The sequence below is a fragment of the Gastrolobium bilobum genome, unplaced genomic scaffold, assembly GCF_033153095.1.
Source record: "Gastrolobium bilobum isolate Gb01-03AN ecotype WA unplaced genomic scaffold, APGP_CSIRO_Gbil_v1 utg12553, whole genome shotgun sequence".
NCBI lineage: Eukaryota > Viridiplantae > Streptophyta > Magnoliopsida > Fabales > Fabaceae > Gastrolobium > Gastrolobium bilobum.
In genome coordinates, this window is record NW_026897643.1 from 22,659 (window position 1) to 94,747 (window position 72,089).

The 72,089-nt window shown below is 37.2% G+C and overlaps 1 protein-coding gene and 1 non-coding gene across 3 annotated transcripts; both read right to left on the reverse strand.

The window, feature by feature from the left end:
- Positions 1-1,409: 1,409 nt before the first annotated feature.
- LOC133308931 (ABC transporter B family member 26, chloroplastic-like) lies at positions 1,410-39,440 on the reverse strand. 2 transcript variants are annotated; one of them, XM_061509664.1, is made up of 18 exons: positions 38,998-39,440; positions 37,148-37,275; positions 36,740-36,782; positions 34,118-34,162; positions 33,861-33,983; positions 33,668-33,771; positions 21,527-21,581; positions 21,376-21,446; positions 7,233-7,335; positions 6,408-6,618; positions 6,253-6,326; positions 5,201-5,257; positions 5,046-5,120; positions 2,530-2,604; positions 2,179-2,460; positions 2,013-2,074; positions 1,874-1,934; positions 1,410-1,670 (listed from the first exon to the last, which is right to left on the reverse strand). In XM_061509664.1, the coding sequence occupies exons 1-18, from the start codon at positions 39,358-39,360 to the stop codon at positions 1,590-1,592; spliced, it is 2,013 nt and encodes a 670-aa protein (XP_061365648.1). In that variant the 5' UTR covers positions 39,361-39,440; the 3' UTR covers positions 1,410-1,589. The 2 variants fall into 2 exon arrangements, with proteins under 2 accessions (XP_061365648.1, XP_061365649.1); XM_061509665.1 differs by lacking the exons at positions 34,118-34,162; positions 36,740-36,782 and having other exon boundaries at positions 33,861-33,936.
- Positions 39,441-60,642: 21,202 nt separating this feature from the next.
- On the reverse strand, positions 60,643-60,749 carry LOC133308934 (small nucleolar RNA R71). The gene has a single exon (XR_009751242.1). It is a non-coding gene; the product is annotated as a small nucleolar RNA R71 (small nucleolar RNA).
- Between the last annotated feature and the right edge of the window lie 11,340 nt (positions 60,750-72,089).

The following is a 72,089-nucleotide window of genomic DNA, read 5'->3' on the forward strand; positions in this document are numbered from 1 at the left end:
TCCTAATTATTCGTTTGGGGCAAATTAGATCCCCCAAATATTCCCACAACTCGTACCGAGAAAGAGGTTTATACAAGTATGAGACTAATCTCAAGTCAAATAATGTAACAACCAACGCTAGTCGCAAAGGTGCCCTCCAAGATTCAAACCCCTTACTCTTTTTTGGCAGTTCGTCCAATACCATACTGTACTTCAACCAACCCTCAGAGTTTGTTATTGTTTTTTTTAAATAGGGCATTTTTTGACATTTTATTTATAATTTAGCCTTTTATTTATTAAGGGTATTTTAGACATTTCATACAATAAGGATATTTTTTGCATTTAAAGATCTAAATAATACATTGTGTAATCACAAACGATCTAAACCATAAATTCAAAATCATAAAGGATTAAGTGATAATTAGCCTTTCCCCTTATATAAAACTCTCTATATAATGAAACAATATATTTTTCCACCTCAAAATCTCTCTCTCTTTATACATTAGCTACTTTTCCATTGCTGCTCCTATGATTTTCAGTTTCATCTACTTTCATTTTAGAGAGGGAGAAGGGATTTTATTTCATTTGTTTATGCTATTATTTCATTTTCATATCACATAAAATGCATCAAGGCGATTTATTTCCTATACTTATGTATTTCATAAAGTGTAAATGTATAGATGTTTATTTTAGTATTTGATTAAATATGATATTTTTCATTTTCTGTAAATGATGCAAAATTTATTAATTTGTATAGCATGTAGTACTCCATGAACTTGTTATGAATTGTGTGAGTTGCAAGAAATGCACTTGATTTATGATGTATAAGATGTTGGAAATGGTTTCGTTGGAATGAATGATTTAACTAAGATATTGGCAACCAACTTTGGTTTAGAGAGAATAAGGACAGAAAGAGGAGTTTGAAGGGGTGAACATGGATTTGGGAATAAATTACGAGGGCAATCATAGGAGGCGGTGAGTATTGACAAGTTTAAAAGGTTGGAAAATTGCTATTGCGTATAAGTGTTAAAAATTACTGATTTAATTCAAATGATATAAAAAACGAGGGTGTGAAGACACGAAATGATGAAGTGAGTATTTAAGAAATGGATTATATTTATCTTATGTTATATAAGATAAATAAATTTTCTACATACACAAAGTGAAGATGGATTCCACATTCATTTTTTTTCTCTTTCCTCTTATATGTGTGTCTCATTTGTAATTTTATTTCTATAACATAAGATAATCATTTTCCTACAACATAAGATAAATATAGCCCTTAAAAAATTTACTAATGTTGCTTAAAAGTATAAATAAGCTGAGCTAACATCACATCACAATCTGAGCAGCACTTCAGATTTTCTATACTATTATAATAAATGGAATATATACTTCTCCAGCTATATAAGAAGAAAATTTTTTCCTGCGGAGACATCGATAACAATATTTGTTCATTTTTATTTTTTCTCTACAGATGGTCCCACATTAACTGTGTCTGGAAGTGAGAGAACTTCTCCTTTCAATATAAATCCCTAAATAAATTGATACATGACAACACTGTTCACATGTCCCTCCTCTCCTTTCAAAATCTTAAACCCTAACTTGAATCAAGTCAAAATATCTGTTTGAATTTTATTTAATTTTGCATAGAGTCCATCCTTGAGCAGAAGTTCATCATGGTTTCCCATCTGCAGAAACACATTATGCATTGACGTTAAGCTGTCTATAAAAATACAACAAAATAGTGCCAGAATCTTGTGTGGTTCCAAGGCATTAACCATATCATTACGCAACGATATAATATTACAACAGTTTCGTGTCTGAACCATGAAATCAGAGGAGTTATAGACTAAAATGTTAGAAATAGTAACTAAGTTCAACTGGAAATCACCTCAATGATTCGACCATCATCCATAACAAATATCCTGTCAGCAGCTTTTATAGTAGAAAGCCTGTGAAAATTTGGCAATTGTTATGCAACCAATCTTAAAAAAAAAAACTAAAACAAAGCAAAATAGTTAACAAGTCACCTATGTGCTATGATAATGATGGTTCTTGATTTAGATTCATCTTTTAATGCATACAGCACCTCCTAAAATATTACATGACACGAAAACAGCAGCAGCATGCTCACATTTTCTTTTAGATAAAAATGGAAATTAGAACTTTAAAAAGCTAGAATTTTGAGAAATATACCTTGATATCATGCTCACTCTCAGCATCTAGAGCACTGGTTGCTTCATCAAGTATCATAATCACTGGGTCCCTAAGAATGGCCCTGGCGATGGCAATCCGTTGCTTTTGTCCCCCACTAAGTGCATTATCATCCACGAGGGTTTCATAGCCATTAGGAAGTGAAGAAATAAAGTCATGGGCAGAGGCCTGTTTTGCTGCCAGTTCGATATCTTCTTGTTTTATTTTCCTAGGGCAACCATATTCTATATTTGACTTGATGTCCATGTTAAAGAGATGGGGTTCCTATTTGAAACAAAAAAATTCAGAAAATGAATTTATAACTAAGTATAACAACAGTTTCAGCAGTGTAACCTGCGCAACATATCCGATGTTCTGCCTCAGCCATCTGATATCCAACTCTGTAAGAGGGAATCCATCAATATATATCTGTATATGAATTTAGATTACATAAGTAATGATTACCAAGAATCTTTGCGTATATAGACACGACTGACAGTCACATCACATTTCAAATTAGTCACAACATATCATAGATCAAAAGGCTAAGGTTTTATGGCAATGTAAATAATATGCAATTTTTTTTATATATTTAGTTGGAGAATTTTTTTTCAAAAATTATACTTGTTCTGCTTTGCTCGCATTTGTTTCAAGAGAATTTCTATCACATCAAAATTGGATAGCTTAGTTGTACTCTATAACCTCTTTGTTTGCTGTTTTATTTTTATTTTCCTTTTTACGAGGATTTATTATTGTTAAGAGTGTTAGTGTTAATAGTGTAGAAGTCCCACATTGAGTGTGTCTCTTTGTATTCTTCAATTGGTTTGCTATATAATAGCACCAATGTTGTGTAGTTTAATACAACAAGGATTACTATCATTTCCTCTTGTATCTATGATATTTAACATGGTATCAGGAATCTTAATCCGTTTAACTTAGTTCTATTTTCCATAATTTCAATATGGTTATAGAGAGATATCACCCTCCATGAGGGATTCCCGTTGCTATTTCTTTTTCGGGTTTTTCTTAGTATGCTCTATGACTGCAGCTTAGACTGATCTGTCACATCAGAAAAGAAGATCCTTGGGAAGTTGTTGGGTTGACCACCGTTGTCGTTGACCGACCACCGTTGACCGCGTCATCCACCGTTGACATCCGTCTCCGACGACTTTTCCGGTGACTTTTCCGATAACTTTCCGGCTACTTTTTCGGCGATCCACCACCGTCTCCGACGACTTTTCCGACGACCCACCGCCGTCTCTGGCGACTTTTTCGATTCCGCGAAGCTTTGTTTTTCTTTAATCTTCTTTCTTCCCAAGATGGAGTATTTATACTATTCATCATCCATCTTGAGGGGGAGCACTGTCCAAGTTGCTGATGTTGTCTCCGCTGATGTTAATTCTGACACCGAAGTTCCTCTTGAGGGGGAGCACTGTCCAAGTTGCTGATGTTGCCTCCGCTGATGTTAATTCCGACACCGAAGTTCCTCTTGAGGGGGAGCACTGTCCATGTTGCTGATGGTCATTCCAGCACAATTGTCTTTGCCGATGATAATTCCGGCACAGTTTAGAAGTTCCTCTTGAGGGGGAGCACCGTCCATGTTGCTGATGGTCATTCCAGCACAATTGTCTTTGCCGATGATCATTCCGGCATCTTCCATGTTTAGAAGTTCCTCTTGAGGGGGAGCACTGTCCATGTTGCTGATGGTCATTCCAGCACAATTGTCTTTGCCGATGATAATTCCGGCACAGTTTAGAAGTTCCTCTTGAGGGGGAGCACTGTCCATGTTGCTGATGGTCATTCCAGCACAATTGTCTTTGCCGATGATAATTCCGGCACTGTTTAGAAGTTCCTCTTGAGGGGGAGCACCGTCCATGTTGCTGATGGTCATTCCAGCACAATTGTCTTTGCCGATGATCATTCTGGCATCTTCCATGTTGATGTTCATTTCGACGCCATTTTTAGCACATTGTTGATTTTTGGTTTCTCATTTAGGAGATTTATTTTGATGTTATGTTACTTGGTCTTTCTTGTAATAAGCTTGTAGCATGTAGCATAGTCAAGGGGAAACCACGGCTGCTCACCAACTGTTAAATGAAATGTCTGAGAGGGATCTTGATGCTGATGTCCTGGTCAGCTCAGTTGTCTTTGCCGATGATAATTCCGGCACCATCCATGCTCTGATGTCCATTCCAGCACTGTCTCTTTATCAGCTCTTCAGACTGATGGTCATTCCAGTTGATATGTTGTACTTAGTCATTTCATTTCGTTGATGTAGCATTGTTGTTTTTGGTTCCTAATGGGAGTATTATTTATGTATCAAGCTTGTAGCATATGATCTATATGCTACAGCTTGAGGGGGAGTGTTAAGAGTGTTAGTGTTAATAGTGTAGAAGTCCCACATCGAGTGTGTCTCTTTGTATTCTTCAATTGGTTTGCTATATAATAGCACCAATGTTGTGTAGTTTAATACAACAAGGATTACTATCATTTCCTCTTGTATCTATGATATTTAACAATTATCATCTCCAGCTTGTATTCACTCCTTTTTTCCAATAATATCCAAAAGAAAATATATCTGCTATGTTTCCATATCACACATATGCAGAGAGAGGTAAAGATGTCAAGAACAAAACGAAACTTTAACAATAAGTAACAAGCAGAAGTAAAATATAACACATTCATATTCAACCAAAATGCACATCTTTATGTGTCTATCAAGTATCAACATGATTTATGGTAACAAACTATAGCTCGTACAGGCTTATAGGCCTGCAGATGCGCCATTTCTAGTCAATATTAAAAAGCAAGAGGCTTTTCAATTCAGGAGCAACATTGTCAATTATTTACAAATATTATAAATTATTTACCTGACCACTACTAGGCTCATAGAGACGAAGTAAAAGGTTGAGTAAAGTGCTCTTTCCACTACCACTCAGACCAACCTTGTCAAGGTATAGATGTCCAGTTAACCTTTGAGCATCACCAACATAAAATCACTAGGAAGAAAAGAGAGAAATCTTACTATGGCAATGACTTGATTTGCTTCTACAGTGAAGTTTAAGTGTTCTAGAACAGGCATCTGTTCAGAAGTCAGAAAAAATTGAAAATTAACAAGTACTTAAATCAACTATGAACACACCCATGCCTCAGAATTGAGTGGTAAAAGGGAAGCAAGGTAAAAAGAGAAAGGATTAAAAAGGATTGTAAGGATGCCAATTCACCGAATATTACAATGATCAGTGATTGGGTTAAGAAAATATGTTGTGATATGTCAATTGCATGTGATACGGGGACTAACAAACCAAAGTAAAAGGAATTGAGTACAACAATGCAAGATCCTTAATTTATTTTTAAAAAATGATATGTCAAGATCCTGACCAACCCCTAGCCCATAAAAGGATAAAGAGAAAGGAAGTTAAACAAGTAATAATGCATACAAATACACTATGTATATCTTCTATTTATTTTGGGGAAGGGGGCGAATACAATTTATATATGACACAATAGTATGTAAGAAGGAAAGATATCTTTCTAATGGCATCAGCAACATGGGTAATGGTGGCTTTGTGATGCCGGAGGCTGCTAATTCAGGTGGTTTTGGGAGGAAGTTATAGCATCTTTGGTGAAGGGCAGGAGAGGTGATTTGCTACCATAATGGTTGCAGCCATTTCTCTACTAATGTTGTGGTTAAAGTAATGGATGGGACATCTGGGTGCTTATGATAGAAAGCAAAGCAGTAATTAGCTGTGAACTCGTGATGAAACCAGTTTGGTAGTGTTGAAGCTGGTGGCAGTTACATGAATGGCTTACAGAAGGCGAAGGAAATGTCACATATAAGCTAATAATAATCCCCGAATGTAGTTTTTAAATAGTCATATGGCAATGATTATTGTTGATTAAGTGCTTCGGTAAGTTATTAAATAGACATAAAGCTAGTTTGCATTTAATGTAATATCAAATGCCCAGAAAACCACAAATGACCATATGCGTTTTAATTTTTAAGCTGAAGTGACTAACCAAATATTTCTTATAACAAATGGAGCAAGAGACACCCAATATAACAAAAACACATACCATCATCCTTGCAGGATAATGAAATGATACATTTACAAACTGAATATGCCCCATTAACCTCTGCAACTTCACTCCTGTACGCAGTGGGAAGCACGATTAAACAATATATAATTCCATACCTGAGTAGGGGGAGCAAGGGACTGACAGTTACTTACCTTTAGCTAAAAATTGGTCACTGGGCAAAAGATTCATCAGTTGGAAAGTTTTTTCAGAAGCTCCAATGGACTGCAATAATGATGATAAACTGTTTGTCACCCTCCAAGTAGCATAAATCAACCACTCGCAGTACAATACATACTTAGTAAGTTGCTCCACAGTTACACAACAACCAAGAACAGACATCCCTCCTAACAGCACTGCAAATATCTGCAAGTTGTAATTTAACAAATAAAAAATAAATTAGATATTTATCTATTACAAATGGCCAAAGCATAAAAAAGTTCTAAACCATTTGTCAGCTCATGAATGTCTACGTTTCAAAGTTTATTATAAAATAGCCAGGATAGACACCCAACTCTAAAAACTACCCGACCTACAATTCAAGAACCAAAAAGTTCCATCGGAAAATCCAAGTCATACACCCTTTTCCATGCTCACCCATGAACATACAACAGGACAAGTGGCCTAATGATGATAAACAATAGCAAAAAAACTTGAACTACTCTTTATGAAACATACCTTTAAATTTAGACATATACAAAACTTTTTATAACATTTTTTTTTAAGGACTAGTACGGTGAAACTTAAATCTTAGAGAGACTAATTTGGTGATAAATCTTCAGAGGGTTAATGTAGCAACACCCTAATCTTTAGAGGACCAAATTGAGGGTTTACTCTAAAAATTATAAAGGCGAAGAGGTACAAAAAAGGCAAAGGATAACTCTACTCCCATTTCTTATTCTTTTTTAAAATACGTAGCACGAAGGAATTGAGCATGCAATTATTGATTTTGAAACTTTTAATAAGCCAATGACCCAAACCTGAGTTGAACGGTATAAGGTGTTAAAGCTCAAGTTCCAGAACCCATAAGCAACGCTCTCTCGACGGTTTATATATGCTAATCTCTGTAGCCATTGCTTGTACCTGATTAGATATAGTACGGTATTATGGATATCAGTATTATTGTAACAGATATAACCATTACCAAAATAATGATAATTGATTAACTTGTATATACTTTTAGAATTATCTTGGAATATCTATAAATAATCATATAATCATCTATAGATATTAGTTTCTTTATTTTACTAGGATTTGAGTTAGGTTTGGGTTATCCTTTAAGCCCATTAGTTTCTCTATATATTGTACATCTTTATTCCTATTGAATAAAGTATTGTAATATACATCATTCATTATTCCCAATTTGGTACTAAAACTTGTGTTCTAGGAAACTTTGCTTCTGGATAAAAACCTGTGCATCATACCAGCAACCCATCTTCAGTACCAAACCCTCAAAGAGTCGCCAACCGCCCATCCTTAGCCTTAGATAGTCAGAAAACCATTGTTTGCCGCCTGAAACCACTGTTCACCACCATTTTTCCGACAAACAACAACGTGATTAAGAGTTCCTTGAGGAGGCGACGTTGTTTGTCCAAGCAGCACCGTCGCCAAAGCTTTGACTCGCAGCCACATACCAGAAGAAGCTCGAGGTGTCCGTTTCCTTTTTCCGACACATGCGCCGCTATTTCTGGCCGGACCACCACATAATTGATCGTCTTTTCATTCTCTTTGTTCTAACACTTTTTGCACTAGTTTCGTATGATCCCTTAACTTTTTTTGTTTTCCGATCGTCTCTTTCGTTCTTAGAGGCCCATGAATCTAATTTGTAATGGAGGACTCAAGTACTATAGTCAAAAGCACTGCCGACATTACCTCAGCTATTGTCCCGTCCATTACAACAATGAAACTAACTGGATCTACTACTTATAAGACTTGGTCTACCTCTGTTAAAATCTGGTTTGGAGAAGATAGATCTCAGCTCCTGAGTATTCTTTGGCAATCTATTGATCTAGTAGTTATTGATATTTTCATTCCCTTTGAGACCTGTTATAAGATGTGGGAGGAAGCAAAAGCCTTTACACAAATGACATCCAACAATTTTATTATATTGTTTCTCGAATAATGGAATTGCGCAAATCACCAGAGACTCGAATGGAGGCTTAAATTGGTAAGACTTGTTATTTGATACAGGAGTTCTTAGCTATGCTACCTCATACTGTTGATGCCTTTGAGTACAAAAAACAAGTGGAGTGTTTCCATTCACCAGCTATTATATTTTATACAGGACTATAATCCTTGGAAGTACCCTGAATTGACGAGATGACTGGTATAGGTGAGCTGTTGTATGTTAGTGCACGATTGGGGTTGTGCCATGTGAATGATGCAGGAAGTGATGCCATGTACTAGTAAGTGGACAATAATTTATCAAATTTGATATACAATGTAAGGCATAATGAGGATGAATTTTCTGAGGTGTGATTTGAAGCAGTCTGTAGTGTGCGTTCATAGAGAGTGGAGCCGTTAATGTGTGTGTTAATCAAATATGAGGAAATAATTTTTGGCTTCGAGTGATGTTGTGAACTTGTGGGATTCTTGCCTATGTGAAATGAATAATAGCTTGATTAAGCATTGCCAGATTGAATAGATGTCCTTCTAGGAAAGCTTGTGATGATTAAGATTTTAAGTTAAGGTGGTGACCTGTTAGCCTTTAATGGAAGGTTATTGTGATGGAGTCAAGTACGTGTGTGAAAATAGCTGGTGAATGGAATTATGCTTCGTTAAATAAAAGACTGATAGCTTTGCCTTACTGGTAGAGTGACTTGTGGAGTATTAAATATTTGTACATGCAACTTATGGTGGAATATGTATTGAAGATGCACCATGTTAATGTTGTTTTGGCTAGGTACTAATGATGTATGGTCGTGTGCTTGTATTAGCCTTGAATATTCCGAGAGATTGTATATCCACCGATGTTGAATTATAAAAGTAGTGACAATGATGGATTTAGTTCCATATGACAGGATAAGTAAGTTTTGAAAATCCCTATATGATGGGACTTAATTGTAAGAGATATGATATGATAGATTTGAACGGTACATCAATGGTTAAATGTAATGATTATGAGATTGGGGTATACAGGAATGAAATATATGTGGAAGTTATGGCATGAGTGTGGAACGATATGTAAACACAATTGTTGGTAGAAATCTTAGGCATGGAGCCTTTAATGTGAAAATCAATGATGGATTGTATGTTAAGCCTTGAGATGACTAAGTTGAATTGTAGGTATAGCCTTGTATATAAAAATTCATGAGTGGATTCGTGGTTGAAGGCTTTGAAATGGCCAATATGATATATAAATTGTAATGTGAGGTCTATTAGGTAACAGTGAAATGTTTTGAGAAATTGATTCGTCAATGTGTTTTGGTGGAAGTTAGTAAACCGGTAAGGTTAGATGCGGTATTAAGGTACAGAAAAGGTGCCTGTTTTGTATCGAGTGCAGAAGTGGAATTGCACGTTCTTAGATTAAGAACATGAGTAAAGATATATGTATGTACAACCTATGGCTAAAGGCCGTAATTAGGGATTACTCCCCCGAAGACTAAAATTACCATGTGCGTAAACTATATGATTAAATCGATGAAATTGCACTGAGGAACTGTTGATATACCAAAAGAGTATTTAATGTGGACTAAGATGTTTAGAAACTTTGGTTGTATAACAAAGTAAGACTATGTGGAAACTGGTATTGAGAAGGATTTAATGTTGAAAGTTATATATTTCGTAGGAATAAAACTCAACTAAGGATAACTGCTGGTTGAAATGTGTCAGGGTGATATGCGCCTGTGAGGCAAGGATTGAAAGTTAGGAAGTGATGAATTGAATTGCCCTGGATCTAGATTGGATATGATCCTACGTGGATATTGTTGACAAACTAAATAGATTAGCAAACTTTCCAAAATAAATTATGGGCTCTATATGTAAGATAACCCAATTAGTGAAAATGAATTAGTCAATCAGAAAAAGTTCGCAACTGCGACGTATGCTCCGGATGATCACATGTGGTGATACTGGATGATATTGAAAATTGGAAGGACCTGAAGACTCCAATTGGTCATATTGAAATGCTGGACTATAGTGAAAAGAGGCTAGGAAGCAAAGTAACTCCGATGTTAAAGATTCAGTGGAAAAGTCGTACACCTGAGGAGGCTACTTGGGAATGGGAGGATGAGATTCTCCGGCTGTATCCTGAGTTAGCGGATAGGTATAACTTAATTTTGCGGAAAAAATTTCAAAAAGGTGGTGTGAATATAACACCTCGTATTTCTAAATGTGTAATTATATATGCTAATGTGAATTAAAAGGGTAGGATTAGTGAAAATCCTGAAATTAGGGCCAAAATAGGTAAAAAGGACAAAATGGTAATTTACCAAACACGCAATCCTAGGCATGAAAAATTGAGTAAAAGGTCTCAAATGGTAAAAATAATGCCGGAAATGGATTCAGGACGAAAAATTGAGTGGACAGGCAAGTTTCGAAAAATTTGATGAATAGTGATTTTACCTGTGTAAAATACTGCGGTATAATTGTACCGATAAGTGCGAAAATATGATCAGTATTTTGAGGAAATAAAAATATGACGTGAATGAAAAAAATACGTAGGTTATGAATTTGTGGGTTAAATTGGGTGATTTAAGAAAGTTAAATGACATGTAGGACCTACTTTAAGTGATTTAAGTGGTTTAAGTGATTCAAACACATAAAAAACTGAACACTCTCTCTCCTCTCTTCTCCTTCATCGTGTTCTTCTCCACGGAAATGGGGTTTTGAAGATTTGATTTTCCAACTTTTTTTCTAGCCATTTTTGAGAGAAACTTTCAACAACAAAGTTATTCCCCTTGAGATTGTGAGTGACTTTCATGTAGAGTGCACCTTGTGGGGAGCATTGTGGAGGGAGAAATCCTCCATATACAGCCACGAAATTTGTGTATTTTGGGGAAATTTTGGTGACTTCTGAGTTGATTCATTGGTTGGAGATCACTCCCTTGGATCCTAGGGAGCTATTAGTGGTAAGTTTTCTCACTTTCATGGAGTTTTTATTGAGATCATAAAATGGATGAGTGTTTGATTATGTGTTGGTTGGTTGATGTGGTTAGGGGCTTTTAATGATGTTGCTCCTTTAGAATTAAATGCTTAGAATGATAAATGATGATGATTGATGCAATAAAATTTATGGTGATTTGTAAAGTTGTAACTTAGTGAAATTTGGAGTTGAATTCCAATACTTTGTGAAATGGCATGATGATAAGATTGGGTAATTGGGTTGTGGAGTAATTTTATGAGTGAATTATAAGATTGTATGATATGTAGAAGTGTTGGAATGGATTGGAAACCTTGAAGCATGATTCCATGTAGAATTCGACCTATAGGTTGGTTTAAGGAAAAATGAGGTGATGAATGTGGTGTAATCAATGGTTAATACCTTGGTGCATAAAGGGTCAGTTAGTTTGGTGATGGAAATGATTGAGATAGTTGAAGAAATGAAAAATAGCCTTTGGGACTTGGTGATTATAATTAGTTATAATTATTGTGAAATTGATGGATTGTTTGCAATTGATTGATGGTCATGGTTGTTGATCATATAGGTTGCCTCTCACGGACGCAATAGTGGAGGATTGAACTTGGAGCTTACGTGTGGAGCATTGCTCTTGGATTAGAGGTAAACCTTTGGAACTTGGGTTTTAATCCCTTGTGTGCTCCACCACACCCAGTGGAAGGTTGTGGTTGGATTTTGTGCTTTTTGACATGGTGTGAATATGTATGTTCATGCATTATTGCTTGATTGTGTGACATGCTTGGAGCATGTTGTGTGTGAAATTGTGTGATCTCTGGCCAGTAGATATGTGTTGGTTTGGACTTCCGCTGGAGTTATCCTTTAGGGATTCCGGTCGGGTTTTGCCGTAGGGCCGACTCTGGGAGCGGTACCAAGATGATCCAAACGTGGGACTTCCGCTGGATAGGGCTCATGAGGAGTTCCAGTTGAGTTTTGCCATGGGGTCGTCTCATCCATGGAAGAGGCACCAGGAAGCTTCCCGGGAGTTATATGATGGGGTCCTTGAACGGAATCCTTATGTGGATGTTCTTGGATTTGTGCCCAGTTGTTGGTGATTTTGGATGTTATGCATATTACATGATGTTATTTGTTGCAGATTGAGTGAGCCATGGGGTGGAGTGATCCTCTAGTACCCTTGGTTTTCTGAGATACATTTGTATATCTCACCCCGCGTTTGGGAACATCATTTCAGGTTCAGGTGAGCACGTTGGAGCTTCGGGATAGAAGCCCACCTAGTGGGAGATAGAGTTGATGCATGAGATTCATATGTCATTTTGAGAAATTCCTATATTTTGTTGACATTCATTGTGCAGAGGACTTAGTATATGAACATGGTATTGCATGTAGTTGTATTTACCATGCTTTTGTGGTTCATGTGTAATCCTAAGTCCATTGATTATTAGTTGTATTTTGGAATCCAATTGTATATGCCTCACTTTATCATTTTGGATATGGGTGAGCATGGAGGATGTCCATGCCACTTGGATTATGCTTAACAATTTAGTTGTTGTAAAGAATATTGTATGGAGGTTTATAATTGATGGAAGGACCAATGACATAATGAATGTATTGAGTTGTGAAATTAGTCAAGTGAATATTGGGATGATAATTAATTAGGTACATAGTTGGAGAATTGGTAACTGTTGAAAATATAAATAGAGTGCTGCCCAATTTTCACCTCCTATATGATAGAATTGAACCCCTTGGCCTTCTTGGAAGTTATAGATCTTTCTTTTAGCTTTCCGATGAGACCAAGATTGTGTAAATTGGATTAGTATAACTCAAGTTATGGGTAAAATACAAAAGTAGGTCAAATTGCCCTGTTTTGGTGCCTACCTCCAGAACTGTGGCGCTATTAGCGCCAACCATCAGTGGGAGGCCGTAACCATGGCGCTATGGGCGCCAATCTGGCGCTGTGGGCGCCGTCCTCACTGTCTTCTAGAGCATTGTGGCGCTGTCAGCACGGGAATGGCGCTTTCAGCGCGGGGGTCCTGTGGATTCAGCACCCATTTTCTTAAAAAATTCATAACTTGGGCTATGGTGCTCCAAATTGGGCGCGGTTTGAACCCATGCGTAGCTAACGAAGAAATATATAACATATTAAGGAATGAGAAGCATTTGAGAGGTACAAAATTGTTAGAGTAAATAAAAAGGCGAAGGCATTTAGTGTTAAACATGGATAGAATGAGTTTTAAGCTTTGTTGGTTTATGGGAACCACTTAGCCACCTTCAAATGTAAACTGTATGGTATTAAGCTAATGTATTCATAATTCTGCTATAAATTTTGAGTTGTGATCACAGTTAGTATATTGTCTGATACGATTATTTTAAAAGTGCGAACATTAATAAAAGTTTAAAACTGTTGTGATTGTGACTGCGCTTAATATCATAATTGTCGATAACACACCGGTCCGGTAACGGGGTGTTACATTGATCATGTTGAAGAGCGCTACTATAGGAAGTACCCTCGCTTAAGGCCACCAGTTGCCAACCTTGCTCAAACCGACACTTCGTTATCCTCTACTGGATCAATAACTATCTCAAGTGCAGATTATCAAGCACTTTTTAGGAAGTTTACTTCTTATACTTCTGTTGCAGATACTAGTAATCATGTTGCTTATCTTTCTCAATCATCTCTTAGATCTTGGATAATTGACTCAGGTGCTACTGATCACCTTTGTGGCAATAAGGACCTTTTTACCTCACTTATTCTAATCATCTACCTTCTGTTACTCTTGTTGATGGCAGCAAGGCCCCTACTCATGGCATTAGGCAAGCCTATCCAACTCCTTATTTGACTCTAACCTATGTTTATTATATACTTGGCATTCCCTTTAATTTGATATCTGTTAGCCAATTGGTTCGTTCCTTTTCATGCATCATTACCTTCTCTAACCACACTGTCTCTATGCAGGATCCGGGTATGAGGAAGACAATTGGAGTGGGTCGTGAGTCATATGGGCTCTACGATCTGGATGTGCTTCGTCCTTCAATGGCGTGTTCTCTCATGGAGTCTCCTAAACTAATCCATATTCGCCGAGTTCATCTAAGTCTCTCCAAACTTCAGCAAATGGTTCCTTTTTTATCCATTCTTCAGTCTTTAAATTGTTAGTCCTGCCAGCAAGTAAAGCACACTCGCTTCTCCTTTACTAGTAGAGTCAATAATTGTTCATTCCGATATTTAGGATCCGAATCGAACTATGTCTGTCTCGGGTTTTCAATATTTTTTTCCTTTATGGATAATTTTTCTCTTTACACTTAGGTTTATTTAATGAAAATTTGGTCTGAATTATTTTATATCTATAAAAAAATTTGTACTAAGGTTCATACTCAATTTGGTGCTTCTATTTGAGTTTGCAGAGTGATATGCTAAATAGCATATGTCTTTTGAATTCTCTGAATTTTTTGAAAAACAGGGGACAACTTGGAAAGGGTAATCAGAAATATATTATTAATTTGTGTATATTATCTGTACAGAGAGGTCTCTATTTATAAAGAATAAAAGACCTAATCCTTGACCTAATGGGCTTGGCCCAATACAACAAATAATAATAATAATCAGCTAAATCACTAATATTTACAACACTCCCCCTCAAGCTGAGGAATAGATATTTATCATTCCCAGCTTGCTAGTAAGTTCTTGAAATCTGTCTGAAGGAAGTCCCTTTGTCAATAGATCAACTAATTGACGCCCAGTGGGAATGTATGAAGTGGTAATCAACCTGCTATCAAGTTTCTCTTTGATGAAATGGCGGTCGACCTCAATATGTTTAGCCCGATCATGTGAACTGGATTATGAGCTATACAAATAGCGGACTTATTATCACATAGCAGCTTTATAGGTCCCTCACATTTTATTTTGAGATCATCAAGTACAATTTTCAGCCACAGTAACTCACAAATGCCTTGAGCCATAGCTCGAAATTCAGCTTCTGCACTTGATCTGGCAACCACATCTTGTTTCTTACTTCTCCATGTCACCAAGTTACCGCAAAGAAACATGCAATAACCAGTGGTAGAACGACGGTCAGTCACGGATCCAGCATAATCAGCATCAGTGTAGACTTCTAAAGAAAGATTACCATCACGTCGGAATAACAATCCTTTACTAGGAGTAGCTTTAAGATACTGAAGAATTCTCTCTACTTCCTGTACGTGTTTCTCCTTTGGATCGTGCATAAACTGACTGACAACACTAACAGCATAAGCTAGGTCTGGTCTAGTATGAGCCAGATATATCAATTTTCCAACTAGCCGTTGATATTGTCCTTTATCAACTGGAGGACTCTCCTCTTCAAAGCCTATCTTGTGATTCTGCTCAATAGGAGTATTAGAGAGTTTACACCCGAGCTTCCCTGCTTCTTTGAGAAGATCCAAAACATATTTCCTCTGACTGATAAAAATTCCTTTGCTTGAATAAGCTACTTCTATCCCTAGGAAATATCTCAGTTTCCCAAGGTCGTTGACTTCGAATTCAGAAGCAAGCCGTGTCTGCAGAATCTGTCTCTCCACAAAATCATCACCTGTGATAATAATATCATCAACATATACAAGGAGCACAGTAAGCTTCGCATTTTGGGAGTGCTTGAAGAAAAAAGTGTGATCTCCTTGACTCTGTCTATATCCTAAGGTCATCATAACCTTAGTAAACCTTCCAAACCAAGCACGAGGTGACTGCTTCAATCCATACAAAGCCTTTTTTAATCGACAAACTTTATTTTTCCCCTTCACAGAATCAAAACCAGGCGGGATTTCCATGTAGACTTCTTCTTCTAACTCACCATTGAGAAAAGCATTTTTCACATCAAATTGATTTATATCCCAATTGTAATGGGCAGCAAGGGACAACAAGATTCTCACTGTATTCATCTTTGCAACTGGAGCAAAGGTTTCTTCATAATCAATGCCATAGGTTTGAGTGTAACCTTTGGCGACTAATCGAGCCTTGTATCTCTCAAGAGTGCCATCAGAATTATATTTCAGGGCATAAACCCATATGCACCCTACTGCTTTCTTTCCGTTGGGTCTATCAATAACCTCCCATGTTTTATTTTTCACCAACGCATTCATCTCCTCTTGCATGGCTTGAGCCTTATTCCCATCTTTCAAAGCTTCATGTACTAATTTTGGGATTGAAGTAGAATCTAGTGCTGAAACAAAGCTTTTGTGCTGCACAGAAAGATTAGCAGAGGAAACAAAATGGGAGATAGGGTATTGAGTACAAGAGGGACAGGAAGAACAAGATTTCTTGGAACAAGATCTTTTTCCTTTTCTTAAAGCAATGGGTAAATCATCAGAAGCAGTAGTAACGGGTAAGTCATCAGAAGTATTAACATCATGATTAGAAATATGAGATTCAGGACTTACCAGTGGTTCAGACGATTGAGGTTGTTGTTGAGGCAATGTGGGTTGTTTCCTTCTTTGATATACCAATTCATGTGTCACAATCTTCTGTATCTCTGGTGTACTTGATGTATCAGTTATAGGAGGATCAGTCACAGGAGGATCAGACATAGACACATTAGGAACAGGAACAAGAGGAAGAGACACTGACACAGGTGAAGGAGTAGACACTGAAGATTCTAATTCAAAGAAGGAAGGTGATGAGTCTTCTGGTGAATTATTCTCCCCCTGAAGATGAGGACCTTGGAAAAAGGACTCAGATTCCTGAAGTGTAACATCCATAGAAACAAAAAATTTCCGACTTCCAGGGTGATAGCACTTGTAGCCCTTCTTATCAGGAGCATATCCAAGGAAGACACATTTAAGAGCCCTAGGATCCAACTTACTGCGATGCTGTTTATGAATATGAACAAAGACAACACACCCAAACACTCGAGGAGGAAGACTTTGCAAAGTTGGAACATAAGGAAAAAAAGAAGTCATGGAGTAAATAGGACTACATGATCGAGAACCCGAGTGGGTAGACGATTGATCAAGAACGCTGCAGTAAGAATGGCATCTCCCCAATAGCATTTGGGTACATGTGTTTGAAACAGTAAGGCACGAGCAACTTCAAGAAGGTGACGATTTTTCCTTTCAGCAACCCCATTTTGTTGAGGGGTGTCTACACAAGTAAGTTCATGAATCATACCTTGATTTTGTATAAATTGGGAAAAAGAGTGATTGACATATTCAGTACCATTATCTGTCCTTAGTCTTTTGATTTTTTTACAAAATTGAGTCTCAATCATTTTATAAAATTGAAAGAACAATTGTGGTACCTCAGACTTTTCATGCATTAAGTAAACCCAAGTTACACGAGTGCAATCATCAATAAAAGAAACAAACCATTTATTTCCAGAAGAATGAGGGACCTTAGAAGGACCCCAAACATCAGAATAAATAAGATCAAAAGGTTCAACACTTTTAGTACTCCTAGAAGGGAAAGACACACGATGATGCTTAGCAAACTCACAAACATCACAATGAAAAGACTCAACAGACTTAGACAAAAACAAAGACGGAAATAAAGACTTGAGTAAACTAAATGGAGGATGTCCCAAGCGCTTATGATGAAGCCAAATCAGAGAATCAGCAGTTGACTGGCCATGTGACAGCAAGATGTGATCCTTAACATGAGTTGCAGGAGTGTGACACCAGATAGTACAACCCACCTTGCTCTTTAGCACCCCCAATCGTCTTCCCCGTGGCGAGATCCTGAAAAACACAGTGAGTAGGAAAGAAGGTTACAGTGCAATTTAAATCTTTTGTGATTTTATGAATAGAAAGAAGATTAGTAAAAAGTTTAGGGACATGAAGAGCATCTTTGAGATGTAAGGAAGGCTGTAATTTTATGTTACCAGAACCCGCAACTGATGTATGTGAGCCATCAGCTACGGCTATCCTATGAGTGCCAATGGTAGGGTTATAAGAAACAAAGGGGTCAGCACAACAAGCCATATGATCAGTAGCACCAGAATCAACAACCCAAGAATGTTTAAAATCAATACATGAAGTAAGAAAAGAAGAAATTTTGGAGCTCATACCAGTCATAGCCAAATCACTAGTACCAGATGGCTTATTCAGAGAATCAAGTATGGTCCGAAGTCGTTCCAACTCATCTGGACGAAATGCAGGTTGGGTCTCATTAGGTGCAAGAGCTATATCAGAAGAAGTAAAATGCGCTTGACCACCCATCCTTGCCATCTTTTCTAAGACAGTTTGTTTTCCATGGAGGCGATAACATAGATCCTTGATATGACCTGTTCTTTTACAATAAGAACACCAGCGATCATCTTTCTTAGGTCTAGAAGATGCTCCATCAGAATATTTTGGAAAGGAACTCCTGTAAGTAGAACCATCCTTTTTTGTTGAAATCATAGCAGACCCATCAGTGGGTTTAGAAGCAGCACCATCATTTGATGATAACATGGCAGATTTATCAGGGTTCATCATAACACCCCGACGATTCTCCTCTCCCCGAACAGTATTGAAAACAACAGAAAGGGATGGAAAAGTTTCTTTGCCAAGTATCTGAACCCAAATAGGATCATACTCGGAATTCAAACCAGCAAGAAAATCAAAAATACGCTCATTTTCCACCTCCTTGGCTAAAGCAGTAGCATCTGCAGTACATTTCATCTTCAAACTCTGAAATTGATCAAGTTCAGTCCATAACTCCTTCAAGGTGCCATAGTACTCAGTCACGGATAAAGAATCTTGTTTTGTAGTGAATATTTTATTACGCAATTCATAGCGCGCAGCCATATCCTGTTTCAAGGAATAAGTGGAGCGGACAGTTTCCCAAATCTCCATAGCAGAAGACAGGAACATGCAGTGACGAACCACTTCAGGAGTCATCGAATTCCACAACCAAGTCATGATAAGAGAATCCTCATTATCCCAGACAGCAAAAACAGGATCCGTGGCAGCAGGAGCAGGGCCATCAAGATGAGCAATCTTATTGCGACTCTTGATGGTAGTACGAATGAGCTGAGACCAAGACAAATAATTTGATCCGTCAAATCGATAACTCTGATGTAGATTTGGAAGATCATTGTGACCAAGAGGGGTCACCACAGATGGGGTAGAAATTTTTTCAGATGTGTTTAGAGTTGACTCGGTGTCGGAAGCGGCCATACTGCAAAAAAAAATACTCAAAGAATAGTACCAAGAAGCCAAAAATCACGAAAAATTACCAAACGACGTCCGATACGAATGAGCTGAGACCAAGACAAATAATTTGATCCGTCAAATCGATAACTCTAATGTAGACTTGGAAGATCATTGTGACCAAGAAGGGTCACCACAGATGGGGTAGAATTTTTTTCAGATGTGTTTAGAGTTGACTCAGTGTCGGAAGCGGCCATACTGCAAAAAAAATACTCAGAATAGTAACAAGAAGCCAAAAACACCGAAAAATTACCAAACGACGTCCAATCAAAGAGGAAAGCACAGATCCAGAACCGCCTTGGAGAGACGATCAAGACTGCAGTGGTCCGACCACCAGAACCTCCTCCACGCGCCGGAGAAGCTGGCGGCGCGTGGGTTTCACGCGCAGGGAGAAGGGAGGCGCGTCTGACGTCCGGTGACCTTGGGCTTTTTAGTGCGGCTGGGTCTGTGGCTGGTCGGAGCAAAAAATCGACCGGAAAAATGTCCAAATCGTGAGAAACAGGTTCTGAGTTTGACGTGAAACGTGAAACAGGTTGGAACGTGATGCGTGAAACAGGTTCTGAGTTGGAACAATGATCTTCTGTTGTGTAAAGAAGAAAAAAAAAAAAAAACAGAGATGTTCTCGGTCCAAGAGGTCCCTGGAAAATTTTTCCGGTGGCGGCTGATGGCAGCGAGAGACGAACAAGGTTTCGTAGGCGCGGAAGCAGAGTCCTCAAGATCGAGAGCTCTGATACCAACTTGGAAAGGGTAATCAGAAATATATTATTAATTTGTGTATATTATCTGTACAGAGAGTCTCTATTTATAAAGAATAAAAGACCTAATCCTTGACCTAATGGGCTTGGCCCAATACAACAAATAATAATAATAATCAGCTAAATCACTAATATTTACAACAGGACATTACACCAGACTACATGCCCTTACACTGCACAACAAAATGGAGAAGCCGAACATAAAAATAAACATCTTGTTGAAACCGCACATGCTCTTCTCCTTCATATGAATGTTCCACTCCGTTTTTGGGCAGATGTTATTATCACCTCCTGTTTTCTCATCAATCGCATGCCCTCTTTCGTGCTTAACAATGAAGTCCCACACAATGTTTTATTTCGAGGTACACCTCCCTATCCACTGCCTTCACATGTTTTTGGTGTACTTGCTTTGTTCATTACTTCACTCCGAAAAAAGATAAATTAAGATCCAAAGCCTTCAAATGTCTCTTTCTTGGTTACTCTTATTTATTATTCTCAATTTATACATGTTAGTATCACACTCAGAATGAAGATATGGGTTCATTTCCTAGCAGCTAAAGCTTTCAAAATAGCTCCCAGTTAGTAATTTGACACTAATGTAATGTGTTAATCTAAAAAAGTCAATAACTATTCTTTAGTTAAATTCTTTATAGCTATAGTCATTAAATCAATATGGCATCAATACAGTTCTGTGAGTTGTACTTTGTTTGATTCTCTGGTTCAGGAGAAATAAAAGCAAGAGTGTATGGTTGTAAGGGTCTTGAACTTGGCATATATGATTAGGCTCCTGTCTAATATAGCTTGAAGCTTCAGGATGTTGATGAGGAGATATTTTACTATGTTTCAAAAGTAACTATTAAAGAAGTAATATAAAATCATTCATGCAATTTCACCTAACAGTTTGAGCTTTTGGGAGAGTTAATTCATGCATGATACCAAGGCCATTTTGAAGAAATGATCTAAAGTTTGACCCTTGCCTCTCCCATTCTTCTAATGGAAAGTTAAATTTCAACACAAGTTAAGTGAGTCTGTGCATTCATGCTTAAGTTTTTTAAAGAAGTGGTTTGTGATAGAAATCATCAAGTCAAAATATAGATTTTCAACAAGAACAATTAAAGGGGAAAAAACAAAACAAAGCACCTTCCAAATTCTTTTTTTCCTGCTCCATAAGCTCGAACAATTCTTATTGAAGAAATTGTTTCCTGGGCTACCTGCAATAGGTAAGGAAATAATCAAAATAAGATTCTGGTTACTATTTTAGAAACAATGTCTACCAGAATGATGTGTATACGTCATTGGCACAAGCTGTGAAATCTTGGGTTAGTTTTGCTGCTTTTCTTTGATATCTATAAAACAAACAACAAATAAATGTTCAGACAATCAACATTGCCAAGGTGCAAATAAAATCATTGATATAAATATCTATATCTGATTTAAATATGTAAACATTTAAGCACAAGCAATAACACCTCAAAGAAAAGGAAGAGAAAAGAAGAAAAGAGAAAAAATAGAAAAAAGTCAAAACGTAAAACATTCTGTATATTCTCTGATTTATTCAAAACATGAACCGTACAATAAGATAAATAGTGGAGCTGCACATGACAGCTCAACAATAAAGCAACAAAGGTAAATTCTAGAATTAGTACACCTCACCTATTCTAGAAAATATTAACTGAGGTAACAAACAAGCAATAAAATTATAACAAGAATAGAAAAGAATATCCTCAATACAAAAAACTATAATATCCTAAATGCACCTCCTCAAACTCATGGGTGTGATGAAAACAGTGTTGAATCCAGAACCATGAGTTTGGTTCTAAGATCAGTGAAGCGTGCTGCAGACAGGGCTTTTGTAAATGTATCTGCAATCTGATCACAAGCTGTGACACCAGACCCACAAACCTTCCTTCAGATCACTCAATTAACTAGAGCAGAACAAGTAATGTTAGGGAATGGTCAGGGTTTGGCAATAACAGCTGTAAGATCTTTACAGTTTTCTTCACCATCTCAAGCACACACTACCCTTTTCCTTAATAATCTTATATTTGTTCCTTCCATTACAAAGAATCTGGTTAGTGTTAGTAGGATAATTCTGTCTATTTTGAATTTCATCCTCACTATTGTTTTGTAAATTCACAGGATTCTCATCAAATTCTTCTTGAAGGTGTTCTTGGCAGTGATGGCTTGTATTGGTTCACGGACATCTCTCCTCAACAATATTCTTCTTGTGCTTCTTCTTGTCTCACTACTACCTTTCCAGTAACTACTTTATCTTCAAGTGATACCTCTCTTTCTTTTGCTGAACCATCTACTGCTATTCAAAATGTTGACACTTCTTTCACATACGCTCTCTAGCATGATAGATTACGTCATCTTCATCATGAGGCTTTAAAAATTGTCTTGGAGCCTATAGTTGTTACTGCCAAACCTTGGCCATTCTCTAACATGACTTGTTCTGCTCCAGTTAATTAAGGGCTTTAAAGGAAGGTTTGTATGTCTTGTGTCACATGATGGGACGCACCAGAATAAGGAAACCACTCTAGATTTTGTGATGTAGTAGGAGTAGGAAGTAATCTTTGGTTATTAGGCGGAAAGGATAGTGTTGTTAGCAATGCTTGAGGCTGACTTTGATGTGGTTGATATTGTGGCTGGTGATTGTTGAGGGAAAAGGAATTCTGGAGTTGATTAACATTCTGCTCTGTTTGGGAGTTGCAATGAAAAATGGGCATTGATGAGGCTGGGTATTTTGCTATGGTGAAGTTAAAGGCATTTGTGGAGGAAGAACTGAGGATTAGGAGGAGGTGGCTGAGTGGGAACAAAACTAGGGTCAAATTGGTGCCAACATGTTGAGATATATAAAACCATTAATGTAGCCTCACCCAACAACTTAAGCTTTTGGGTTGAATTAGTTCTTTACATGGTATCAGAGCCTCGTGTCCCGGGTTCGATCCTCGCCGCCCCCCACTTTCTTTCAAGTGGAATTTCTTTGTTCGCACAGGTAGGTGGGCCTGTGCATTGTCCACCCTTCAAGCCCAGTGGACTCTTGTATGAGGGGGCGTGTTGAGATATATAAAACCATTAATGTAGCCTCACCCAACAGCTTAAGCTTTTGGGTTGAATTGGTTCTTTACACAACATGATTGTACCTCATGGTCAAATTTATAACAGAGTTGACACTACAGATTACTTCTTCCTCTTCCCTTGCCTTTATTTCCTCTTCTATTGAAACGACCACGGCCTCTTCCAGAATCAAACAAGCCTCCAAAGAGTTGTTATTGTTTGCTCTGTACAGGAAGCTAAAAATCTGGGGTAAACAGAGATTAGGATGTACTAATGTTGGTGGGCTTTGAAGAAGGAGATGCATTAGATTGATGGGTTGTATTAACAGACTTTGAATCATGAATTAGAGATCCTTGATGTTTAATGAACCTGGATCTTGAGCAAGGAGTTCAATCTCAAGGTCATCAACCAAGAAAGGAACATCACGTGCATGTATTGCAGTAATGAATGAGTCATACTACTGTGGAAGTCCTTCAAGAATGAGCTCCACTTGCTCTTCGTCAGAAATTGGACACCCAATAGCCATGAGTCCATCAATGAGAGATTTTACTCGAGCAAGGTATTCAGAAATGGTTCTTCCTCCCTTTTTGATACTTCGTAACTCAACTAGCAGTTGGCGTGCCTTTGATTTCATAAGCCCATGAAAATATTTGTGTATTTTCTTCCACACTTGCCAAAGTGAACAAGACCAAGGACTTTGTTCATTATCGGTTCTGACAAAGTGGTCATCAACCATGAAAGAAGGGTTTGATCCTGGGTTTCCCACTCAATCTAAGCTGGGCTGACCTGATCTGCAACACGATCCTCTTCTGAAAGATACCGGTGTGGTATTTGTGGATTAACGAGATAACTTTGAAGCTGATGTAATTTTATCACTGGTTCTACCAGCTGCTTCCAGATGAGGAAGTTGTTTTCGGTGAGTTTCACCGTCATATGGTGAGCAATAAGCCCAGATTTGGATTCAGCGGAAGCCATTAGGTAGGGAAGATTTCTTGTTTAGGCCATCAGAGAGAGTTCTGATACCATCAAAGAAAAGGAAGAGAAGAAAAGAAAAGAGAGAAAATAGAAGAGAGTCAAAACGTAAAATATTCTGCATATTCTCTAATGATTCAAAAGATGAACAGTACAATAAGATAAATAGTGGAGCTACACATGACAGCTCAACAATAAAGCAACAAGGTAAATTCTAGAATTAGTACACCTCACCTATTCTAAAAACTATTAACTTAGGTAAAAAACAACAAGTAGTAAAATTGTAACACAAATAGAAAAGAATATCCTCAATATAAAAAGACTATAATATCCTTAATAACACCTAAGGCAAAAAATATTTTTCATCTTTAAGTGCCTCAAAAGAAAATCCTTAATCTCAAATAAGACGGTTTCAAGAAAAACTAAGATGTCATTAAGTTCCTCATCCCATTACTAGCCTATATAAAATTAAAACAAACTAGAACTAGAATGAATGAAAAACTCCAAACTGAGACAAACACAGAGTTCAATATTATGCACATGTCAAAATGTGCATTCCCAAAATTTGCCTCAGTTCCTAGATCTTTCATGTCAAATAACTTTGACAACTTTTTCAGATCGCCAATCATCTCTATGTCTTGCCCCACAATCTGTTACGTATAATAGAAGGACAATAAATCTATTAGGAACATTTTAGAGTGGACACAATGATCTGTATCAGTTCTGGTATGCCCATGGGTTATCATGGAGGAGTGAAATTCCTTATACCACTTCCTAGGAGCTTGCTTTAATCCATAAAAGCTCTTTTTAATCCTACAAACCATGTGTTCATTCCCTTTTCCTTGATCCCTTCAGGTTGAACCATGTAGATCTTTTCCTCCAAATCACCATGAAGAAATGGAGTTTTCACATCTAGTTGCTCAAACTCCAAGTCCAAGCTAGCTATGAAACCCAGTATGACTGTAATAGGGTTCATTTTGACAGCCCAAGACAAAATCTCATCAAAATTTATTGTTCGTTTTTCTCCAAAACCATTTGTGATGAAGTGAGCTTTATATTTCACTAGCTTGTTACCATCTCTCTTGAGCATGAACCCCACTTATTTTTTGATGAAACCACAATTTGGAATTGAAAGAAAATTCAGATTCAATTAAAGAGACATTCAATATGACAGTTTCAACAGCAAAGCAGTAAAAATGGCTGATACAGCCCTTGAAGGATAAGAAATGCAAACCGAAAATAAAGATACCCAAGGGACTCCACGGTACCCTTTCCCACAATTCACCATTGAATTACACAAGTTTTTCCATACCCTCACACTCCTACAATAACCTAACATATATTCTCCTTACATACTCTCTCTCCTCTAACAAACTCCTCACCACAGACCCCTCAATTCGTTATAACCAACTTGGATAAGTGCTCTTCATTATCAGCTCCTTCAGTGTTGGGTAATTGCTCCTCAGTATCCACTCCTGTTAAAGGGCCAATTGTCTCCACCATTGAGGATCATCTCCTATTGGACTCACCAGCCATGGCCCAACATTTGTCTCTGCATCTGCATTATATTCTTCATTTCGCTTTGCCTCTGCATCTGCATTTTGTTCTTCTGTTGCCTTCTGTTCATTTCTCCTCTTCCTTCTACTATAAACATTTTTCAGCATCTCACCAATACCCCCTCCTTAACATTCACCTTGCCCTCAAGGTGAAATTGAGGAAATTGATCTTGGAACACAACCAAATCTTCCCAAGAGCGCTCACAATCTAGTAATCCAGCCCAATGCACCAGGATTTCAGTCTGCCCCCCTACCAATCTGCGGCCGTCCACTGCTGAGCATTTCCAATGAGTCAGATAAACATTGCGAGAAAGGCAAAACCTGAACAGCAGGATTCAAAGCCCGTTTGAGTTGTGATACATGGAAGACTGGGTGAATTTTAGCATAGTCAGGGAGAAGTGATTCATAAGTGTTAGAATATATTAAATATGATTAGATATGATTAGTCTGTAATTATTATGATTAGATATGATTAGTCTGTAATTAATTCTGATTGTATTAGGTTTGTATTAGGTTTGGGCCTTTCACTTAAGCCCATTAGAGTCTCTATATTGTAACCCTCTAAATTAGATCAATACACAACATATTATTTTATATTCAAGTTGGTATCAGAGCTCTTTTGTTCTGAGGACCCTCGCTTTCGCTTAGAAACCTTGTTTTTGCTTTAAAACCTAAGCCCATTGCTTATGAGTCCTCTTTCTTTGTCGTGCGTCCTTCCGGCAAGCCATCTAGGGCTGTAAACAGCTTCTGAGTAATTTTCCAAACGCGTCAGCACCGTCGACGGCCAACGGAACCACCGTCCACCACTAGGACCACTGTTCAGGCCACCGGAGACGTTTTTTCGGCGACTTTTCAGACCAGACGTCACGCGATCAGGACCGTCTCCTCCCGGCGATCAAGTCTGTGGAGGTCCGGTCATCAACGCATCCCTCACGCGCCGCCCACCTCCTCTGCGCGTGGGCCTCACGCGCCACCTTCTACCGGCGCATGTGCACTACTCCGACGGCTTTTTCCGGCCGGTCTTGGACAGAGAAGCTCGCCTTCTCCTCCCCTTTCTGGATCTGTGATTGTTTCTCTGTGGGTCTGACCTTAGACGCGTGGTTCTCCTTGATTGGATATCGTTTGCCTTCGTTTACGGCTTTTATATTTTATCTTTAAATGGCAGCAGCATCTCCTGATCTCTCGGAGGTTAACTCTCCTTTTATTGTTGCAAATATAGCTCAGTCAGACAATGTATCATTTGGTTCAGGTTCGGACTATGCTGCACTCCAAACCCCTCTCAGGAAGGCTTCTTCTCAGTCTCAGCCTTATACTGGTAATCCCATTGCTTGTGTTTCTCATTCTACATCACTTGGCACTTGAATATTTGACTCCGGTGCTACCGATCATCTCTGTGGTAATAAGGAACTCTTTACATCTCTTACTTATTCTGATCATTTACCGTCTTTTACCCTTGCGGATGGAACCAAAGCCCTATTTCGTGGGATTGGACAAGCTCGTCCGACCTCTACCTTGGCCCTGACATCTGTCTATTACATTCCTGGCATCCCTTATAACTTAATTTCTATTAGTAAGTTGATCCACTCCCTCACTTGCACCATTACTTTCTCTAACCATTCTGTTTCTGTGCAGGATCCGGGTACGGGGAAAATGATTGGAGTGGGTCGTGAGTCACGGGAGCTTTATTATCTGGATGTGCCTCGTCCTTCAGTAGCATGCTCTCTCACAGAATCTCCACAACTTATCCACAGTCGCCTTGGTCATCCAAGTCTTTCAAAGTTGCAGAAAATGGTTCCTCTTTTGTCCGGTCTTCAGTCTTTAGATTGTGTGTCATGTCAACAAGGGAAGCATACACGCTCCTCTTTTGCCAGTCGAGTCAATAAACGAGCTGATGCCCCTTTCTCTCTTGTTCATTCAGATATCTGGGGTCCAAGTCGTACCTTGTCTGTCTTAAATTTTCGGTATTTCGTTACCTTTATTGATGATTTTTCCCGTTGCACTTGGACCTATTTAATGAAAAGTCGTTTTGAGTTATTTTCCATTTATAAAAAATTTTCTACTGAGATCCATACTCAATTTGGTGTTTCTATTCGTATTCTACGTAGTGATAATGCTAAGGAATATGTTTCTATTGATTTTTCTAATTTCTTGGCCACACAAGGTACTTTACATCAAACTACTTGTCCTCATACTCCACAACAAAATGGAGTGGCTGAACGTAAAAACAGACATCTCTTTGAAACTGCCCGTACCCTTCTTATTCATATGCAGGTTCCCCTTCACTTCTGGGCAGATGCTGTACTCATCTCTTGTTTTCTCATCAATCGCATGCCTTCATCTGTGCTCCACAATGACATTCCTCATAATCTATTGCTTCCAGATGTTCCTCTTTATCCTCTAACTCCACATGTCTTTGGTTGTACTTGTTTTGTTGATGATCTCACTCCTGGTAAGGATAAGTTAACATCCAAAGCCTTTCAGTGTATCTTTCTTGGTTATTCTCGTCTTCAAAAGGGTTATCGTTGTTATTCTCCCGACCTTAAGCGTTACTTAGTTTCCGCTGATGTCACTTTTCTTGATCAACAACCCTTTAATTCTATCCCATCTCAGATGTCACAGGTTGATCATGTACTTCCTGTCCCTTTTCTTGACTTGTCTTTGCCAGCTGCAGGTGCTTCTATTCCAGATGAGCAACCTATTGCTTCTATACCTGAGGACCATCCACTTCTCACCTATCAGCGTCGCAAAACTGTGCCTCCTGTCGACTCGACTCTTGCTGACTCATCGCCCACTGCTGTTGCTTCTTCCCCTCCGGATCCTTCATCAGAGACTCTTCCCATTACTCAAAGAAAAGGTACACGTACTACTCGTAACCCTTATCCTCTTTATACCTTTTTGAGTTATGACCGTCTTTCTTCACCTCATTTCACCTTTGTTTCTAGTCTTTCTTCTATTTCTATTCCTAAGACCACAGGTGAAGCACTTTCCCATCCAGGGTGGCGCCAAGCAATACTTGATGAGATGACTGCACTTCATTCCAATGGCACTTGGGACCTTGTTTCTGCTCCTCCAGAGAAGTCTATAGTTGGTTGTCGCTGGGTTTTTACTGTGAAAGTTGGACCTGATGGCCATATTATCGTCTCAAGGCACGTTTAGTTGCCAAGGGTTTTACTCAAATCTTTGGCCTTGATTATAGCGATACATTTTCTCCGGTCGCTAAGATGGCGTCAGTCCGCCTCTATCTTGCCCTTGCTGCTGTTCGTACTGGCCACTCCTTCAACTTGACATCAAAAATGCCTTTCTTCATGGTGATTTACAAGAAGAAGTTTACATGGAGCAACCACCTGATTTTGTTGCTCAGGGGGAGTCTGGAAAGGTGTGTCATCTTCGGAAATCCTTATATGGTCTCAAGCAGTCTCCTCGAGCATGGTTCAGTCGCTTCAGTTCTGCTGTTCAGGCATTTGGCTTAATCCGCAGTAAAGTTGACCATTCTGTGTTTTATAGGATTACATCTCCTGATAAGTGTATCTATTTGTTAGTCTATGTTGACGACATCATTCTCACCGGAAGTGATCAAGACGGAATTCGTCAGTTAAAACAGCATTTGTTTAGTACATTTCAAACAAAGGACCTTGGGAAGCTGCGTTACTTCTTGGGAATTGAGGTGGCGCAATCCAGACAGGGCATTTCTATCTGTCAAAGGAAATATGCCTTGGATATCCTAGAAGAAACTGGTATGTTGGGGAGTAAACCAGTTGATACACCTATGGATCCTAATGTCAAGTTATTGCCCGGATAGGGGGAGCCGTTATCTGATCCTGGACGTTATCGGAGGCTAATTGGGAAGCTCAACTATCTTACTGTGACTAGGCCATATATTTCTTTTGTTGCTAGTACGACTAGTCAGTTTCTTGATTCCCCTTGTGATTCACATTGGGATGCTGCTGTGAGGATCCTCCGATACATCAAAGGAGCACCAGGAAAAGGTTTGTTGTATTCAGATCAGGGAAATACAGAAATTTGTGGTTATTCAGATGCTGATTGGGCAGGATCACCCTCGGACAGGCGCTCTACTTCTGGCTATTGTGTCTTCTTTGGAGGAAACTTAATTTCGTGGAAGAGCAAGAAACAACCTGTTGTTGCTCGATCTAGTGCAGAAGTTGAGTATCGTGCAATGGCAAATGCTACCTGTGAGTTAGTCTGGTTAAAGCAGTTGATTCAGGAGCTTCATCTTTGTGAACAGAAACAACCCATGACACTCATCTGTGATAATCAAGCTGCGCTACATATATCCTCTAATCCTGTCTTTCATGAGAGGACCAAACATATAGAGATTGATTGTCACTTTATTCGAGAAAAGATTCAGTCAGGAGAAATCAAGACTGCTTTCGTCAACTCCTCTGATCAACTAGCGGATGTCTTCACTAAAGCTCTTAGAGGTCCTCGGGTTCAATATATTTGTAACAAGCTTGGTGCTCACAATATATACGCACCAGCTTGAGGGGGAGTGTTAGAATATATTAAATATGATTAGATATGATTAGTCTGTAATTATTATGATTAGATATGATTAGTCTGTAATTATTATGATTAGATATGATTAGTCTGTAATTAATTCTGATTGTATTAGGTTTATATTAGGTTTGGGCCTTTCACTTAAGCCCATTAGAGTCTCTATATATTGTAACCCTCTAAATTAGATCAATACACAACATATTATTTTATATTCAAGTATAAGCAACAAGGCCCACTCTCTTAGTAACTTCAAAAGGCTCATAGAATTGTGGACTAAGTTTCTGATTAACACGCCTAGCCAAGGATTCAAGCTTATATGGCTGAATCTTTAAGTATACTTTACCCCCCACTGTATTCATCTCTTATTTTCTTATTTGCCAATAACTTCATATGTGTTTGAGCTTGACAGAGGTTGTGCTTAAGCTCCTCCAAAAAAGCATCCCTATTGCGTAACAATTGATCCACAACATCCAGCTTTGTATTGGCAGCACCCAACTGAATTAAAACAGGGGGATCACAACCATATAATGCTCGAAACAGTGTCATTTGGATGGAACGATCATAAGATGTGTTGAGCCAAAATTCGGCCCAAGGCATCCACTTCACCCTCCCTTTAAAATGCTGTCCCACAAAACAGCAAAGGTAAGTCTCAACCGTTCTATTCACCACCTCCGTCTGGCCGTCGATTTGAGGGTGATAAGCAGAACTAAATTTCAACTTAGTGCCCGCAAGCCGAAAAACCTCCCTCCAAAAACTGCTGATTAAAACCCTGTCACAGTCAGATATGATTGACTTAGAAAATCCGTACAAACGCACCACCTCACGAACAAACACAGCAGCTACATGTTGAGCCGTAAATGGGTGTGATAAACAAATAAAATGTGCATATTTAGAGGCAGTCTACTACCACGAATATGGTGTCCATTCCATGAGATTTTGGTAACCCATCAATAAAATCCATTGATATTTCCTCCCACACCTGATCAGGTACTCCAAGAGGCTGCAACAGTCCCGCAGGTGATAATTGACAGTATTTTTGTTGTTGACATATGGTGCAAGCTTGTACATACGCTGCCACATCACACCTCACTCCCTTCCAATGAAATAATGACGAAATCCTCTTGAAGGTGCGTAGCTCACCTGAATGACCTCCCCATGGCAATGCATCAAATTCCTGAAGCAATAACTGTTTGCGTGGAGAACTATTAGGAATTACCAGCCTCCCTTTAAACCATGAACACCCTCTGCTTACTATATAAGCCGGGTGAGACTCTGAATTCTGTAAAATATCAAGCATAATTGTGTGAACATCCTCATCATGTATGCTCTTATCAGCCAACAACATTAAATCTGGACTGGACAGTAGAGTAACTCCTTTGAACTCCATTACCCGTGAAAGAGCATTCATTGCCCGATTCTCCACCCCTAGCCGATATTGTATCTCAAAATCAAAGCCTAATAACTTAGCTGCCAATTTTTGTTGACCCTCTTCCATCAACCTCTGCTCAGTAAGGAATTTTAGGCTTTTCTGATCAGTGCGATGATAAACTTACGCCCCATGAGATAATGACGCCATTTATACATTGCCAAGACAATAGCTTTGAGCTCCCTCTCGTAAACTGATAACTGCGGGCATCTTCTGCAAATGCTTGGCTAAGAAAAACAATTGGTAAAGAGTCTAGCATCAACACTTCTCCCATTCCTAGACCTGAAGCATCAGTCTCAATCACAAACTGTTTCTCAAAAACTGGTAAAGCCAACGTTGGCGGCCTCATCATCACCTGTTTCAGCTTCTCAAAAGCCTCCTCAACCTGATCGTCCCATTTAAAATTATCCTTTTTCAGAAGCTGGGTAAGAGGTCTAGCTATCATACCATAGTTTTTGACAAAACGCCTACAATACCCCGTAATTCCCAAGAAACCCCTTAATCCTTCCACTTTGCTTGGATCATTTTTAACCCCTCTTTGCTTATAATGTGCCCCAAATATTCAAATTCCTCCTTGCCAAAGCTGCATTTTTTCAAATTAGCTTGCAATCTGTTTTGTCAAAGAATTTCCAGAGCTTGTGATAAATGCTCCAAATGATCTATTACACCTCTGTTGTACACCAGTATATCATCAAAAAACATTAACACAAACTTCCATAAAAAAGCGCAAAAGATGTTGTTCATTAAAGATTGAAATGTTGATGGGGTATTTTTTAATCCGAAAGGCATTACGAGATATTCATAATGTCCCTCGTGTTTGCGAAGTGTTATCTTCACAATATCCTCCTCACACATCTTCATTTGATTATAACCTGATTTCAAATCCAGTTTAGAAAAAATACTGCTCCTCCCAATTCATCCAGCAACTCATCAATAATCGGCATGGGGAACTTATTAGTAATGGTGACTCGGTTCAATGCTCTATAATCCATGCAGAACCTCCAGCTCGCATCCTTCTTTTTCACCATAATCAAAGGACTCGAAAATGGGTTGCTACTAGGTCGGATCATCCCTGACAACAGCATATCCTTAACAAATTTCTCGATCTCTATCTTCTGGTAATGTAGATAACGATTAGAATAGGAAATATAATATGTATAGATTTGGTTTAGATTTGTATAGATTACTTTCCTATTTGTAAATATTATTTTCCTATTTAGGACTTAGATTAGGTCTGGGCTTCTCACTTAAGTCCATTAGGGTCTCTATATATTGTAACTCTTTGTATTAGTTTAATACATAACATATTATTTTATATTCAAGTAAGACCAACTCTAGTCTCATCAATAAGCACTATCATCTGCAAATAGCATACAACATGAAACCTCATCTTGGATATCTTTTGTTAGCCCATCCATCACTACGGCAAAAAGATAAGGACTCAAAGCAGAATCTCAATGTAAACTTACTGTGATTGGAAATAACTTGATGTGTCATTACAAATGTTTGCATATGTAATAACACGATCATACCTATCATTGATTGCCTCTACATACTTTGACGATACTATTTTTGTTCTCAAGATCCCACCATATAATCTTCCTTGGAACCCTATCATACGCCTTCTCGAGATCAATAAATAGAACCTTTCTTGGAACCCACCGCGAAACCTTTCTTCTAATTGTATTTTTTTGGATCTCTGGTTTTGTATCACATCGATACTAAACAGAGTAGTTTCTGCAATATGATTGTTTGTTCTTCTTACTTCTGGCCGCAGTTCTATCAGAGATGCTCTTAAAAGAATGAAAGTACAGACAAAAGAGAACAAAAAAAAGCTCAATGAAGCAAAGCTACCCAATCCCCAAACGTAACCAGAGAATCCGAGAATGTTACCGATGCTTACTGGCCATAAACCACGAAAATTGCAGATAACATAGAACAAATCACCAAGGCAGATGATGCCAATGGCCAAGATAAAGTCAGCAAATTTATTATTGCTCCTGTTCCCTATATAGCAAAGAAAAGAACAGATAATGACATAGGGAAAAATAAAATCATCAAATTAAAGCAAAAGATTAATATGTAAGAATTAATACCTGCAATGTGTTGCGTAATATCAAATGTAGATCATTTCCTATAACATGGGATAGTCGTTGACAATCTGCTGCAAGCCTGCTTGTCAAGTCACCAACTTTTTCTTTATCAAAATAGGATATATCCTACATCAGAGATAATACAAGCAGTGGGTAATCAGAAGAAAATAAAGAAATAGAAGACAACACAAATAAATAACCCAAGAAATGCTAAAGAACAACCCTTGGCCCCATATATTTTCAACTTGTAAAACGCATACCTGAAAAAGAATGGCTGTGAATAAATTTTCTTGCAGACGCCGTACCTGAAAAATGATGCATGGATCATTGGATGGTGACATGTGCTTTGAATCTTAAACAACATTATTAGAGATATAAATTTTATTTTATTTTTAATTAACATCAACATTACTTAAACAATTCAGTCAATGAAGAGACTGAAATTGTACTAATAAAACAGTAAATATAGAAATTGAATTTAATCTTTTAAAAAACAAGGGATAATTCCCAAACCGGAAGTCTTAGCATAAGTGTTGAACCAAGAGAGAAATGTCTAACAAAAAGTGGTTAATTAAGTCAACAAGCAGTTTAACCACTCATTATTAACCATTTCTTGTCTTCATCCAATACCTCATCATGGCTTTCTGGCTTGGTTATTCTCCTGGAAACAATGCATGACCGAACCGGAGAATATCATAACATCATTTTTTGGTGGACAGAAAAAGATATATTATAATAGAAGGGGAAAAGTACAAGAAAGGATAAGAAGCCCTCCAATAGAAACCACAAAGCTGAGAGAGAACAAAAAAGATAAACCCATATAAGAAACCAAAATCCAGTCCCAATCCATAAGATAAAACTGAAAAGGGAGCCACAACAACAACTAGAAAACCTCAAAAATAACTTCTGCGCAAAATGGAGAATCTAAACTAAAACTAAGTTCAAAAGAACTCTACCTTAACCTCCAAAACTAAACCCAACTTCAAAATTACGATGAAAACGTAGTTAAGCCTTCAATTTACTTTACACCCCCCAAAATTTGCTGTGATGGGTAAACATTGAAGTTCCTTTTCCACTTTTTTCTTCGTACCATGGTCATTGGTGAAAATACCACCGTAACATCCTTACCCAATAGGTACAAGGACCCATTTGGATTGGTTTATTTGCCTCAGTAGCTGCTTTTTTTCAAAATAAAAAAAATTACTTCTCAATTTATTATGCAATTGGATGCCAACTTTAAAAATAAATAAATAAAGCAAAAGTCACAAAAAAAGCCAAAATACAAATTTTTTTTTTTAGAGCCTATTTGGAACCTCTTTTTTTAACCTAAAAGCTACTTTTAAGCTAAAGTTAAAAAAAGTTTAAAAAATAAAGCTAAAAGTTATTTGGTGATCATATAAAGTTGTTCTGATGTTTATCAAAAAAAAAAAAAAAAAGTTTTTCTGATAATTTTAAAGGAGGGAAGATAAAATAATTTATTATTAGAATGAATTATTAGAGTAAAAGACAAAATTTATAAATATGTTTAGAATAAGGATAAAACTGTAAAATAAATATAAGAAGTCAAAAAAGTTGGCATTCATCTTAAAAAAAGAAAAAGCTCCTTTTATGAGCTTTTAACTTTTTGCTTCATTATAAAAAATATATATATATATATATATATATATATAAATAAGAGCTTTTATAAAAACATGTTGGCTAAGTTTCTGCTTTTAGGAAGAAGAGAAGCTTAAAATAAGACATGCCAAATAGGCTAGTCAACATTCCTAACTTCTAAAAAAAACCAAAATACTGTTTGTTGACCAACTTCAAAGGGTAAGGGTAAGGATCGATTATACGCAGCCTTATCCTTTGAATTTTGCAAAGATGTTGTTTCCCGGACTCAAACCAATGGCCTTGCGGGCATGAGCAACCTTACCTCTACTTCAAGGCTCGCCCTCTAGGTGAAGACCTATAAATGAATTTTAATTATCTCTAATCACCTACACCTTGTGCAGAAATTCAAATTTTTATTACATGAATGAGGGAAGCAAGAATCAACTCTGAACCCATTGGTTATAAAATTGTTGATGCCATGTCATGAATCAACTCTCCCAAAAGTTGTTGTTAGATCAAGACACATGAATGGTTCTATATTATATCACTAAGAAAGGTTAAAAAATAAATACAAAGAAAGAACATTGTCACAATGATTTGATCATACTTGATCACTATAGAATAAAGTTTACGCTGACCATACAATTGATTTGATGGAAAAGGACTTTTAAGCAACAACAGAAAAGATCAACCTTTGGAAAGGAAAGCAAAGGAATGGAAAAGCCTGAAAAAGTACGAAACGGAAAGGAAAGAACTAACATTGGAAAAAGAAAATGTTGATAGGACAATTGAGTGTTTAAATCATGAAAAATGAAGGACTCAATTAAGTCAAAGCTATCTTGTAAAAATTCAAAATTTCACTAGCTCCATTAACAAGGGATACCCAACTTTATCAAGAAATGCTTCCACACAAACAATAGTAGGAGCCACTCTAAAGGAGCAAAAGTGTAAAGATCTTTGTTGCAACTAGAACGGTATTTACTATAATTTAGGTAGATTTCTTTAGAGAAATGAGTTTCTGATGAAGAATCATGTTTTTACACCAAGTAAAGTAAGAAGCATGCTCAGCAGGATCTGGATCAAAGACAGTCCTAATCAATGAATGATTGGTAAAATATAATTCATTCAAATGAATGTTTTAGATTAAGTGGAACTGCAATGGAAAGGCAAGACAAAAGGAATCTAGGTTCCCAGACCAACACTAAAAGCTGAAAAGAATTGCTATATGAATATTTGACCAACAAACAATGAGAGAACAAAGCAGGTTGAGATCAAGAAACACTCACCAAGGTTACATTCAAAATTCCAAAGCAGCCGCTACGCAGACCACTGAAATTCAAATGAGAGAACAAAAAACCACCCACTCAATCTTAATATTAAACATATGAACAAAAATTGATATCAACATTGGGCAATTAATTTTGAGTCAAAGCATTCCCTGTTTTGGTAGTGGTAGAATTAACACATACAATAATGCATAAGTCACTTTACACTATGTTTTATCTCCTAAGATTTAGGTCATGTGTTTTCAGACACTGTGAACTGGCCCTGGTTACATTAGGACAAGCTCCTTAATCCTTGGGTGCACTAGGTTGGACATGTACCTTGGGTAACCTTTATACTATTATAGAGGTTATGGAATAAGTGTCTAAAAATATAGGTTAGACATAGAAATTAAGCTCTTTAAGAATTACCTGCATATCCCTGAAGTGAAACACAGAAGAACCAAAAAGAATGCATTCCTTGAAAACGCCACGGTCTCACCACTCTCAGCTGAAAATATTGATGCCGCCAATATACTCGGCATGGTTATTTCTGATAGCTGCAGCAGCAGAATAAACATTGAGAATTAACATAAATTGGAGGAAATCATAAGAAAAATGATGAAGCTACAGTGGTACACATATCAAGTTGCACCAGTTATTTTGTGATGGCGGTGCCTTCACCAGTCACCACCCATTAAAGGGCTTCCCAACTTGCGAGCGCAAGGGTGAAGGCCGATTGTACCCGTCCAATATATATATATATATATATATATATATATATATATATTCAATGTGTGTCATATCTTATATATATATTCAATGTGTGTCATATCTTACAGTATCACTGCTGGATCATACCTTGCCATGTCACTACAGAGTTTGACTATAACAATAAGTCATTAACAACCTAAAGTCAAATCTCATTGCCAGTACATGATTGATGGATGGACATAAGGCCAAAATCAAACTCTTCAAATTGCTTACTCAATATAAATATATATATGGGTTTATTATTTTTTCTGTTACATGAAATATATGATTATCTTCTGCAACCCCGAAACAACGTCATTTTAAGATTTGGGGAATAAAAATTGGAACCTTATGGGAATTTTGCTTTTCTTTTACGATATCAATTTTCGCAAAACGCCCTATATTTTTTCCCCAAACCCGAAGATGTATTAAGGAGGAAATAATTTTATCTCTTATAATAGGAGAAATAATAAACTATATATATAACCGTCAAATTAAGTTCGACACTAATATCAAATTAATTTCACACACACACACATAATGCCTACATTTTTTTTAATGCCTACTCTACCCAATTCTCTCCAATATTGTTAGACTAGAATCTCAACTAACCTTCACTCTTTCTCTTTCCTCTTGAGATTATCATATAACGATATTGGAAATAAGTAGGTACACACACACACATAATGCCTACATTTTTTTTAATGCCTACTCTACCCAATTCTCTCCAACATTGTTAGACTAGAATCTCAACTAACCTTCACTCTTTCTCTTTCCTCTTGAGATTATGATATAACGATATTGGAAATAAGTAGGTACAAAAAAAGTACTCATAATATCATATATATATATATAGGGATAAGATTAATTTACATTGGTGTAAGAATAATAAATCTTATCCAATAGCTGTAGCTCGGTTGGCATCACATGGGAGAGAATTTAGATTCAATTCCCACCAAATACATCTTTGGGGAGGGTTGAGGAACTTTAACCGTAACTAAGCCCCTACTCGGAATTAGTCTCAAAGAGTTAAAGCCTATAAGGATCCCCAGGAGTCGACTCACCTCAAAAAGATAATTAAGATCAGAATATCAAAATAATAATAATAATAATAATAATAACTCTTATACACAATCTTAACCGATACATTTTAGGTAGTTAATGAGTTATTCTCGCAATCAAACTCTAAATTGACATGCGAAGGTATGATCCAGTGATACTGCAAGATATGACACAATGCAATGAAAACAAAAAAATACATTGACATATTACCAAAAAAAGTCATTGAAACACAACCAAGGAATATATAGCACTCCATAAAGTATTGTCCAAATTTCAACAACCAGGCTTCAAGAGAAGAAAGAAACCCCACTAGTGTTAAGCACTACGCGAAGAATGCATTGAAAAATAAAATAAAGTAAAAAACTTCTTTGTTTTAAGCACAGTTTCAAAACTGATAGTAACCATTGCAATTGAAGTTCGTAAGAATGAAAAGCCACTACTGAAGAATGCTATGCTATCACACTCACAGCAGCGACAGCAAGGGACCCGAAGGCCACAATCGCAACCCATCGCTTATCGGCGACTAATTCCCACATTCGCCGGAGAGCGAGCATCACCGCCGTCGGCTGCTCCGCGTCTTCTTCCCGGTGCTCCGATAAGGTCCACCAGCTGCCACCGGGTAAAATGGACGCCACGAACCCGACCCGTTTTCCGAGAAGCTTTTGGAACCCAGAAACAGCTTCCTCGTTCTCTGACACGGCGAGTCGGAAACGGGTTTCGGGGGTTACGACCCGGAAGCTTTTGGAGCGCCCGAAGAGAAAGTGGGTTTGGGGTTTGTTGTAGAAAGTGTTCCATTTGGGAATGTGGGAAACGCAAAGGTTAGGGGACATGCTTATTTGCAGAAGCCAACTTGTGTAGTAATTCTGCTAGGGGTCTTGCGTGTCATCTCGTTGAAGCGTAAGCCATGAAAATTCTCCTACTTTTTTTTTTTTTTTTCTGAATTCTTCTGCCATTTTATTTCATCTCGAATTTATAAAGTAAATAAATACATTTTACAGGCTAATTCCGTATCCCGATGCCAATTCAATTCAATGCAAATGTAAAAATGCATGAAAAATTCAAAATTAAATAAGTTAATAAAAAAGGACAAATTATATACTCTTTAATTAATTATTCACCCTGCACAAAATTGAAATAATTAACTCACTTAAACATTAAAATAATTAAAACATTTAGCAATTTCAAGACAAAAATACCCTTATCCGCATTCCATTATTGGCAAACATTAAGGGTATTGTAACATCCCGTAAAAATTAGGAACGTATATAAACTGCCACTAGTGATGTTAATTCATGTTTTGAACTCGAAATATATATGTATATATGTATGATTAGGGTGGAATAAATGTGAGTTAGGAAATTTAATTTTTGTGCATGCATGTTATTAGGGATAAGTAGGAATACTTTAGGAATTTGAATATTGGTTATAAGTATGTGATTAATTTTAATTCAAGGAATAAACTCTTTAGTAAATAATTAGAGAGTACATAAAATAATAAGGCATGGGTAATTCTTAGATGGAAGAACCATTGGACTTGTAATTTTTGGACCTAATCCTTGTGTTGGCCGACGGCCCAAAGGCCTTAAAGGGGGACTTGGTTCAGCCCTAATCTCTTATCTCACTCACATCTTATCCTTAATGAATCCTCAAGGTTGCCATGCATTGGTTGGGTATTAACACATGGCAAAACATCTCCCACCTTTGTATTCCTCTATGCGCATAGGGTAGATAAAAAATTCTGATGACTTGTTGCTTTAGCCAAGCCCATTCAGTTTTATTACATGCAACCAATGGGAGAGGTGTGAGCAGCTTGCATGTCATTCCATTGGGTAGAAATCCCTCACCCATTTACACCCTTTTGTGTGCTAAAAAGGGAGAAAGCCTAGCTACTTTTCTGATTTTTGTTAGCTTTTAAATCAACTTTATAACCTCCATCATTTCCCCCTAGGCGCTGGTTATGTAGGATAATGAGCTGAAGACTTATCTTGTAGAATCAAGAACAAAACTTAGCCTTTCAATCCCCTCCTTTCCTCCCTAAAACTGTGAGCTGTGTGGAGTAAAAGACCTCAAGAAAAATTACACACTATCCTCTCCATTCTTGTTAGAACCGTGACCATCTCTATAGAACACCACCAACCTAGTGGTTAGTATAATCTTACATTTTTCCCAACTTTTCTAGCCAGAAACCGTGAGCTCCATTAGCAAAGGACTAAAGTAATTCAACATCTTCTCCTTTGTTCTTTGTTCAGCCGAAAGTCGACCATAAGGAGGTGAGCCATTTTCCCTTCTCCTTATTCCTCTCTTCACATAAATCGGTTCTTATTGGATTTTTCTGTTAGCATGCGCAAGATTCTGCCTTGGTTAAGTCCCTACCTCCATTACACGTTGCTAGGTTTGAGCTCTTGAACATTGGAGGGGGAAGCTTGTTGTTTGTTCGAGTCGGGGTCTTGGGTGTGTAGACAAGAATACGTGCATTGTAGTGCTATGAACGTACCTTACTATGGCGTTATATACGCACTCAGATGTTATGTTAGTTTTGACGGAAATTTAAATGTTGATGCGACTATTTTGGAATTCTGTGCCTAGTCTAATACTGTTGCGTTACTGGTTTTGCTATAACACTACTGGGATTTTTCTCACCCCTTTTGGGGCTCAATTTTTATAAAATTGCAAGAGGACGAAAAAGCATATGATGACGTTGTTATTTGGATATTTGCTGTTTACTGCCGCTGTTTGGAATTTCTGCTGTTGACTGCTTGTCTGTTGGATAATGGCTGACTTTATTATAATGTTGTAACATTTTGGAAGGATGAACTACTGTTGGAAACATGTTTTCAATTGTTGTTTTTAAGATTTGATGGTCAGCTTGTAACTCCTAAGATTTGGGTTACGTTTTGCGAAAATCAATTTTTGAACGTTTTGAGTGCTGATTTATAAACTGTTTTGCGAGTTCTGTTTCGTGGGGCTACAGACCTCCGATTCGCTTATAATTTATATGCACGCGAAGCCCCACATGTCTAGTTTCAGATTATATAAACTTTACAATGAAATTCTGAAAGCTCAATTTATCACAATTTTTACAAGACAATCAGGTTTTTCAGGAAAATTATTATTTCAGCAAACCATGTATTTTGTAAAGTTCCACTCTGATTTTCGTAAGCAACCAGATTTCAAATTAAGAGTTTAATTAGCTACTTAAAAATGCATCTTCAGTATTTAAGCAATGACGTTAGAAACCTAATCCTCTTAGTAGACATCTCTCTTGAATGCATACAGGGGAGGGTGTCACAGGTATAATAACCCTCACTACCAAATTAAGTCAAACAAGAAAATCAAGTAAATATTCAATAGATCAAGTATGTGTTCAAGGAAATTGTAACAAGTTAAGGCAAGTACTAATTAAATGATCATGAAATTAACATTATAAGAGAAACAAGGATACAATTCATGCCTAACAAATCAATTAGGACCTAAATATAAGTATAGATCAAGTATGTGTTCAAGGAAATTGTAACAAGTTAAGGCAAGTACTAATTAAATGATCATGAAATTAACATTATAAGAGAAACAAGGATACAATTCATGCCTAACAAATCAATTAGGACCTAAATATAAGTATAAGTTATATTGAGAGACATAGATGTCAATTTGGTAAAACAGGGATATTTTGGTAATTTGATAAAAATAGGTCTGAACTAAATTCTATCGGTCTAATTAAATTGTCTGGTGAATTTTACGAGGCATAAGTATGCTTAATTTAGCTAGATAGTGTGTGGAAAGATTAAAAGAATTAAGTCAAATGTTAAGAAATTAACTAAGTGTCATTAAGTCAAAGTAAGCTAAAATTTGATAAAATTATGCCTAAATTTAAATTAGATAGCATAATTAAATTGTGTAGTAAATTTATTGGTTCAAAGAGGTCTTATATTAGTCTAATTATGATTAGATTAATTATTAAAATTAGGTCAAAGTTGTATTAAAAACAACTAATAAGAAGCTTAATGGTTAAGTTACTTAGATATTTTCATGAAATAAATCAGATTTTTTCTCTTCAAAACACTCCTTGGCCGACCTACACACAAGGGAAAGAAGATTGGTTAGCAAAGTATACACTTTAATTGGTTTAAAATGAAGAAAGACAACTAAAGTGGCTAGGAAAGCTTTTAAGTGTCTTTAAGTATTTTCTTTTTGTTTCTTCATTTAAAACTCACAAAATTTTCTGGTCTTCTTCCTCTCCATGGTCCGCCACCATTCAAGAGCTTGGAGAGCTCATTTCATCTATTTTCATTCACTTTTAAAGAAAACATATTTCATGAAAAATGATCCTTGAAGCTTAAGGAACAAAACCCTAAGCTTTGTTTATCTTAGAAAGCCTTCAATCTCTTGATTTCTTCTCTTAAAAGCCACGACCTAGGTATTGTTCATGGGTCTAAAGATGAGTGTTTTCATGGTTTTAATCTTGGAGAAGGATCTCTAGTTGATTTGGAGTGCATTGGTGTCAAGAAACTCGAGTTTAAACGGTTAGTTTTCAAGTTATAATTATAGGATTTTCTCTTGAATATGGCTGAACAAGAATGATGTTGTATCATGTGTTTAAGATATATTTTAATGTTTATTGATGGTATTTAGTGGTTATGTAGTTGAAAGAAGCAAGTAGGAATCATGAGAAATTGTTGAAAATTTGTGGAACCCTAATAAGTGTCAAATTTGCCCTGTCTTGGAAAATTTATATTTGGAGTTATAGAACTCCAAATTGAGTACCAGGGAGGCTTCAAAAGGCAAGAGATCAATGCAGAGTGTTACAAGGATAGATATATCATCAGGATGATGGATGTTTAGACATTTTGGTTATGTATGTAGGCATATTTATTCTGTTGTCAGGAAGATCGTATTAAAAGGTTTGTAGAACATTATATGTACGAACTAAGTATAAATATATATGTCACTATCGGGGTTGATGTCAAGATTGGCATGGAGCCATATTATGGATGTCTATTCATTTATATGGATTAGAATTGTTGTCTATCAAGTGTTGATTATTTAGTGGGATCACAATTCCCTGAATTAGTCCAATTTACAGTCGTTATACTGTCCATGAGAATCTATCTGGAATGGTACATGATTGAAAGTAACTTGGCCTTGAAGGCCGTAGCATGTGAGAGGGAAAAACAAAATTTTTCTTATGCGGAGTCACACATGCAATCAAGAATCATGCTTTATGACAGTATGATGTTACCTTTGTTTGTGAGTTCAAAACTCCAAGACGATCAGTGTTAGGTTTGAAGGGTTCAAACCCTCTAACTTTGATCCACACCACCCATGTCAAGATGCAAGAACTCTTCTTGTCAAGCCACCAATGGACCACCACAAAGAGGCTTGCTATGCGCTCAATAGGTGAAGAAGGAGGCTAGGTAAATGTGTTTAGAAAAGTGAAGTCTTCAGCATGAGAACTTCACAAGAGTGGGAATGGATTGGAATAGAATTGGCTAGGTCTTTTTTTGAAAACCTTAAGGAGAACTTACCCCTAGTATGCGCACAAGAGAGTGAGAGTGTTGATCCATCAAATCAGATTTTTCACTTAAATCAATGATGTAGGTGGCGCACAAGAGAGGAGAGAAAGGTGGAGTTGTTTGCAATTCAAAATTCCCAACAACCTACCTTTGAATCCTCATGAGACTAGGTCTCTACCTAGTCAAAATTCTGATCCAATGGCCATCATATGGCCAGCCATTATGCGCCCCTATTTAGCCCCAAAAGGGGTCCAGATTCGTTGAGCAGTTGCATTCAAATTTGAACCAACTCACTCACTAATTCTCTCAACCAACCAAATCTGATTGGAGCTTGTTTGGTTGACTAGATGACACTCATCATCCATCCAAAGTGGCGCCCCAAATCAGCCCTTGGAGATCTCCATAGATCTTCTCTTGATATAAGGGATTTGTTCCAACAAGATCTCATCTTATTCTTTTGTTATGAAACAACTTTTCATAGCCAATTCAAATTCGAATTCAACCATTTAAATTCAAACGTTCAAACATCTAAATTCTAAATTCAAATTCAAATTTCAAATTCAAATTTCAAATTCAAAATTCAAATTTCAAAATTCAAATTCAAAATTCAAATTTCAAAATTCAAAATTCAAGTTTCAAATTTCAAATTCAAAATTCGAATTTTAAAATTCAAATTCAAAATTCAAATTTCAAAATTCAAAATTCAAATTTCAAAATTCAAATATTTGATAATTAATTTAACCAATTAAATTAATTAGAAATGTCTTGGACCATCCAAGCTCATTAACCATACCATGTGACCTTTTTCCCTTTAGGTGGGCTTCCAAACTTCTTCTTGGGCTAACAACCATTAGTAGGCCCAATACCTTTAATGCTAGATCATCATGACAATAAGGTGTTAGTGTGTGACCCATTAGGTCCAACATGGCCACTGACATAAATGGGTTCGGGCCCAACAAGCCCACAACCCATTCAATGACAACACAGAGCACTAGCAATGCTTTGTTGCCCCAGAGCTAGTTAGATTAATGACTTGATCATCCTATTACACATATTTGGTTGCCATATATATTTCCTTTCGTCTCGGTTACCTTCCCATTAAACCTAGGGTAAGGAAACCTATCAACCCTTGCGGTTTAGGGTAAGCTTTATTCGAAATAGGGAATCTTCAATTTACTGACTCTAAAGGCAGATCATCTCATGATCTCTTTTACTATGCATAGATTCCCGAGTCCCTGTAAATGTCATCTCGATTTCTCCGGTTTACAGATAACCTAATCTCTCACAGAGATTTGACGAATTCCTTCAGCTTATCACCCTAGCCCTGTGCTCTTTCAGGACAAGCCCAACAGTGTACCTATAAGTCTCCATGTTTCAGGCAGACGAGGTATACAATCAAAGCATGCCTTCTAGAACACAGTCTAGGTAATAACTTCTAGTCTAAGGAAAAACATACCCAAATATAAAGAGACTACTTCAATGACACTATCTGTGAGATTTCCTCATAGAGTCTCTTTGTGGGTCTGTTCAGTGCGAGCTATACCCTTATAGGTCCACCCACGACTTTAGCTAAGACATCTCCATATCTGTAGCACATGAGGTCTTTACCTTGTATCCGTATACAAGTAGATAAGTCGTGCTAGTCTTACCCGAGATCACTGATCCCCATTCTCAGTGTCTCTAGACTAGGAACATAAAATTAGGAATAAACGTTCAGTATCCTTGAATCCTCATGATCGTGATCTCATCACAGATACTCAAGAGATACCTATTTTTATTCCAAGGGATTTATCCAGTTGCTTATATAAAATACTAACAATAATATTGAGACAAAATATGAAACAGGATAAAGAGTGCTTTTATTTATTTGCGACAATATAAAAGGTCCACATATGTCCTAATCTAATCAAAAGATTGTCTCTAGGACATCCATATACTAACAAGCTCCCAACATTGGCCTAGAGCCAATCTGACCTAAGTCGTATACCTAAAGCCTCACAATGACTATCATGTTTTCTCTGAGAAACAGCCTTTGTCAGAGAATCGGCTAGGTTATCATCTGTGGGAACATAATCCATCTTTACATCCATCCTATCAATGATTACTCTAATCAGGTGATATCTGCGGAGCACGTGTTTAGATCTTTGATGAGACCTAGGTTCCTTTGACTGCGCAATGGCTCCAGTGCTTTCGCAAAGCTACTGTATAGGCTCATCTACGCTTCGAACCACCCTTAGTTTAGATATGAACTTCTTGATCCACACGGCCTCCTTAGCCGCTTCTGAAGCAGCTATGTATTCAGCTTCTGTCGTTGAATCTGTTGTTGTCTCCTGGTTAGAACTCTTCCAAGATACTGCCCCACCATTTAAGGTGAATACGAACCCTGACTGTGACTTACAATCATCTTTGTCACTCTGAAAGCTGGCATTAGTGAACCCTTTCACTGAAAACTCATCAACCCCACCATAGACCAGAAACGCATCCTTAGTTCTTCTTAAGTACTTAAGGATGGTCTTGACTACTGTCTAGTGACTCTCTCCAGGGTCAGACTGGTATCTGTTCGTAATGCTCAAAGCATACGAGACATCTGGTCTCGTACATATCATGGCATACATGATGGATCCAATAGCCGAAGCGTATGGAATTCCACTCATGCGATCCTTCTCAGGCTGTGACTTAGGACACATAGCCTTTGAAAGATGTACCCCATGACTGACGGGAAGAAAACCCTTTTTTGACCCTTCCATGCTAAACCTCTTTAGCATCTTGTCAACATACGTGGATTGAGATAAACCCAGCAGCCTCTTGGATCTATCTCTACAGATCTTTATACCAAGTATAAAGGTCGCTTCTCCCAAATCCTTCATGGTGAAGCCTTTTGAAAGCCACTCTTTCGTTGTTTGTAATGTGGGGATGTCACTTCTTATTAGCAATATGTCATCTACATGAAGTACCAGCCAGGAAGACAACATTACTCCCACCAACCTTCTTGTAAACACAAGGTTCATCCTCGTTCTTGATGAAACCATTACTCCTAACGACTTCATCAAAATGAAATTCCAACTACTTGATGCCTGCTACTATTGCAAGCATGATATTAATAGATTTGATCATGACAACCGGTGAGAAAATCTCATCATAGTCAACTCCTTGTCTTTGACAATACACTTTCGCCACCAACCTAGCTTTGTAGGTCTGAACGTTGCCATCTGCATCAGTCTTTCTTTTAAAGACCCATTTATTACCGATAGGAACTATTCCTTGCGGGTTAGGAACCAAGGTCCATACCTTGTTTTGATACATCGTATCCATTTTAGATTCCATGGTTTCAATCCATCTAGAAGAGTCAACATCCCTGACTGCCTCTTCGTAGTTACTTGGTTCATCATCCTCGACGGTTTGCTAATTCTCAATCCCAAACCCATACCTCTCAGGTGGATGGATGACCCTTGTTGACCTACGGAGTTGTGTGTTTACTTCTCCATTATAGAACGTCGCCTGAGAAGCAGACTCGGGTTCCTTAATCTGTTCATGTGGTTCTTGAACTTATTCAAGATCAATCTTACTCCCACTGGCTCCTTGAGAGATCAAATCCTTCTCAAGGAACTCAGCATTCTTTGACACAACCACCTTGTGTTCATCCATGGAGCAAAAGTAGTATCCCTTAGTACCTTTGGGATACCCCACAAATTGACATTTAGTACTCTCAGCACTAAGCTTGTCTGATGCCAACGCTTTGACATAAGCCGGCGATCCCCATACCCTGAGGTAACTCAGGTTGGGTCTCTTACAATTCCTTATCGTATATGGTGTGGTCTGAACAGATTTAGACGGTACCCTATTTAGAAGGTATGCAGCTGTGTCTAAGGCATATCCCCAAAGCGATTTTGGAAGTTGAGTCTCACTCATCATAGACCTAACCATGTCTAACAAGGTCCTGTTTCTTCTTTCTGAGACACCATATTGATGTGGTATGTAAGGTGCAGTATACTGCGAGAGAATTCCATTTTCTCTCAGATAATCCCGAAACTCATGGCTCAGATATTCACCATCACGATCTGATCGCAGTGACTTAACCATCTTGCCACGTTGTTTCCCTACTTCATCCGTAAAGGTAATGAAATAGGAGTATCCTCCTCTAGCTTTAATAGACATTGGGTCACATACATCAGAGTGAATGAGTTCTAATAACTCACTAGCCCTATGAATCTCAAGCCTTTTGGGCTTTTGAAGAATCATTTTCCCAGCTAGACAAGATTCACATTGTCCATAGGATTCCAAATCCTTGGGATCTAGGAATCCATCTCTATGCATCCTAGACAATCTTGTTTCATTTTATGTGCCCTAGTCTACAGTGCCAAAGATAGGATTGATTATCTATCCTAGGTCATTTCACATCTACGTTGAGCACTTCAGTTCCCATTTCCAAAACATACAAGCAATTTATTAAAGAAGCAGTACCAAAAATAATATCATTCAAAATGATAGAAAATGTATCGTCCCTAATAGTGAAAGCAAAACCATCTTGTTCTAAACAAGAAATAGAAATAATGTTTCTAGAAATGCCGGGAACATAAAGACAATTATTCAAATGCAATTAGAGGCCCGTAGGCTAACAAGGTCGGTATCTCCAACAGCATGAGCAGCAACTCTTGCTCCATCACCAACGCGGAGGTCCACCTCGTTCTTCTCCAATCTTCTAGGGTTCCTAAGCACCTGCAACGAATTGCAAATATGAGAACCACAACTGGTATCCAATACCCATGAAGTCGGATTAGCGCAAGAATAATTTATCTCAATCATGTAAATACCTAAGGTAGAAGCATCACCATGCTCCTTCACACTCTTCAGGTAGTCTGGACAATTCCTCTTCCAATGGCCATTTTTGCCACAATGGAAGCACACAACATCGCTTTGGTCCTTGGGTGCACTCTTACCCTTCTTTTTGCCTTTCTTCCTTTTGGACTTTTCTTTGGGCTTAAGGGAGTTGCCTTTCGCAGGCTCCTTGCCCTTACCCTTGGCCCTTTCAGGCCCACCAATCAGAAGAGCTTGTGTCTCATCTTTCTTGATAGACATTTCAGCAGTTGTTAACATACTTAACAGTCTGTCAAGCTCACAAGCATCCCATGCATGTTATAATTCATTATGAATTCATTGAAAGAAGGAGGAAGTGATGATAATTCTAAGTCATTAATTAATTCAGCATCCATTGTGAACCTTAGACCCTCTAGTTTCTCAATGAGCGCTATCATCTTCAGTACATGGCGGTTAAAACACATGCCTCCAGTCATCTTGCATAGGAACAATTCCCTAAAGGTTTCATACCTCTCATGTCTGCCTTTAATATCATACAACTCCCTGAGATGCAAGATAATGCCTGGGGCATCCATATGCTCGTGTTGTTTACGCAGTTCAGGCGACATGGATGCCAGCATGATGCAACAAGCCAACACATTATCATCCAGCTTGTGGGCCTCGAAATCAAATTCTGCGAACCCATCTTCCCCTTCCTTAGGCGCAGTAGGTAAAGCAGTGTCAAGGACATAAGCAACTTTTTCGGCCCGCAGAACATTTCTGACGTTCCGATACCAGTCCATAAAATTAGGCCAGTGAGTTTGTTTGTATCGAGTATTGAGCGCAATGACAGTGGATTAGTCATACTAAAACTGAAAATGTAAAGATAGATTAATTAATATATATTGTCGTGTAACAATTTATTAAAGACTTTAAATAATTTGCCCCTCCCACTATTTTATCTAAGTCAATGACCCTTGTTATTTGACTTAGGGTTAATCTACTTTTAGATTTTACCTTAGTGAGATTAAGAGTGCGATTATTTATTTTTAACCCCCGTCTGTGACCGCAAGATTAATTTAAATAATGGGATGATCCTTATCAACAGTATCTCATACCCTCTCTTAACATTAGGTTGACAACTCCTTGTCACTTAGTGGTGCATCTCATGCAACCAACCTAGCATTATTACCCTAAGCACATAAGCCCGGCTGAGCCTGCAACTTATGCCTCAGTTAAGCATTAACCGGCACCCTAAGTGTCTCACACTTCTAATACTACTTTTGCTCAACGAAACAGTGGGTCCCAACTGAGTTGTGGAGCACCACTATTTAGAGGAGGTTTGAGTTATTGGTGGTGGGAGGTAATCATGCGCTTAATAATTTATTCCTTTTAAGGGTTCCTTTTATTTAGGGTTTACTAAGTCTCATCAAACGTGTATGTATGTTATCATGCTAGTCGTAAGCTATGTCAAACATCTATCGGTTTACACTAGTCGCAATAGGACGTGCATAATAAGGCATACAAACGCGGTTTGTCCAATTCATGCATACTAGACGTCTTAAGTCATATAAGCATACATTCACGATACACTATCTCATGCATACTAGTCGTACAAAGCATACAAGCATATAAAATATTTTTATTTGAGATAGTCATGGTGCTCGCACATTCGTCCATCTTGCTTCTCAAGCCACGGCTGCTTGTCGTCTAAACGCCACTAGCATAATTTTCTAATTACAAATAATTAAAGAAACTCCAAAACATCTTTGGAGGGACAAATGAAATATTACAAAATTTGAAATTCAAATTACACCTCTAATTTAAAAAGAGTAAAATTTCACATTAATTTAAAAATTTGAAATTCAAATTTCGGGCACCATGACCATCCTCTTCCTTTTTGCACCTGAAAGGTTAAACAACTTGCAAGCACAAAATATCTTATTATCACATAACATATTCTCACATATATCATGATATTTAACAATTAAACATCAAAATAAGAATCAAAATTCAAAAAAATTCCAATTTTCTCCCAATGATCGAATTTTGCATATTTATGCATAATTCAAATCTTTGTCAAATCTTTCTCAAAGAACACAAAAATTAAACCATTCATTCAACCATAACTCGTATGGCCGAACCATACATCATCATGTACAACAAATTTTATTAAAAATTTTATGCTATGTTCATGAACAATTCATCTCACAAAAACACAAAATCATCAAGATCAAAATGAACAAAATCAAGAATCCTAATTTTATTCATATTGTCAAGATATGCCATGAACCCTTCATGCATTTTTAAAATAAAAAATCATGGAGAAAATAATGCATTTGAATATTCACATCATGGCCAAATCATATTCCTTTCTAAAAGATGTTTCTTTTGTAAACTTTCACAAAGAATCAAAACAAACAAAACCATGAGTGCATGTAGATATATGAACACCATAATCATATTAAACATGTTCATAAAAAGACAATCCACATGCAAAGAATTAATCTTTAACAACTTTAAAGAACTTTTAACCGTGAAAAACAATTTTCACAAACAAGGTACCATCACCCGCCGATGGTAAAGTAACCGGGCTCTGATACCACTTGAAAGTAACTGGCCTTGAAGGCCATGTGAGAGGGAAAAACAAAAATTTTCTTATGCGGAATCACACATGCAATCAAGAAGCTAGTCTTACCTGAGATCACTGATCCCCATTCTCAGTGTCTCTAGACTAGGAACATAAAATTAGGAATAAACGTTCAGTATCCTTGAATTCCTCATGATCGTGATCTCATCACAGATACTCAAGAGATACCTATTTTTATTCCAAGGGGTTTATCCAGTTGCTTATATAAAATACTAACAATAATATTGAGACAAAATATGAAACAGAATAAAAAGTGCTTTTATTTATTTGCGACATTATAAAAGGTCCACATATGTCCAAATAATATCAAAAGATTGTTTCTAGGACATCCATATACTAACAATGATGTCATTTTGTTATAAAAAAAAAAAAAACAATGATATCATTTTCAGATAATGTTATGATCATCAGTCATGATCACAAGTTATCAGGTTTAGATTCTGTATAGGTATGGGACTGTATAGTTATTGTTTTTTAAAAAATAAAGTTAAGTAACCTTGTTATTCAAGCAACATTCATTGTTTGTTTAAGTCTTCTGCTCTAGAATTTAATTATTTTGTGCTTAAAGTACTATATATGAATTAACAAACCGACTCGAGATGAGGTGTTACAAGAAGAGTTTAGTAGGGAAGAAATTTTTTTATTCCTAGGAATTAGGGGTGTTCGCGGTCTGGATTGGATCAGTTTTGGAAGCAAAAATCATCTGATCCAATCCCTTCGGTTTGATCATGTAATCATCCATTCGGTTTGGATTTTTTTTCAAATCTGATCCGATTCAATCCAATTTTTTTCGGTTTGGATTGGATCGGTTTTCAGTTTGTTGAAAATTCTAAAATTTGTTTCATGATTATTGTGCAAATAACATCTTTTATATATATTGACTTTGTAATTTTTAAAAAAAAATACAAAAGCATCAGTAAACAATAATATAATTCTTTTTTTGGACAATGAGATATGAATACATAAATGAAATTTTATTGATGAGATGTGATTAGATTTTTTCTTGGGTTTAGTTAATGGGTCTTGGACTTAGAAATTTGTGGGCTGTGATTGGAAAAAGACCCAAATAGGGAGAGGAAAATTAATATATTGGATCGGTTTGGATTGGTTCGGTTTTCATCTACCAATCCGAAAACCGATCCAATCCAATTAAAGTTTGCGGTTTTTTTTCGGTTTTTCGATTTTCGGTTTTCGGTTTATTCGGTTATCGATTTTTCGGTTCGGTTACCGCGGTTTGAATCTGTTTGGATCGGTTGATGAACACCCCTACTAGGAATCATGGTTCCCAATAGGGGTGTTAATGGGCCGAGCCGAGCTTTGGTCTTAAAAGGCTAAGCCTGTGTTTAAATGTGCTAGCCTGACCAAGCCTGTTACCTGTTATAAATATAATTATCGGCATATGGCATGACTTATTTACAAAAAAATAAAAGTCTGGTTTAGCCTTTTAGCTTGTTTAAAAAAAATAATACAACATAAATTTATCCAAACAGAATATACATTCAACAACTCTAGTAATTCCATAAATATTCATAAATTCAATGTATATCCAAATAACATAATATAGAACAAAATCATTCAAAAAGTCTGTTTAACCAATAAAATGGGGTGAAATGGATTGAGGAGAAAGAGAGGGCTATTACAAGTAGTATAAAAATAAAAAATAGAAAAAATAATAATATACTTGGCCAGCCAGAGAGGCTCTAAGGCTGAGCTTTAGAATTGGAACCTACGGCCTTTTTATTAAACGAGTTTTTATACAAGTTCAAGTCTAGTGCCAACAACCAATTTTAGACATATAAGTTCAGGCCTTCACGAGCCGAGCCAAAGGCCCCTGGTTCTTTTAGCACCCCTAATTCCCAAGAATATGCTGGGAAAATGAATTTTCCAGGAATATGAGCAAAAAGTTGTTTGATATGTCAAAATATTACCAAAAATGTAGGCTCATGTGACACCACGTCTGCAGCCGGTTAGTTAACATGCATATAGTACAATAGTGTGTCATAACATGCTAAGTATTACCTTTAAATAATGTAAAAAAAAAGCGAATAAAATTTTTCTTTTTATCCTAATACTATTTTATTTCGTTATTTTAATGTCTTAACATATTTACTATCTTTTCCCCGTATTGCCAGGCAAAATTCCTAATTTCAATTATTGTAATCTGTACAGTCACATTCCTGCACATACTTCTTGATTAGTTTACTTATGTCTATTCTATCTATATCTGTACTTAATGGAAATAATGTACCCAAATATGATCACAAGGAATTTTTTGAACAGAAACTTGCTGTAACGACCCGAGATTATTTCAAAAATAAAAACAATGGAGTCGCAACCAATTTTATTTAATTTGAAAAAATTGGAAAACCTTTCATTATACCAAAATTGATCTTTGAATTAAGGTTCGGGAGTCTCATTATGTACAAAGAAGGTTGGAAACTTAATACCACTACATCCCTGACACATCCGTTTAAAAAGAACGGTTACCTTAAATTAGTTTTGCAAATTTTTAATTATTTTAAAATATATGTTTAATCCAAATAAAATGAGATTGAATAATAAAAATATTTACAAGAAAAGAAGATAAAACTATAAAAGTTTTATTTTGAACTTGATGGAGAAATTCTACTCCGACGTATCCTCTGGTGCGATGAAGAACTCAAAGCAATGTTGTTCTAAAGAAATATCTGTGTTTTGGTTAATTTTAATTTTTGAAAGAGATTATTTATTTATTTTAAAAAATGAATCTGTCATTGCCTAAAGATTAAGATAGTATAACTATACATAAGCTCTAACGAAATTTATAACACTCGAGGATGATGAGCCACAACAGTGTCATACATCGTTGCTAGGATATAAAACAAAATTATTAAATAAATAGAAGAAATAATTTTAATTTTAAAATTTTGCGAGGAAATAATTTTTATTTGAAAATGAATCCACAATTGCACGAGGTTTAAAATAGCATAGCTATACGAAAACCCATACGATATATATAATGTTTGAGGATAGAAAGCCATGTTAGTATATGGATGTCCTAGAGACAATCTTTAGATTAGATTAGGGCATATGTGGACCTTTTATATTGTCGCAAATAAATAAAAAGCACTATTTATCCTGTTTCATATTTTGTCTCAATATTATAGTTAATATTTTATGTGAGTAACTGGATGAACCCCTTGGAATAAAATAGGTATCTCTTGAGTATCTGAGATGAGATCACGATCATAAGGATTTAAGGATACTGGATGTTTATTCCTAATTTTATGTTCCTAGTCTAGAGACAATGAGAATGGGGATCAGTGATCTCGGGTAAGACTAGCACGACTTATCTACTTGTATTCGGATGCAAGGTAAAGACCTCATGAGCTACAGATATGGAGATGTCTTAGCTAAAGTCGTGGGTGGACTTATAAGGGTATAGCTCGCATTGAACAGACCCACAAAGAGACTCTGTGAGGAAATCTTACAAAAGTATCATTAGAGCAGTCTCTTAATATTTGGGTATGTCTTTCCTTAGACCATAAGTTGTCACCTAGACTGTGTTCTAGAAGGCATGTTTTGATTGTATACCTCGTCTGCCTGAAACATGGAGAATCATAGGTATACTTTTGGGCATGTCCTGAAAGAGCACAGGCCTAGGGTGATAAGCTGAAGGAATTCGTCAAATCTCTGTAAGGGATTAGGTTATCTTTAAACCGGAGAAATCGGGATGACATTTACAGGACTCAGGAATCTATGCATAGTAAAAGAGATCATGAGATGATCTCCCTTTAGAGTCAGTAAATTGAAGATTCCCTATTTCGAATAAAGCTTACCCTAAACCGCAAGGGTTGATACGTTTCCTTGCCCTAGGTTTAATGGAAAGGTAATCGAGACGAAAAAAAATACATACGGTAACCAAATATGTATAATAGGATGATTATGTCATTAACCTAACTAGTTCTGGGGCAACAAAGCATTGCTAGTGCTCTCTGTTGTCATTAGATGGGTTGTGGGCTTATTGGGCCCAAGCCCATTTATGTCAGTGACTATGTTGGGCCTAATGGGTCACACACTAACACCTTATTGTCATGATGATATAGCATTAAAGGTATTGGGCCTAATAATGGTTGTTAGCCCAAAAATAAGTTTGGAAGCCCACCTAAAAGGGAAAAGGGCGCATGGATCATGTAATGGGCTTGGATGGTCCAAAACATTACTAATTAATTTAATTAGTTAAATTAATTATCAAATATTTAAATTTTGAATTTGAATTTTGAATTTTGAATTTTGAATTTGAAATTTGAAATTTGAAATTTGAAATTTGAAATTTGAATTTGAATTTTGAAATTTGAATTTTGAATTTAGAATTTAAATTTAGAATTTAAATTTAGAATTTGAATTGTGAATTTAAATGTTTGAACGTTTGAATTTAAATGTTTGAATTCGAATTTGAATTGGCTATGAAAAGTTGTTTAATAACAAAATGATAAGATAAGATCTTGTTGGAACAAATCCCTAGTATCAAGAGGAGATCTTTGATCACATCCAAGGCTGAATTTGGGGCGCCACTTTGGTTGTTGTGAGTGTCATCTTGTCAACCAAATAAGCTCCAAATCAGATTTGGTTTGTTGAGATAATCAATGAGCTAGTTGGTTCAAAATTGAATGCAACTACATGTATCTGGACTGTTTTTGGGGCTGAATTGGGCGCACCATATGGCTTGCCATATGATGTTTGTTAAGTTAGATTTTTTTAAGATATTGACTTGATATCATGAGGATATGATAGGAGGTTGTTGGCAAGATTTGATTTTGCAACAACTCCATTTTTCCTCTCTATTGTGCGCTACTTATGGTCAGATTTTTAGAGAAAAATCTGATCCAATTTTGATAGTTCTCTCATCTCCTTTGGTCATCTTTTTGTTAGGTTTTTCTTAAGAGGTTTTGAAAAATAACCTAGCCATATATCATCAAATCCATGCGCCACTTTTGTGGAGTTTTAAGCTAAAAATTTCACTCTTCTGAACACCTTAACCTAGCCTCTTCCTTCACACATTGGACGCCTAGCAAGCTTTTGTGGTGATCAATTGGTGGCTTTTCAAGAAGAGTTCTTGCATCTTGACGTGGGTGGTGTGAATCAACGTTAGAGGGTTTGAACCCTTCAAACCTTACACTGATCTCCTTGGTGTTTGAATCACAAACGAAGGTAACATCATGCTGTCTTAAAGCATAAGTCTTGATTGCATGTGTGATTCCGCATGAAAATTTTTGTTTTTCCCTCTCATATGCTTCGACCTTCAAGGTCAATTTAACTTTCAAGCCATACAACAACATCATAAATCATTCAATGCTTTTTTTTCCTTTTTTAAAAAAAATAGAAAAGAATTATTGGGTGATTACAACACAAATTCTAATTTTTATAAATTTTGAAAAATAATTTATTTTCGAAATTGATCTACATTGCACTGGGTTTAAGATAGCTTAGCTATATGAAGACCCTTATGATTACACAACACTTGAGGAAGATAACTCATACAACAATATTGTAACTCATTGAGGATTACATACAAAACAAAAAGATAAAAAATACAAAGGATAACACAAAGGAACCGTAACATAGGGATTTATATAGAAAAAATGATAATGATTAAATAAAAGAATTCAGATGCCCAAATCATATCTGAAACCATACTGCATAAAATTTCATATAGAATTCACTTGGATAATTATAAAAACTGCACAAAACTTAACCCAAGTCCATAACCTCACATGTATCAAGTAACATATCAAGAGAAATGGTTTGTAGGTAAGCCTGATAAGTTAGCCTATTCCTCACAAAGCCAACAAAATTAAGGGTCTTCAAATGATGAAACAAGTAAAGTACGGTGCCAAAAATAACCAAAGACAACGAAAGCAAACTGAGAGATACAAATGCAATGGAGGTCAGGAACATGATTTACAAATATAATTTCAAAGAGATAAAGAAAAGAAAAACAATCCACTAAAATACATATGTTCTTATAAGAATCACTTCAGCGCATATAACAACCTTCATTAAGAAATCGTGAAATTATAAAATGATTATAAAGGTGATTACTAGTTTACACTAGCTGTAGAATAAGTAAGCATTTGATGTGAATTTTGTTGAGTAAATGAATGAATTGACATGTTAAAATTTTTTATGATACAATTCATTTCAAGTAAGGTAAATTAGACCCAAATGTGGATATTTTTAAAGTCTAGGGGTCAAAATATAAATATGTGAAAGTATAGGGACTAAATTGCAAAAAGGCAAAAGAATGGGCTAAGCTTAATTTTGATTGTGCAATTAAATTCTCTATATAATTTTGATGAATGGAAGTGGTCTTAAATTGATCTAATTATGTTTGGATTAATTTATAAAATTAGGTCAAAGTTCAATTAAGTAAAAGTCAAAGATATGCTAAATTGATGGGAAAATCAAAGAATGTTGGCAAAATTGATTAGTTTGCTAACATAGTCTTATTTCCTACAAAATGATTGATTGAATGCATTCTTTTGAAAATATATGTTTAAAGATGGATCAATCATATTAATTTAAAAGGAAGACTAAGTCAAAGTAAAAGAAAAACTTGTAAACTAATGGTTAAGTAGTTTTGTTGAATTTCTTACATGTATGTTGATTGTTTCTTTCTCTATGAATCCCACGACTTCTTCCTCTCCTTGTACATGTCTGTGGGCTGAATTTGTATGACAAAGTAACCGATAAGAATTGACCATGTGTGATGGGACGTAAATTCGTTCCCATCTAAGCCCATTTTGATGGCAAAGTACCATATGTTCCCTCATATGATGAGCAACTTAGCATGAAAATCACTTGTTTTACACATTTGTGACAAAAACACAGTGGGGGAACGTATGATGACGTATTCCTTTGAAAACATATTAAAAAAGGGGACGTATTGAGAGCATTTATTACACCTGCTACCTTCATTTAATGCTCTGCTCATTATGCAGGAAACGTGGAACAACGTCTTCTAAAAAGCAAGGCGGTGCACCACTTAAGCAGCAGGAAACGTGAACAGCAGAGAATCAAGAGTTCTCATTGGTTAGGAAGAAAGCAAGACATGAGGGACTGCAAGAAAACGACTAATCATCAACAAAAATTGTCCCATCAAGCAATTTGCAAGCTTCTAAACACTGTTGCCACCGCCCCGTCCCTTCATTCAAGAAACCAACTCCAAAGGATTTATAAGACTGTCACTCTCTCTTCTGCCTATAAATAGGACGTCCCAAACACAAAAACATCATCGAATTCTGGAGGGATTGAAGTCCTAAAAGAAGAGATCACCTAGTATTAGTTAGTAGTTTAGTTTTGTATAGTTTTAACTGTAGTTAAGTGACAACCCTTCTTCATTACTCTGTATCATCCATTAAGACTCCCCACGAGCATCAAACCATCTTCTCCATTTTATACTTTGTTGTAATCTTTCTTGTTTGATTTCAATATAAGTGTTTCTTCTTTTCTTTCCAATCGTTATCTCTGAACTGAATCTCGGGTCTATGGGATTTCAGTTTAGAATAATTATGTTTAAAATATCAGCCATGGGCTGAACTATCTGTGGAACGGATAAGTTGTAAAACTCTTAAACAATTATTTCCAAAATTCTTGACTGGAGCTTTTTGTATTTCTTTGGCTAAGTAAGCTATATTCATTGTGTATCAATGGAAATTGAACACATACTGAGAAAGGAACTTCCTTAAGGAAGGGATTTCAGACAGCTTAGCCATTGGGGGAAGGTAGTGTCATGGCAAAAACACTATTGGTCACCTTAGGAATAAGGGGCCACTTCGTCCATTTAAAGGTTCTGTACTAAGTACCTGTTGGAGTCAAGGGAGCCGTAGGAATATGGAAACTTGTGAGCCATCTAGTCCATGAGCTGAGGAATCAGAGTTGGCAGATAAGAAACTGGGACAAAGCCAAAAAGTGATAAGTCTTGAACAGAGGAAATAACTATTTAAGAATGTAGCAGTGAATTCGTTCCTTCTGTTAAACTGTTTTTCAAACCATCCACTTTGTGGTCTCTTGATTATAGTTATTATTACTGTTTTATTTTTACTTTGTTTAATCTTGTATCTATCAAACTCCATTGATTATTATCACACCTTCTTCTAAACAGGAAAGATCACATACATAACGCAACGAGCAATTGTTTGCCATCAGACTGAACTTACTGTTCCTGAGAAACGTTGTCAAGATAGTAGAAAACGTTTGACCAGACAGTTCGTTCACTAACTTTTCTTCTCATTTTCATTCTTTTTAAAATAGTTTAAGACAATATTTAGAGTTCTATCCTCGTGGGAACGATAATCTGGGCCTTAATACACCCATTATTACTTGATGCGTGCACTTGCGCACTTGGGTTGGAAGTAAGGGAACAACTCTGTTTTCTGTTGCTAACTTAGAACAGAGGAACGTCCCTTATCAGAATATATAATTTCCACCATCAGCAAACCACCCAACAAGTTTTTGGCGCCGTTGCCGGGGATAACAACAATAAATTTTGTTCTTATTATTGTTTTAGTACATACTCTGTATATTTCGTTTTTATTTTTATTTTATTTTATCACTGAATCTGTTGTTCATATAACTTGTGTTTATGGTTTATGAGTGAAGAGTTTGAAACAAACTCTGACCACTCCGTTGAAATACCTGGGTTTCTCTTTGATCCTGAGCCAGAACGTACCTTTCATAGAAGAAGAAGAAACCTCAGGGAAGAAATCTTTGAAAACATGGCTGATCACAATAATAATGAAGATATTCCTCCTGAACAAAATTTCAGAACTCTGGCTGCTCCTTTCAGGAACAGACCAGTTAGGGGAGTAATCTTCCCTCCTGTAGCACCCAATTTTGAACTGAAACCTATCATGTTTCACATGATTAGTTGAGCAGGAGTCTTCAATGGACTCCCTGCAGAAGATCCTTACACACACCTCCCAACATTTCAAGATATCTGTGCTAATTTTAAGGCAGAGGGTGTGACAGAGGAGAGTATGAGAATGAGGTTATTCCCTCACTGCTTGGGCTTAAAAGCAAAAATATGGATGAAAACTCTCACCCCTGGATCAATCCACACATGAGAGGAACTCTCTAACAAATTTATAGAGAGATTTCTCCCTATGTCTCGACAAGCTGATGTGAGAGCAGAGCTCTCTAACTTCAGGATGTTTTATGGAGAAAATCTTTATGAAGCATGGGAGAGATACAAGGACATCATCAGAAAATGTCCAAACCATGGGGTGGAGAGTTGGGGAGTGTTACAATCTATTTATAAGGGACTTGACTATACATCTCAATCACATTTAGATTTTGCTGCAGGAGGCTATTTTTTTACAGGAACACTTGAATCCAGGTATGAAATTATAGAAAGCACTGCTGAAAGATGTCTCCAATGGCCAATAGACAGGGTGAGCCCAGTAAGGAAGCCTGGCATGCTAGAACTAGACAAACAAACAGCCATGGAAGCACAGCTGGCATCATTCATGAACGAAGTGAAGAACCTGAAAGCTGATCAAGAAGCACCAAGGATGGAAGTCTTACAACTCACAGCAGCTGAAACTGAACCATGCTCAGCCTGTGGTGACCTTCATGACTCAACAGACTGCCCATCCACTGCATTGGTGTGTTATGCAGAAAACTTTGGCAATAGGAACTTCACAAGAGACAATCAATAAGCAGGACACAATACCAATTCAAATCCTGGAGGAACTATCACCAAAGATCAGAACCACAACCCCCAATGGAGGCCACCCATGAACCAAAGACCATTTAATACTCAGTAGCAGCAGTACCAGCAAGGTAGCAGTAGTGGAACGTTTGAACAAAGAAGAAACAATTACGTTTCGTTCCACAGAGATGACCAATGCATCAACTCCCTAGAAAACTATGTCAAGGAGTATGTCACAAGGAATGATGCAGTGGTCAGGAACATTAAGTCCCATCTGGGATAGATTGCTTCCAATCTTCAAACAAGAACACCAGGATCACTACTAGGGGACACTGAAGTTCCCTCAACCACTTCTGAATCAACCTGAAAGGTAAGTACCATGTCTAGCTAAAGACATTAACTTAAGCGCTGACTGGGAGGCAACCCAGTAGATACATTTGCTCTCTAACAAAGAGCAAAGTTTTGGGGTGGTTACTCTTAACCACACAGCTCCCAAAAGGAGGGAACGTCTAATGTTCCACTCCAAAGTCCAAATAAAGTACGTTTCGTTCCAGGAACGTAGTTTTGGGGTGGTCCACTAACCACATAATCCCAACTCTTCTTAAAAAAAAAACATTTATATATATATATATATATATATATATATATATATATATTCTTGAACAGTTGTTATAAATTATAGTTATTAGTTATATGATATGCTACTACGTTCCCTTTCCCTTCATTAGATTAAATTTGCATCCAATTAGTCTGCATCTTTATTACATGCTCTTATTTATTTTATTTTTATTTATTTAAAGAAAAGACAAAGGGAACGTTCTCTGGGTTAAGAGATAAGAGTGACTGGGACACCTGTCCTTGCTGAGTCACTAAAAAGGGTGCGCAGCCATATCAAATTTGCTCTTATTGCAAATCTTGAAAACGTGCCCTCAAAAAGCAACCGTCTCCTCAACCATTAATGCAACTGCACCCTTTTCCTTTTCCCTCATTCCCACGTTCTAACCTAAACTGTTCCATCTCCTTACACTCATCATCATCAGTTACAGCCACTAACTGCTGACCGCTCGTTTTGTAACATCCTCATTCCACTACCCACTCCACCTCCTTTCCTCAACCTCCACGTCCCAGAAAACTCTTCATTTTCCCTCCTCCATTGTCTATTTAAACTCAGTCCTTCATTTCTACAAGTTTTACTACTTCCTATTAACTTAGAGATTTTTTTTCCTCCTTCTGCATTGTGCCCTAACCTCATTTCTGCATTGTGCCCTAACCTCCTTTCTGCTAAAAAGATGACCAAGCTATCAGTGAAAGTGACTCCTGTGGCTAGCCGTGGCCAAGAACCAGAGCTCACTGAACCCATCATCCATCTATACCCAGAAAGAAACATATCCTTGTAGCAGGAAAAACTTGTCCTGCCTCCTTTGGTGAAGAAGGCCCTGAACAGCCTCAAGTGGCTTCGTTTTGCCACTGACGACCGTGAGATGAATGTCTCAATGGTGGGAGAGTTTATGTACCATATGAGGAGGCTGCCTCAACAAGACACCACTGATGTGGTCACAGTGAGGGGAAAGCAAGTGTCGTTTTCCCCCGCTGCTATCAAGGAAGTACTCTACCTTCCTACTATCTCCAAATGTCCATACTAGGAGTACATAGACAGTAAGGAAGTTGCCAGATTTATGGGGGACCTGAAGGAGACAATAGCCATCAGGAACCCCACCTACACCAAAGGATCCCTCTGCAAAGGAAGCATGAGGGACGAAGCCCGATTTTGGGCTTTATTTGCCAATTCCAACATCACTCCCTCCACTCATGAGGCCACTGCCAGTTGGGCACTTCAAGTTCAAATCTACTACATCATAAAGAACACTCCTTTTGATGCAGTACCCCTCATTTATAACAGCTTGAAGAGGGAGATGAGAAAGACCATAGTTTCCCTCCCCTGTCTCATCACCAAGTTTTGCCTGAAAACTGGTGTGGAGGCCCACCAGGATAACATAACAAAGGTAGCATCTATCATCGATGCTAAGACCTGGAATGGTCTTAGGAGCACCTACATTGATACAACCCAGCCTATTCCTGAAGACCTCAGACGCACTGTCACCAGTGATGATGAGGAGGAAGCTCCTGTGGTCCCTCAGAAGAAAACCACGAAGGCCACTCCTTCAAAATCCTCCACGCCTGCCCACATTCCGGAAAAAAGGACTGTTACCGCTCCCACCAAGGTGAAGAAGGATGCCCCTGTTGATGCTGAAAGCAAACAGGGCAAGAAGAAATCCCCTGCCAAAACTCCCCCAAGAAAGGGGGAACGTTCGAGCCAAAGGTTGAAGAGAACCTTCAACAGCAGCAAGAGGCCAGAGGGAGCATCCTCTGAGAAACCCATCACTCTCTCTGACATAGAAGAAGAGAGTGATGACAATGAGCCTTTGGCAAAAAAGCTTAAGGTTGGGAGAACGTCAGCATCTAAACCAGCTGCCAAGGAGACGTCCCCAAGCAGCTCTGACTCCACTTTCTCTGATGTTCCGCCCCCATCATCATCACCTACTCACTCATCACCACCACCTATCCCACAACCCTCTTCCAGGCAACAACAGGGAGAGGGGAGAACAGAAAAAGAAGCAGCACCTGCTGCAGAAACACCAGTGGCCGAGAAAGAAGCTCAGCCACAAAAGAAAGCTGACAGAGGAAAGGGGATCCTGGTGGAACCCCTTGAAAAGAAGAAAAAGGCAACAGGGCCCAGACAAATCAATTTGGGAGGTCCCCTGTCTTACCCTGTTATCTGTCCCGACACTTCTGGGGACGAGGCTTTTGCCAGGGCTTTGGCATAAGAAGAAGGTATGGCAGTTCCTCCACTAATAGAGGAACACACTGAAGCCGCCCCCTCATCATCTCAACCACCAGAGGCTGTTTCCATGCAAACAGAGGATGAGCCCAGACCAACACCTGTTGTACCTCCTGTTGTTAGCAGCAGCCAGCAAAACAAGCAGACAACTTCCTCCCCTGTTACAGCAATCCCCCTCCCAACTAAAAAGAAGTCACAAATTGGGATTGCTGAAATTTTTGAGATGATGGGGAAGAGGATAGAAAAGCTGCTGCCAGCAAAATAATCTGTTCCCCAACTTGATATGACAAGCACCAATGAAGAGCTGAAAGCTCTAAGGGACAGATTGGACCAACTCTCTGCTTCCTTCAACAACTTCCAGGAACTGCAGAAGGAAGAGAGAGAACAACAACTCAACACCATTAGGACAACCATCCAGGAAACCAGTGCTGCCTCTTATGCATCAACACTCCAAGCTGTCAAGGGAGGAATCAGAAGAGCTTCTGACTCCCTAATACTTTCCAACTCCTTGCACAACCACAAAGCTGAACACTTGCTCGACAAGCTCCTCCTCAAACATTCCGAAGAGAGAAAAGAAACCAAAGAGGCCATCAAAGCCTTTAGAACGTTTTTGGAGGGGAAAATTTATGAGTTGGAAATGAGGCTATTGGATGTTGAAGGGCAGATTATCCATTCACTAGCAGAATAATGATGAGGTCATTGACACAAGAGGAAATTGATGAAGCTAAGGAAGCTGAGGATGCACAGAAGAATACCACCTTGGGCAAGAGACACCCCCAATGAAAAGGAGAAAACCCTCTTAGTTGTTTAAGTCTAGTTTATTTTCAGTACTGTTTATTTTAATTCTTTTTTCTTTTTCGTTCCCCTGTATATATTCTTTTTGCAATGAAAAAGACTTTTTGTTCAAACTGCTTTGTACTTACATTTCAGTTATGGTATTAAGGTTGTACAATTTTGAATAGCCAACAACATGAAACACAAAGTCACTGATTAATCATTCTTATTCTTTCTCTGAGTACTTGAAATAGGAAAATTGCAGGGAATTTAATCTTCAAATATTTTAGGGAAGCTGATCTGTGTGAACTAAAGGTGGTAAGGAACGGAAAAGGGCCAAACACATACTTATGAGAGCGTTCCTGAGGTGTAACCACAATGAAACTTCTAAACTTGCCTTGATGCTGTAAGTACTGCTGAGGAACAGATGGGTTTCACTACCAAGGATCAGCCAACCACACACTCACTTCCATTCTAGCTATAAAAAACCAAACACACCCCCAGGTCAATCACAAAGGGACAAGGAACAGATCCAGAAATGAACAAAAAGGACAGAAGAAGAAAAACAAAGAAAAAGGGGGACAACCATTCCAAAGAAAATACCAGAAAACCTTCCTTCAATGGAAGAAAAGGTACAAAAAAAGGTGTCCCCACAAATAGAAAGAGTCCAGTTCAAAAGCACAAAAATAAACGTTCCTTGCCCCCATACTTAAGACCACCACTCCTCCACACCTCCATAAACCCACCTACCAAAAGATCTTTGGGAATCGAAGACATCTACACTTCATAGGACAGCAGCAGAAAGGCAAGTTCTGAAGAATCACATCCAAGAATGGACAGAGAAAACACAAACCCTGAGTGATATGAGACAAAAGATCAGCATCCTTCACTTACCTTGGAACAAATTCTTCTTACTTTTTACCTATGGAGAGTAGCTCATTTTTTGAAAAGCTTATGATTGCTCACTGGCTCAAGTTTCTTTCTGTTGAGCTATTCTTTGAAACTGAGCAGCCTGATACAATATTTTTGAGTTGTTTGAGGACAACCAATAGTTTAGTTTTGGGGTGTTTGATGGGACGTAAATTCGTTCCCATCCAAGCCCATCTCGATGGCAAAATACCATATGTTCCCTCATATGATGAGCAACTTAGCATGAAAATCACTTGTTTTGCACATTTGTGACAAAAACATAGTGGGGGAACATATGATGACGTATTCCTTTGAAAACATTTTAAAAGGGGAACGGATTGAGAGCATTTATTACACATGCTACCTTCATTTAATGCTTTGCTTATTTAGCAAAAAACATGGAAACAACGTCTTATAAAAAGCAAGGTGGTGCACCACTTAAGCAGCAGGAAACTTGAACAGCAGAGAATCAAGAGTTCTCATTGGCTAGGAAGAAAGCAAGGCATGGGAGACTGCAAGAAAACGACTAATCATCAACAAAAACTGTCCCATCAAGCAATTTGCAAGCTTCTAAACACTGTTGCCACCGCCCCGTCTTTTAATTCAAGAAACCAACTCCAAAGGATTTACAAGACTGCCACTCTCTCTTCTGCCTATAAATAGGACGTCCCAAACACAAAAACATCATCGAATTCTGGAGGAATTGAAGTCCTAAAAGAAGATATCACCTAGTATTCGGTAGTAGTTTAGTTTTGTATAGTTTTAACTGTAGTTAAGTGACAACCCTTCGTCCTTACTCTGTATCATCCATTGAGACTCCCCACGAGCTTCAAACCATATTTTCCATTTTATATTTTGTTGTAATCTTTCTTCTTTGATTTCAATATAAGTGTTTCTTCTTTTCTTTCCAATCGTTATCTCTGAACTGAATCTCGGGTCTATGAGATTTCAGTTTAGAATAATTATGTTTAAAATATCAGCCACGGGCTGAACTATCTGTGGAACGGATAAGCTGTAAAACTCTTAAAGAATTATTTCCAAAACTCTTGACTGAAGCTTTTTGTATTTCTTTGGCTAAGTAAGCTATACTCATTGTGTATCAATGGAAATTGAGCACATACTGAGAAAGGAACTTCCTTAAGGAAGGGATTTCAGACAGCTTAGCCATTGGGGAAGGTAGTGTTATGGCAAAAACACTATTGGTCACCTTAGGAATAAGGGGCCACTTCGTCCATTTTAAGGTTCTGTACTAAGTACCTGTTGGAGTCAAGGGAGTCGTAGGAATATGGAAACTTGTGAGACATCTAGTCCATGAGCTGAGGAATCAGAGTTGGCAGATAAGAAACTAGGACAAAGCCAAAAAGTGCTAAGTCTTGAACAGAGGAAATAAATATTTAAGAATATAGCAGTGAATCCGTTCCTTCTGTTAAACTGTTTTTCAAACTATCCACTTTGTTGTCTCTTGATTATAGTTATCATTACTGTTTAATTTTACTTTGTTTAATCTTGTATCTATCAGACTCCAATGATTATTATCACACCTTCTTCTAAACAGGAAGGATCACATACATAACGCAGCGAGCAATTGTTTTCCATCAGACTGAACTTACTGTTCCTGAGAAACGTCGTCAAGACAGTAGGGAACGTTTGACCAGACAGTTCATTCACTAACTTTTCTTCCCTTTTTCATTATTTTTAAAATAGTTTAAGACAATATTTAGAGTTCTATCCTGGTGGGAACGATAATCTGGGCCTGAATACACCCATTATTACTTAATGCATGCACTTGCGCACTTGGGTTGGAAGTAAGGGAACAACTTTGTTTTCTGTTGCTAACTTAGAATAGAGGAACGTCCCTTATCAGAATATATAATTTCCACCATCAGCAAACCAACCAACACCCACCGACAGCCCATATCCTCCAAAATCCACCGCAGGAGAAGCTTTCCATCAACATACCCACACGTGCTCGCAGCACACCGCTTCTCTATCTTTCAAATCGGTTCCCATTCATCACCATCGGCCAACACCTACCGCCAACCACCTTCCACAGCCGAGTCACACCACCGTTCAGCCACCAAATCGGTCCATCCATCACCACCGATTCCAGCCAAGACCAAGCTCCACCACCCACAACCATCCTTCATCATACCATTCGGCCATAGCTAGGCCATAAGCTCTCAAAGCCCACCACTACCCTACAACACCGAGTATTGATTTTAGAATTCACACTTTTGCATTTTACATTCCACAAGCTTTTCAAATTGACAAAGGAAAGGTGAGTTGAATTCACCCTAATTCCATGTGACAGCTCAGCATGGAGATATTCAATGTTAAATTTCTAATTTTGATTTCTCTGTTTTATTAATTTTAGCAATTTTCATTGTTCCTATTTTTTAATTAAATTTACATGTTGAGTACTGGATAATAAGGTTCTTGCCAAATTGGAATACAACTCTTGTCATGGTGATATCTATCAAAATAATGTGTTGTTGACTGGTGACTTGAAGCTATTATATGGTTTGAACTAGCATATGCTATCAGTTAGAATGGCAATTTGCTTTAACTAAGATGCACTAGCTCTATGCATGATAATTCCTCAGGCAATAAGTAATGTGTTTACATGAGTAACTATGTTTATGCTTGTTTAGCACCAGGAATTACATCGGATAGTGAGTCTACACCAAATTGCATGAATATTAAATTATGTGAAAATCATCTGATGATGCTGGAATTCTCAATGAGTGGGACATCTTTTGGATTTTTTTGTGTGATATAAATTAAATCTGGGAATTGGTTGCTATGATTTATTTTTCACAATAAATCTGGGAATTGGAAGGTATGCATGTGATAATTACATGCTAGAATTTATATGCCATTGGGAATTTTCTGATTTTCAGGAGAAAAATATTCCAAAGAAGAAGGGAACAACTACAAAGCAAAAGAGGCCAAAGGTAGTTGCTGATAGGGTGCCTCAAACCACTAGTAAGAATTCCAAGAACAAGAGGCCCAGAGAAGCAGCTTCAAAAGAAGACCAAAATACCAAAAAGGCCTCAAAGAGCAAGAGCAAGGACACTAGGGAATCCATTCCTAGAAATGCACAACCACCTTTTGATAAGAACAAGTTTTTATCTCCTAAGTGTCAAGAAAGATATGAAACTTGGTTCAAACCTAAGTTGGTTATTAAGGAGAGAGGGATTAACCTGGAACATCTAGAGAAGTCTTCCATACTTGAAGTGATTAAAAGAAGAAAGTGGGAGAAGTTTGTCACTTTTCCAGTTCCTAGCCCAAGCAACATTTTAAAGGAGTTTTGTGCTAATGCCAACCAGGAAGGGATAGATCACAGTAGAACTTCATGGGTCAGAGGAGTACAAGTCTGTTTTGATGCTAATACCATTGAAAGCTTCTTGAGCACTAGTTACAATCCTTTAGAGAAATGTGCATTCCAAAAGTTTCTAAAGGTATTCTCTCCCATCAACAATTCAAAGACTCAATACAGCCCTGAAATTATAGGATAAGCTGAGAAAATCAGAAAGATGATTGCTTTTAAATCATCCACTTTACTCACTAATCTCCACTTAATACATAAACTATCCATAAAATGCAAAATTGAATATTCACCAAAGTCCTATATGTGCACCGTTGGCATATCTCCACTTTATTGAATATTCAATATTCACCAAAATTGAATATGCAAAATTTAATAGATGAATCCGGAGTTTTTCAGTCATTCTCAATATGTGTACCGTTGGCACGTTTTCTCAAAAATCTTAAATTCATCAAATTTTATCAACAAGTATATTTCTTGGTCCTAAGTACCTTTTCCAACTTATATTCAAACCTAGAGCACAAATTTCACTCTGCACATTTTTCAGTATAACTGTACAATATTTTCATCCGTTAAAAACACTATTCATCAAATTTTCAGGAACTTGCCTAACCACTCAATTTTTCAAATCATCCACTTAACTCACGAATCTCCACTTAATTCATAAACTATCCATAAAATCAAAAATTGAATATTCACCAAAGTCCTTTAATTATACTTTAACATATGAATCCGAATTTTTCTGGTCATTCAGCCATATGTGCACCGTTGGCACATTTCTCCAAAAAAACCCTTAAATTCATCAAATTTTATCAACAAATATATTTCTTGGTCTTAAATACCTTTTCCAACTTATATTCAAACCTAGAGCACAAATTTCACTCGGCACATTTTTCGGTATAAGTGTATTGTTGTATTTTCATCCGTTAAAAACATTATTCTTCAAATTTTCATGAACTCTGCCTAACCACTCAATTTTAAGTTCTGAATCCATTTCCAGGGTTATTTTTCTCATTTGAGACCTTATACTATCATTTTACTATTTCGGGTTATGTATTTGTTAAATTACTGTTTTATCCGTTTTACGTATTCTGACCCAGAACTTAGGATTTTTTCTAATCCTACTCTTTAATCCTCATTTTAAGTAAAATTATATACTTCAAATCTACGAGGTGTTATACCCAGCACAAGAACTGATATCCAAGTTTCCTAGTACAAACCTTTAAAAAGGTCAAGAAGAAATTTACAATTAAAATGATTTATCTTAGTGCTTCTTTTTCTCAAGCAGATAGGTAATTTGAATTCCTGTGGAGAAATATTCACTTTGCCGAAAGATGAATGTATGAATGATTGTTCTTGATAAAGTTTTTCAATTGATGAACAAGAAAGAATCATACTTTTGAAAATCTACTTATCTCTTTTCTCTCTTGTATTTTCTTTTTTCTTTTTAAATAATATACAATGCGGCTATTTATAATAATAACATTTTCTCTCTCCTGCTGGCATAGGATACACCAACTCTGGCATTTGGAACGCGAACTTTTCCCATCAACTTTTTACAAATTAATTTTCAAAATCTTTTCCAAAAACTAACCAGAAATCTTTTACCCTTATACGAAATTTTAAATGCAATTTTCAAAAATAAGATTTCTGATTTTTTTCAAATAAAAATATATAAAGCATTAAATATCTTATCCTATTATGTAAGTCAATCCTAATCAAAATCTTTGCTAAAGAATTTTTTATTTCTCTTACATGAAATCTAAAAAAAAATAAAATCTATCTTAAACTTTACTTGATTTCATGTTTTTCTCTTTATTCATGATATCTTCCATATATTCTCCAATCTTCTCTCTCTTCATGATATCTTCTATATCTTCTTCAATCATCATACAATCTTCGATTATCTTGAATACTATTTCATTTTAGAATAAATATTATTTTAAAATCTCAAACAATCAGCTCATTAGTAATTTCAAGACAATAAATTATTATCAATTAAATTAATATTAAGTTGATTGTAATCATCAAAACATATTTTAAATCAATTAAACAATTAGGGTATAACAAATATCCTACATCGGGCATTACAATAGGGCTTTGTAGGCTGACCTGCGGGCTTCGACCTGTTTTAGCACCTCTAGGCCTTTGATTGGAATTATCAAGTAGTGTTAGCCATTGGTGTATGGCCCCCACATGAACCCTTTGATCACTCCTAACTATAAGATAAAGATGACACAATAAGTAAACATCATCTTAATAATAACTTTAGTCAGAAAATTCCCCTAAACTCGTCGCTCCTTACTCACATCTCACACATTCCAATAGAGCCAACTCTTCATGCAATCATACATAAACAAGGGTCTTCACTCTTGTTCATCATCTCCAAATATATATTTCTAACCTCACACATACTATCTTATACTAACTAGAGTGTTTTTGTAGGTACACCATCCCCTCTTGTCCACCGGAGCACATGAAAGAGCCACTTGCATCAATTATCTTATCTCTATCAATAAAGCTCAAGCACAATCCATCAAAAAACGATTTTGAACATTAAACACCTTTGAACAAGTAGAATCTAGTAACATAAGTATTGCTTTATATTCGACATATATACGGTCTATTATGTCAAGCCTTTGTCTATCAATCTATATAATTGCTAATTTATCATCAAGATCTTGATTGTACCCTCACAAGTTCAATATGTTAGGCAAGTGACTTCTTATAATGGATGCATAAAGAACACCTAGAGGGGGGCTGAATAGGTGTTTTGACTTTTTCAAAAACATTTTATGTGTAGATCTTTAAATTTGGTTAGCCTAAAGAAAGATGAACTTATGAGTTCAAGAGACACAACAAAGTAAGTAGAATGACGGTCCTCAAATTTATTTTGCTATATCCAATTCAGTTAACAATCACACAAATATAACAATGCTATTATTTTACTTTAGGTCCTTATTTCCCAAATGTTAGAATGACGTAATAATGAAATTTGCGTACTTGACCTTTTTATAAAGAGTATAAGCACAACTTTACTTTCTTACTCAAAACGTGAAATAAT

Bases quoted from the DNA above. Each gene is read 5' to 3' on its own strand.
- LOC133308931 (XM_061509664.1), bottom strand. From the start codon at position 39,360: ATGTCCCCTAACCTTTGCGTTTCCCACATTCCCAAATGGAACACTTTC. The intron at 21,582-33,667 runs GTAAGCATCGGT...TTTGTTTTATAG, and splicing joins ATTTTCGTGGTTTATGGCCA to ATATCAAAGAAAAGCAGCAA. The intron at 2,605-5,045 runs GTAAATAATTTA...ATTCATATACAG, and splicing joins ATGAGCCTAGTAGTGGTCAG to ATATATATTGATGGATTCCC.